We start from the raw sequence: 69,799 nt of genomic DNA on the forward strand, positions 1-69,799 counted from the left end.
CCGAACATTTTTATTCGGGACAGCCCTAGTACAATGTCAAATAAGGATTTCCCTAACCGAACCTTACTTTCTCTAAATGTTGCAAGACCGCTGAATTTATTATACGTGTTTGATCTGTCCTCATAAAAAGATGAGATGGACAAACGACCTAACATTGAAAAATGTACATTTTTTACAGTCTGAGGTTAGGATTTACGCCTTCCTTTTGGCAGAGATGCTTCTGCACATGGGATCGTAAATTTAATTTGGGCAAAGATTTAAAAAAAAATTCAGTGTGAATGGAACAATCCTTACTATTAAAGCCCCATTTAAAGCCGTATTCTCCATTGGTTTAGAAAATCAATTCAAATTCAAGACACGTTTGTCTCTGACGAACAATTTAATGTATTAAAGTTGACTGAAGATATAATATCTACACTTAAAAAAACTGCAATTGAAGTGAAAGTCACTCCAGTCGAGGTGAATGTCTTGCATTTGAACGTAGTTTCTTGTTGAGGTGAAGCTGATTTCACTCCATTTTCATACTGTTGGTCATTTTAACTTGTAACATGCATCATATTCTACAAGCTAATCATGTTTTGGATGCACATACTGTCGTCATCTTAAATACAATATCTCACTTTGAAATGTGGACCCATAGCAGTATAACATACGAACCTTTCCAACCCTGTCAAGGACTCACAAACCATATACTCTTTATTGCCCTTCAGTGAGAAAACAAAGCACAATGCACAGTAATAAATCATCTGCATACAATCAGTTCTCTTCCCAGTAAAAAAAAAACTGCTGACAGTTGCATCTTGGCAGAGACACTTTGTCTTTCAGAGAGTTGTTTTGTGATGACAGTTAACATTGGCAGACGTTTTGGGGAGGTTCAAACATGGATGAGTGAATCTGAGCAACAAATGGAGTGAAAGTCGGTTTCATTTCCCCCCCGGCGCCTCTGCCAAAACACACTCCCTGCTTAGGTGGTTCTGCACGAAGGATTCATTGTTATTAAGGAGTGTCTTATGTGAGCATAAAAGGTTAGACTTAATAGGGCTTTCATGTGTGCGTGGGTGTGTGTGTGTGTGTCCATTACGTTGTGACAAGGCCGGTATGGAGCGTCTCATCCACAGTAGTGAGCAGATAATAAAAGCTTGTTCCCATCACTGCACTAAGCTTAGAACAAGATTAGGAGACAACTCTCTGCTCCATTAGTTTACGGAGACAAGGCCAGAGGCTAAACCAAGCTATGCAGAGAAACATCATCACGTTGATTCACTTTTCTCAGGCTTCAGGGGGCTCAGGGAAACTTCCACCAAGTAGAGAAAGTGAGAGATGTTGTTATCTGTTGGGGGTAAAAGAATGCTTTTTGGTATTGGGAATGTCAGAAGAAAGATCTCTTTGAAAGGTCCATTGTTGAGACATTTCGTTCAAAACCACATATCGGTTGGCGCCACATAAAAAGAGGGTGGAAAACTCATAATCCGATCCAATTGGAGTCGAGATCAGCATGTATGTGGTTTGGATATACCAAGAATCAATTAGTTTAAACCAAGCGGGGAAGACGGGCGCTTACGGAAAAGCGAACTAGGTCACATGACATAAGTTTGAACTTGTTGCCTAGTCCTGAAAGGGTGACTCATGCCTTTTAATGAATACACACACATCGTAATTAGTCCATATTTTGAGAAGAACGATCTCTTTGAAAGGAACAAAAGTGTTGCTCCAAGACATTTCGCTCAAAACCACATAAAGAAATGTTGGTGGCGCAACATCAAAAAGAGGTTGTATTGCCATCATGACAAAAGCAATTTTGGCGCAATTGACATTTTGAGGCCATCAATACAATAGTTGTCGATGTGTTTCAGTCTAGTGTACAAGATGGCGGGCCAACAGAGCTCGAGCCACACAGCCTGTTTGAGTTCAACCCACTGACAGAAGCACATTTTGACGTCAAATCACATTTAGTTTAGCCTGTCTCTCAGCAGTTAGTCTGTATCCAATAGTAACGGTCGGCACAAATACTTCTCCAAATCTCCCGGCACGATCTTTTCCTTGGTTTTTCATCCACTGTCTGATCCTACCAAAACCCTGAAAAGCCACATTCTGCATGTGCTGAGCAGTTAGCGGCGTGACAAGACATCATCCTGGCATTGATTTGCTTCATAACAATATCCAACGCTCCTTTTTTGAGGCCAAGGAACTGATATCCGTTCATCCGTTGACTTCTTTAAAAGCAAACTGAAAACCCATTTCTTCCCATCTGTCTTCCTTGTAAAACTAATTTCCATCACCTAGTTTCAACATTACCATCACTATCAGTCACATGCTTTCATCACATGGCAATACTAATGTTGAGGTATAATGTTTTTATAATTCTTATGCTATGACGTTTGTATTTTGTTTTTGTGTTTGCTTTGGACAGCCCTTTCTTGTGATTTGGGGCAATAATACATTTTGATTTGATTTGATATTCAAGTGATTATGTGAGCTATGTCCTTCACTTTGAGGCCTTGGTTTGGTTGGAAAGCAGAGAGGAAAATGTGTGGAAACCAGTAGAGACCTGCAAGCCTCCAGAGATAGGGGGGGGGGGGACTCTCAACTCTACAAAAACCCTGGGAGCTCCACAGGTTTTTAACATCAACAGTGAGAGGAAGACCCTCCCTCTTCTCCGCTGAGTGCTCCTCTGACAGCAGTTTTTCTGCGCCAAGTCCTTACTCCACTCTTGAAATTGCAACACTGGCCCCACTGGCTATCAATTTGGAAACATGACTCAACGGAAAGCTGACAGCGGGTCCGGCCTCAACCTTCAAAAAATATCCCCTCTGTGTGAAAATTGATATTATTTCTGACAAAAACTTGATCAAGTACTTTTTATTCCCAAACAAAAGTTGGTTGTAATCCTTGCTTGTAATCCATAATCTGCTCGCTGCCTTTTTATTGGACAAATAACTGCTATATTCTCGTCTGTGTAACTCGTCCCCTGAGTGGTGTATTTTTCAGAGCGCTGACATCGATGACTTGTATTTCCCCCTCCCCCCCCCGCGCCATAATGAGTCCATGGGGCCGAACGCAGGCTAACACACATGCTGAACACATTCAGACACACACAAGACCTCATGTTACTCTCCGTTGTGTTTTAAAAGAAGGTTAACTGAGAGTGCGTGACTTTGGAGTGTGTATGTATATATCATTGTCAGTGGACATACCATTTGGTTTTTCCCCTTCGAAATGTCTCGTTTAAAGTAATTTATTTTATTTACGGACAGAATGGAGGAGCTTTAAGGTGATTTTAAAAGCCTGTGGTTTAGGCGGTCATGTTGACGTTAGTTTTTTCATTTGTGGTCAATTAACTAACAGGCAAAAACGGGACAGTTTTCCCTCTGTAACTAAGTACTGTAACAAATGCTTTTTAGATTCTCTGTGTTACTGTCTAAATATTTGGTGTTTTACATATCACATTTCTACTAATTTGAGACTTCCACAATGTTCATTTCTTGTGATTTGATATCTTAATTGTTCTCGTGTTGGATTTGGAAAAACATATTCCTGGAGTTGTATGATGTTTTGTTTTTATACATCATGCTGACACCTCATTCAAACCTGATGAATCTGTTTTGCGATGAACTGCAGAACCTTTGGAGCCAAAAGAAGCAAAAATATTAGAAAAAGTTTCTCATGCTGTCAGAACATATTTTAGAGCCTTGGACCTAATATTTAATCACTCGTAGATCATAACTACTGTTGTCGAAATACAAGAGCTGGCCTGGGATCGTCCCTGTTGGTCTGCTTTTGGGAACCATCGCACACACACACACACACACGCGCACACACACACACACACACACACGCACACACACTTGCGTGATCTATGCAGTGTTTTATCCAGAGTACATGTGGTGATGCCGGGCTCCAGAGAGAGAGAGAGGAAGGGTCCGGGCTGACAGAGCTCCTGTGATCCTGATGCCGACTCTCTCAGGAAGCTCCGAACAATGCTTCACTGTCCCCTCCCTCCCTGTGTGTGTGTGTGTGTGTGTGTGTGTGTGTGTGTGTGTGTGTGTGTGTGTGTGTGTGTGTGTGTGTGTGTGTGTGTGTGTGTGTGTGTGTGTGTGTGTGTGTGTGTGTGTGTGTGTGTGTGTGTGTGTGTGTGTGTGTGTGTGTGTTAAACTAAACCCTGACTCTATGTGTGTGTGTGGCCTGCCCCCAAGTGTGTATGTGCAACAGTGTGTGTTTGCTCGCTGGACACCAAACCCTGAAAAGAATATCTCAGAGGGCCACTTGGAAACTCGGCTACAATGATGTGTGTGTGTGTGTGTGTGTGTGTGTGTGTGTGTGTGTGCTCGTCTGGGAGTTCCTTGGCAGTCCAAAACTCTAATTTGAAGGGATTAGGAAGAGGAGAAGGTGACCACGTAACTCAAATCCCGCAGCCCAGAGGTCTGGACCAAGAGTGTGTGTGTGTGTGTTTTTCGATGTGTGTGTGTGTCGGGGGATGAACAGTGGGCACAGAGGTAAAGAGAGGCAGAGAGTTGGCTGTGTTTCAGTACACTCTCGCTACTCTGTGGTGAAACAGACAATGACAAAGAGAGCGGGGGTGAAATAACAGCTGAGGGCTTGTTAGCAGAGGCACATAATAAATCTCTTTACCCAAACACACAGGCAGGGAGATACACAAACTCAGACGTGGTTCATTATGTTGAGTTACACCGTGCTGCGAGACCACAGCCTGTGCCTTACTGTGTGGAGGAGAATCTGTTGGACTGCCAAACATATACTGTACTACAAGGCTGTGTGTAAATGAATGTCAAACTCACATTTAACTTGTCTTGAGTCAGGAAGAACAAGTGAAGGGTCATACCAGGGGAAAACATACATTGACTTAAAATGTGAGACCTAAAGAAGTCACAATAACGTCTCCGTCTGGAATTCCTTTTTTTTAATTCAACCCACATAGTTTTTGTACGCAAATGAAATTATCCTTGGTATATTTTTTCCAACTTGTACTAAGTAACGCTTCATCTCTTTCTCCTGATCCAGTCCAATTGGAGTCATGATCAGCATTTATGTGGTTTTGGATATACCACGACTGATGAAAGACAGATTTAGAAACTCTCAAATAGTCTGAAAACCTGATTTTAGTTTATTATGAAGTAGCTGTGCTGGTGATTTATGAGTTTTGCATTTAAGCTACAACTGTTTTCCTGTTAAGATGAGACTTAGGCGAGTGTGTTTGGCTCTTCATCTCCACTCAGACATTTACACTTTTCTGTGTAAAGTGCCCCAGAGCGATCGTTAAAACCTGCACTGAGACTCGAGTGTTTGCATGAACATACAAGCTTCTGGTAATTGTGTGCGGTATGTGTGCAAGGGTGAGAATGAGTCCGTGTAAAGTTTTATGTGACAACATACGTGTGTGTTTATGTGCGTGCATGGGTTTGTATCCATGATTTGTGAAGGTATTTAATGTAAATGCATGTGTGCTAAATTCATCATGCCTCCAGCGCTGCAGGGTGTTTTCTGGCAGACAGCCAGCGCAGTGCCAGCTTTGATTTATTTGTTAAAGCTGTCCGATTCATCCTCGCTTCACTTTAATGACCAACAGCTTTCCCCTGCAATCCATCACAGTAAGGAGCAATCTGGCCGAGAACTTTTTTGATTGCCAACCGTACAAAAATGTATTTACGATGGAAAAACACAAAGCGTTTTATTTTGATTACGAACAGTGGGTATACTCGAGGTTCTACAGTACCTCATATCTCGGTGCCGGCCAAGTTTTTGTCTGCTTTCAAAAGACAGACCCCCAAAAAACACTGCCAGAGCGCAGAACACACACGGGAGAGCTTTCAGGGGAGTATTTCTTCAATCTGAGCCAAATGCACGATCATTAGAGGATTGGGGAATAGAAACCACCGAATTTAACATGGGTTCAGGAAACCTCAAGCGTCCTGGCCTGGCCTCACATGCCAGCTTCACTTTGCTTCATGGAGCCACTCTGTAGACAAAGACAGAGCCATTATCAAATGAAAAGTGTGTATCAACAACTAATAACAGTGTTTGATGCGTGGTTAACTCCTATACAAGGCTCATTATCGATTGCTTGTGTCTGTGTGTTGCTCGGGATGTATAAGAAAATGACACCAGGCTTGGTTTAATCTCAAATTGCGGATCGTCGTGAAACTTGAGGACGTCCTGGCCCTGGCCTAAGGTGATTAAAAACCACCAAAACTGATCCTCTACTTCCTCACTCTACCTCCTATTTCCCCTTCTCAATGGCTCACTTGTCTTTCCTTGAAACGCCAGTCATCTGGGAATGTATGTTTGGTCTTTGTCAATTTGCCCGGATAACAGCAGCAGGTGCTTTTAAAATGCAGAGACACGACTTCTGATGAGTTGAACAGAGAGTAACTCTTCTAAAAATAACAAGTTAGTGATTCACGGACGATGATAGTTGACCCTAATTCCCCAGAGTGCAACAGTGCAAGAGTCTTCATCATGAACAGCAAATGCAGTTTCAGAAGATTTTTGGGGTCTTTTTGTTTCAGTTCTTTCATGCTTAAATTACCGTGTGACAAAGCCCAACAGTGAGCGCTCTGTAGCTGATTAAGGGAACGATTAAGACTTCATAATGTCAACCAAACCGTTTCCAGTAAAACCCGCCAATTCAGGATTTTTGTTACAATGACCTCACTCCCAATCCTGTGTCTTTGAACTTACGTACAACAACATTAATGATGATAATCGCTTCAACACAACCGTAAACAAGCGGCTTTGAAGGTCCTTGTAAAATGTAAGTATTTTTTATCACCAGACATAATAAAGATCAAATGGTTCGGACACACATTTATAGTAAACTAGAAGGGCATTGGGTTCAAATGGTTGCATTAATTAGCCCCCCGTGATTTGATGGGGTCTTTCTTGGACCATGCTTCAAGTTTTATGAAAATCAACTCAGTACTTTTTCTGATATCCTGCTGACAGAGAACCCACAAACCAAATCAAAAACACAACCTCCTTGGCAGAGTGGACACACATAATCTCAACATCCACTTACACTGTCATCTAAAAAGTATTCGATAATGAGCTGGAGGTGGGGATTCCTCTTGGACGTCAAACTTAACATATGGTCCACATATGCTGTCCTTTTTTCACTCTGTCTAGAAGATAGCCTGCTTCTGCTTACGAGCCTTAATGGCATTACTGGCATCGGTTACTTCCTTTGCGACAGAGTGTGTGTGTGTTAGTGTGTGTGTGTGTGTGTGTGTAAACAAGTTAGCTTCCCTCGGTGCTGAGGAATGCTCCGAGTGATCCAACGAGTGATTCGATTTTTTTGCATGCATGCGTGCTGCGATGCAAATCTATGCATGCAACGTGATTGCGTCGATGCATTTATGTAAGTGTTAATTTCAGCGCACAGAACCTCCCAGTAAGACATCAGAAAACCACTCCCTGTGTTTGCGTGAGGAACTATGACCTCTCTTTGTCAATTTTGCTGTTTTGGATTCCCTCCAGTTTAAATAATGTTTAAAGAGGGTGGACCTGCCGCTGATATTCCGGTCATTTCTTTCTTTCTTTCATTTTAACTTCCTTGTGCCTCAAAACAATCGACAATGTTACTGCTTAGATAAAAAGAGAGTTGTTATCTTATCTTGATGTAACTGTTTATGGGTCTGTGAGCTGTGTTATCTGTGTTATTGGCATTTAGAGTACAGCCGTAAACGTTCGCTCATATTCCAAGGGTTAAGTTTCTCTTAATGTGGTTTAGAACCGGGAAGAGAAAAAGACAAGAGCAAGAAGAGGTCAGGACTTTCCAGTTTCTCACCTGTGCACACATACCAATGAAAATGCCTGAGGCGACTGCGTTGATGTGATCGAGACACAGAGAGATCTCAAAGGAAGATAAATAAGCTCTGCTGCATCGTGCAGGCTATGAAAGTCACAATAAAAGACGATAAATGCATGTCTTGATCTTCTAAGGTGGTCGAAGGTGGACAGATGACAAATAGCGCACCGAGTTAATAGCAAACACATTCATACGACTTCTATTCATCTGTAATTCATTGTAAATAACAGTACATGCATGACATGGTACTTGTTAGACGCTTTTATCCAAAGCGACTTACATACTCAATACTGTGGACAATCCCCACAGGAGCAGTTTGGGGTGAAGTGTCTCAAGGACACAACGACATGCTGACTGCAGTGGGGTTTGAACCTGTGCTCCCCAACGCCCTACCCACTGCGCCACACGCCACATAAAGGCTATAATCAACAGAAATAGTCATGTTTACACCTGGAGTCAATTTTTAGATACTGGAGGGTTTTTCTTTGTGTGGTCCATGTTAAATATTTACCAGTGACGGATGACTGGAACACAAATACCTCCTTAACTGGTCACAAAAGATATGTCTGTTGTGTTGACCAGATCTCGAGCAAAGAAAGCTGCATTTCTTGGTCTATCTTGACATGTTGACGCATCATGGGATCTATATCGACTTCTATGTCTACACTTCTAATGGTTACTCAAAGACAATCGATCTAAAAACGAAAATAACTGGACATAATTTGTAGTCCTTTACCTTAAATTGTTTAGCTGTAGTTATACAAATGGTTTCTTGATCAACTTAGCAAGTCTACTTCGTGCAACTTCACCTATTCAGATGAGTTTTTCATAAAGCAAAGTGGTCATGTAGGTCTTTCTGCTGCTGTGGGGTCCTCTTGGTGTCTGTATGTGTTTATCTGTAGTTATACAACTAGTCTTTTTGATCCAATGAGTCACTTAGCAAGTCTCCTTCAAGCAACTTCACCTACAAGATGTATTTTCCACCATTTGCTGATCCATTCATTTGGGAAAATATATATTATTAAAGCTACGAAAATGGTAGGACTACTGCAAACACTTGACCGAAATACAATCAATCTGAAGTTTCCAAAAGTGGTAGTTTAGGTCGTCCTGCTGCTGTGGGGTCCTCTTGGTGTCTGTGGGTGGGCAGGTCCAGCATGGGTGGGCACTGTGACTGCCTGTCTGAGTTTTTGTGTTGAGGTGCTGAGCAAGTATGACTCAAGTGAGGCCTCTGTCTCAAGTGTTTTTGTACTCGCACACATTGAAGCTGTTATGTTTTCTCTGGTGGGGTCCAGACGTCTCCACAAGAAGAAAGAAAGAAAGAAAGAAAGTCGGCACTTCCAATGACCGCACAGGTTATTTTTAAGACAAAAGGTTTTGAATTATTTTTAGGGTTATTGTGAGAGAAAGGCTCAACAAGAAGGAGAGGGAAAACACCAAATGCTAAGAAGTGCATTTAACTGTTTAGCCCAGGGTTAAAAACTATTTTTAAAGTGCACTGTAATACCTATTTACATCCTTCTTATGTGTTTGTGTAGCTACTCATTTTGCAGAATGGCAGACCATGCTGTCACCAGCTACAATAAACACAATTGCCTTCAGGGAAATGCTCTCTCTACACTCTTTCACCTAAGGCACAACTCCCTTACTTTAGCTCAAATGTAATGTACAAATAACAGAGAATTTAAATGAACTACTTTCTCAAAAAGACGTACTTCTTCATCACAAAACACTCTTCTAGCAAGGTAGACTGTACCCACTGTCATGAAGAGTTTTCATCAATTATTACATATGCCAGTATTAGAGACAACCCTTTAAATGACCACACATTAACTTTATCGTGTCAGACTTTAACGAGACTTGACAACAGGTCAGAGGTTATCGTTATCTGCCAATACCACCATGACTGAGAATGAGGCTCCTTGAAATGGAAGCAGATTAAAGGTTCAGATTGCTTCCTGAGAAATGAGCTCAGCATGTAGGTTTGTTTTGATGTGTTCAATTGCAGTACAAATAGTCAAACATTCAGTAAATGGGGGATTGAGTGTGGGGCATATTGGTGTCACGACAAACATATTTCTCAAGAGGATTGATCCCCCACGTTTTCTTCAGATATTGTATTTGCAATGTGTTAGTCATTTCACTTGTGAGCTGATTCAGTCGCACATTCTTTGGTCAAACTAAATTGATTGCTTTGGTTGTATTTCAAAGCCACAACAGCATTACACCATAAAAAGCCTTTTTTTGTGGTTGCGTGTGTTGATGTGACCTCAATGTGCATTTCAATCAAAACAATCAACATGGGATTTGTGAAGCGTGTTGAGCAACGGCATTTCATGAGAAGCATTGAATGCTGCCAGCTCACACATTTGCCATCTCTTAAAAGCGGGAGAACCTGTTTCTATTCAAATGGATGGGATTCTTTGCCACTATTATGTTGTTTACAGATACCGTAACCTTTCCGAGAATCTACAGCAGGAAGTTAATTCAGTTAATCAAATCTTACTGTCAACCAAAAAAGTCCCTCCATGAAAAAAACATGTTGTCAATTGAGCTCATTACTTTGGGACATTTGCTCTCAGATTCTTGAAACACTGAGACATGCCAGCAGCATATATGCATATACTTTTAAATATATTTAAAGGGGACCTATCATGCAAAATGCACTTTTGTACGTCTTTTCTACATGAATATGTGTCCCCGGTGTTCCAGGGAACTCACCAAGTGTCAGAAAACACAACCCTCTCTATTTTCCTCCATACCCAAATCTCTAAAAAAGGGGGCTGCAACGGATCTGATAAAAACTGATCCAGATTTGAACACTGTCCTGACGTCAGGACGGTGGCGCTACGGCTATTGGGCCAACTCCACCAATCAGGAGGAGACAGCCACGGCCATTGCCGTTCGAAAGCGCTGGAGACGCTGTAGTACATATGCCAGGCCTGTAGGTGGTGCTGTTCTCACAGAATCTGCCCTTGCTAAAACAGAGCTAAAAAATGTCAAATTGAGCAAAATGAGGCATGGCTAAAATGCATGATCTGTTTGGTATTTTGAAAAAAAAAAAGTATAAATATGCCTTATATAGGTATGGTCCTACACTATATTATTCAAATATAGCATGATAGGTCCACTTTAACTAACCATTGGATAGATTGCCATGGAATTTGATCGCTATATGCATGCGCCCTTAGGATGGATTTGTAATAACTTAACCATTGGCTGTAGAGTATTTCTTTCAGAGTATTTTGGTCCAGACACCCCTGCAGAATTAGGAGGGAAAACACAAAAATAAGCCGGAAGACTTTCCAACCTTTTAAAACCTCTCTCACTCACAGGTTAGGGTTAGGGTTAGTACCAAACCCTAACCCTATCTAGATGTTTCTCCGCCGATCCCTCCCATCATAATATTTTGGAAGCAGCAAGGCCTGAGATCTTTTATTTTCAGTCAGCACAGAAACCCAAACCTACATCAGACTACTGTTTTCATAACTTTCATGAAAGATTGCCATCTCCAAGACAGCCAAGTAGCTATATCTGGAAACATGACTTCTGTCCTTTGGTCAAAACAAGTACAGTATGCTGTCTCTGGAAAGTGTATTACATTTAGATCCAGGCCAACTGAGCCATGATTTGAGTTGAATTTCAGTCGTCTATGATATCAAGACATTCAACAGGCTTCTTTCAAAATGATAAACAACATTATTACATTACATTACATGTCACTTGTTAGACGCTTTATCCAAAGCGACTAACATACTCAATACTGTGGACAATCCCCACAGGAGCAATTTGGGGTGAAGTGTCTCAGGGACACAACGACATGCTGACTGCAGTGGGGTTTGAACCTGTGCTCCCCTGATCCGAACACCAACGCACAACCCACTGCATCACACGCCTCCCAACATCAATGCGATTGAAAAGTTCATCCAAAGTTTAATTTACTTAAGCGCTAAAGTGACACATTTATGGTGTAATCTAGCAATCGAGCCAAGATCTGCTTTCTAAAACCTGCTTTCCTCTAACTCTTACCAGAAAAAAACTTCTACCAAAAACACAACACTGCCTGAAGGGAAGCTTTGACCGCCTGCCTGACAGGTTCATGATTTCCTCTCTTGTCCCAGAGTTGTTCTTAATAAGGTTTTCCGTTCAGCAGCTGCAGACTAAGCCAAATATGTGCTAAGTACTTGATTCATGGATGACCTGCAATCGCACATGTCCAACAACCTTAAACGTTTTTAGTGAGGCAGCGTTATTTTGTGAGACAATAAGCCAAAACAATTGCTTCAGCCTGGAGCCCAGTGGAGAGCTGAGGAAGTGGAACATCACTTATACAGTTTCTTTGTTATTTCTGTGGTTTTAAGATCTATAAATGCAATGATGATAGGGTTACAATGGGCTTTCATTTAAAGCCAAAAACCACAGTCTTGTTCTTCAGTCAGACAGACAAAAGGACGGCCAACACTGAGGTCTGTGGAGTAGTTGTTGGACATGAGTGGGTGGAAAGATAGAAAAAGATGGGAGAGATTAAACGACAGCGAAGAAAAGACTTCACCGGTTATTTAATTGTTACGGCAATGAGAGCTGACGGAGGTACAGGAGGGTCCTGTTACTGAGAGTTCAGAGAGAAAATGCTGTGTGTGTGTCCATCTGGTGCCAGGGTTAGATCATGTTAGACCAACCGAGAACTCTCCGTCCAATAAACCACTGGCGTATTAGGTAGCATACTCGTGCAAACTCATGCATATTTTTAGGACAAAGCCATACATGACTACATAACTCACTTAATGTACTCCTTTACGATGAAGACACATACATTAAGCCTTCATAAACACACACACACTCAGCACTTCCAGGAGCATTACAGACTTTACTTAGGATACGATTTCAACTATACTTTGTACCAGAACTAAGTCTGAAATTCACCCAAGAGCTTTAACTAACATCCATTGTATTTTCACGAGCAATTCACCTTCGGGCTGTTGATTAATCAGAGTTAACAGAAAAATGTGTTGGTGTATCCATTGTCAAATAGAGTGAAAAGTCAAAAAATGACAGGAGACTGGAGCTTAGCTTGAAATCAAAATGGCTTTTTCTGTTGATCAACTAATCAGTTAATCTATTTCAGCTCTGGTGGTGACAATGGCCAAACAATGGCTTTGAAATAACCTGAATATAAGTTTTTCATTCTCAGCAAACTCAAGCATTTGTATAGGAATGATGCATTCAATTACTCCAGGTTTTACAGGAAGCCTACTTGTTATTGGAATTTGAGATTAAGAAACCACATAGACACCCAAAACCAATTTGTCTGTACTTTCCCTCTAACACAACCCCTTACCAAACTCAAGGTCTATCTATGGTTACATTGGGCTTGTTCCAACCGAGCTAAGACGCTTTCCCCCCCCCACCTTTCCTTTGATATGACACACTTATAGCAAGTATGGAAAGGATTTGGTTTCCTATGATGGGAGCCATGTGGAGATTTTACAGATCTGAAATGAGCAAAGATGGATGAACGTGAGGAAGGATGTTTCGTTGCAGGGGGGCAAACACATTGTTGAACTTTCATTCTGCAATTTAGATACATTCAATCCTTAACCATCTGTTTCCTAGTAACACCATACATTATAAAATGGTTTCTGCAGCCTTTCATTTACCGAAACCGAGCGCTTATGCACAGGCATCGTTTTTAGATTATCCGACGTCGTATACGGGTAAAAGCTCATCCATATGCCCCGAAGTCTGTATCATTTAACAAACAGGTACTAAAAACACTTATCCAATGCCAGGAAACTCAGTTTCAGGTACATCAAAACCACTTTGTTAATCGTTTCCGACCATGGGGGAAGTATTAAATCACTATTTTAATGATTTTTATGTTGTTCGACTGATCAAAGAAGGGAAAGCTGATATCGTTTAAAAGGTGTTACTTCACCTAAAACTTTATTTTTATGTCCCACTGTTCTTGATTATTGGACCATAACTTTGATTTTATAGTTGAACAATGATTAAATCCACTGTTTTGGTCAAATGAAGCTTCAACTATTTTCCGTTAAGTCACTGTTTACAAAATAAATGCTAACACCTTTTTTTTTAGCTTCTTGAATGTTTTTTTCTCACATTTTAAACCAAGCAACTGATGTATTAGACGAGAAAATATGTGTTAAATAAGAGCTTCATTAATGTCCTTCCTATGTTAAGATAGTGATTAACAAAATAACACATTACAGGTGAACCCAAGGCATCAGCTCTGATGACAGTGACCACATGTAGCTCAGCTATTAGCAACCTAAAGTCCTATGAATGGCATTTATCAGCACTTTATAGCCATGTTGACTGAGCACACACACACACACACACACACACACACACACACACACACACACACACACACACACACACACACACACACACACACACACACACACACACACACACACACACACACACACACACACACACACACACACACACACAGCTGTAGTCACATCCTAATGAGCATTCCAACGTGGGAATGCAAATATCCTGTTTTCATGTGTCAAGCTGTGAAACCAAGGTTGTCCGTGTGTGTGTGTGTGTGTGGTATGGCTGCATATCTGTACCCCATCAGATAACATATGCATAGCCACACACTCCTCTCTTTGAACCCTCAAATAATATCTCTCTTTGGGGGAAGCACTTTCATCTTTTATCTCCTTCAACTTCTCTGATTTATGGGACTTTTGAGACATGTCATGTTTGATAACAGATGAAGTCCTTATCTTGTTGCGCTAGACATATTGTCCCAGGGAAGGGTTTCAAGATGACTTAACGGAGAGAAACAGGAGAAGGAAAGATGATGAGCCACATGTACAGATATGGATCAATAGCTTTCTTTATAAAAACCGAGACATTTTAGATTTTTACAGCACATTTTCTTGCAAAATATATCTTTTGTTTACCTCTGAATGTCTGATAAATACAAATAAGTGGTCTTTTCTTGTCATTTCTCTTTCCAAAGGTAACAACATCCACCTACAAGCACCGTAACAAATGGATGCCCCTTATATTGTGTTCATATATGTTGCTTAATCTGTACATAAACCTAAGTACACATTGTGGTTTAAACCGTCTGAGGTGGTCAGGGCGTAAAATAAACGATATGTTATGCTAAACTCCAGCTTCTTAAATTCTTGACTTTCCCCTTAGCCCACCCTTTTATGTTGTTATAACCCTTCAGAAAATAAAACCAACACTCTGCTACAGTTTCATGTATTCTGGGTCTATCAGTTCACTACCAACATCCATACCATTTATTTAAAATAAAATATTGTAGAGTTCACACAGTTAATCAAAATGTAACGTTATGTATTTGGAGACTTTGGGAACTTGAGTGGACTTTTTTTTTTTAAACATCGCTCAGCTGCACACTATGAGTCCATCATGAGTTTACAATACTTCAATATATGTGTATTCTTTATTTCTACCTTACCTTAGTTGTACAAATGAATTTCTGAGAACATCATGTGAGATTTAGAGTATGCATCAAGTTAAAAAGTGCTTTTTACGGGGTTAAAAATAACTAGTGTCATGAATGATTATGGTATTTTCAGCAGAAATGGCCAGATTTTCAGCGTGCATTATCCAACATGTCTGTTATTCAGAAATGACTCAGTTGATGTCATGTTGGCCTTGTCTTCTTCATTTAGTCATGCGGACACGAGGCTTAAAGCGAGGCCAAATAAATGTCTTCCACCTTCTCCCATTAACCATACGTGTGTGTTTACAATAATGTACATTTAAGCCTCTTGTATCTCACAATATGTTCATTGTGTGTGTTACAGTACACCCACATAAACACCTCACACATCTTTGGAGACATGCCCAGGGCCTGTTTAGACACACACACACACACACACTCACTCACTCACTCACACACACACTCTGTCCTGCCAAATAATTACCCAACTTATCAACTTCTACCTCATAAAAGAACAGAAAAAAAACTGCTTGTGTCACTCTTGAAATATTCGTCCGTCCCCCTCGAGCCCTAAAACTGCCTGTAACTCGATTCCCAGATTTGGACTTCAACCATAACACAGAGAGAGAGAGAGAGAGAGAGCAGTCAGCGGGGGGGGCAGGAGGGGAGAAGACAGGGAGAGGAAGGTGTGATGGAGAGGTAGAGGAGCGGGGGGGGAAATGTGTATTTTGGCAATGGAGTCTGGTGTGTGGAGGTTTGCATAAGTATATTAGTTGCTATGAATTCAATCAAAATGTTTGCATTGAAGGATTTGATTGAACTTTTAAATTGGTTTCTGATCATGAACATGTGTGTGTGTGCGTGCACCTGTGTGTGGACGAGAGGTTAAAGTTCCTCTCCTTCACACACACTCCCGCTGTAATGCACACGCGCTGCATGATCTCACACACACACACACACACACACACACACACACATTGCCGTTTCTTGTTAGGACCTCCATTGATTCTCTAACGTTGACCTCCACCTTCACCAATAAAACCTGATCCAGTGTGAAACTCAGGGATAAATATACAGCATGGAGTCCATATACTGTTCTATACTGCGCTATAGGAGGGAGCGTCAGAACATTTCTTGGCAACAACAGCTGAGGCCACACAGAGAGGGAGGACAAGCTGAGTGTGTGTGTGTGTGTGGACGGACCTTCTACCAGGTATCGTAGCTATCAGGTTAAATTGAAGGCGCTGATTGAGGTTATGTGTCGCCAACTCTTCAATTCAAGCAATATGTGGCCTTGTGTTGAAGATGGTAGCCATGATGCCAAAAGGTCCCTGTTTAGATTCTCGCTGAGGGACATGTGGTGCATATTAAATGTCGATATCTCTCCTCGTGCTTATCAGGATCTTTATCAGGAAGGAGAAACGCCACAAAGAAACCAAGTTTGTTCACAGATTGTTTTTCCCCTTTTCAACTGTGAAATAAAGTGGGTTTTTTTGCCTGAAATTGAGTCTACAAACCACTTAATTGGTCTGGAAGGGAAATTTGAATTTTGTCAGGAGTATGGCGGTTAAGTATATTTAGAATATCGGGAAGTTAAACTATATATCATCTGAGATATTGGATATTATGGAGTGTTGAAATATCCAGTTTTCCAGGCCCTCAGGACTCACTATTTCCCAGCAGTTGTCCTGTTGCCTGTGGGCTTTTGACATTTAATTTGATGGTTGTTAGGAATGGACGATCTTCAATATGGCTGGTAGATGACCCTGATTACCTCATCTAATTCAAAGTCGTTGACCTTTAACCTCCTGCGGCTGAACTCTAATTCAATCTCAAATCTGCCTTTGGTTCTGATCTATAACACTGAATTTACCTTCTGGTTTCTTTGCCCACAGCACACATTTTTGAGGATTTTCCTAATCTCCTCATGCTGGGTGGATACAACCAAGCCTGAGATCATGGATCATAAATATAAAAACACACTTAAATCACACAATAACAGATAGGAAAGACAAGAACTGGCCAAACGGACCACACACTCATCTCCACACACCCTGACAAGCTGACACCTCTTTTGTGTGAACAGACCACACACATACACACGTGCACACACACACACACACACACACACACACACACACACACACACACACACACACACACACACACACACACACACACACACGCGCACACACACACACACACACACACACACACACACACACACACACACACACAAGGGGGTTTTGTTGCATGTAAGGGTGGTCAGATCTGTGAACCCAAACAATAATAGAGCGGACCAATGAAGTGTAAAGAATGGAATGCTGATTACACACACACACCACACACACACACACACACACACACACACACACACACACACACACACACACACACACACACACACACACACACACACACACACACACACACAAGAAAATACCCACATGTCACACACTTTAACAAAAATGTATATATATATTGTTAAAAAGCACATAAAGACGAGAGGAAATACAATATATTTTTGACATTTTGGATAAGTCCCTTACTTATTAAGGACGTGAGTCAACCAATGTATTTATTTCTGCCTCTGAGGAATGCTTGTCCACGTCAACCTCCATTCTGTCTCACGTTTACTGACACAAAGCATATTTATGTTTAGAGTAAACAACCGGCTTGCCTCATTCAGCAACAACGGACAACAAACCAGCCGAGGGGCTTCTGTTTACATGTGTGTGTCTCTGTTTGTTTGTGAATGCCGAAGCGCTGGGGCAACACCGGAGCGTTCCTCTTTGTGCTGTGCTCATTGTCCCCACCGTCTTTTGTCTTTACCAGGCTGGCATGGGGTGTAACGGCACTGAGATTCAAAGAAGGGCCTGTTTCCAGATTAAAAATAGCCGGCCTTCGCATGAGAACCAGGGGATTCCCCACATGCTGATACATAGCTCCATGTTTTTCATTTTGGGGCGAGGCGGACGGCTCAAAGTTGAGACTAAGACTTTAATCGTTCTAATAAATGTACATCTTAACTTATTATTATCCAACCCATAAAGTTTAAAAAGACATCTGATCTGCTGAGACTGGATTGTTGCTTTCTGCCAGTGAGAGAATTGAAAGCAGGCAGACTCTGTTACGTTTCCTTTAATATCATTTACCTCATAAAGATACAGGTCAAATGGTAATAACATTTGTCGGTTGTCCTGACACAATGTGGATACAATAATGGGTGATTTAAGTCAGTTTTCATCCTCTTATGTTTACATTACATGTCACAAATGTGTCTCTTTTCTCCGATGATCCAAGACAGACGTTTCCTTGCTTTTTCTCAGCTTCAAAACGCAGACGTCATCAATCATTTCATATAGAGAAGCATGTGTTCCTGGTATATTCAATATAATGTTGTGTCACAGATATACATTATGTCCAACCTGTATTCTCCCTTTCTGGGTATTTCCTGTCTTTTTTAACACAAAAGCATCTATTCTAGAGCGGTATGAACTAGGGCTGTGCAATTAATCGTATTTTAATCTCGATTACGATTTTGGCTTGCAACGATTACGAAAACAACGTAATCGAAATAAAACGATTATTATTTTTATAAAAAAAAAAAAAAAATTTAATATATATATATTTTTTTTTTGGTTTTTCAGTTGAATTATACTTAAAGTTCAGGGTAATCAACTGTTAAAAACATACTGTTCACATTTTTGTTTCAATAAATGGATGTTTTCAAAGTAAATGGATAATCGTTTTTATTAATCGTGATATCAATTATTGACCAAAATAATCGTGATTAGGATTTTTGCCATAATCGCACAGCCCTAGTATGAACAGTCTATTAAAACCACATCTGCACTTCTACATGAAGATTAAAACAATAACTGGTGATACACAAAGGATACCTGGACTGTTGTTTCCACTAGGCATGCAATGACTCACCATCGTAATCGGTTAATTAAGGCTTTACAATTAAATGTGGCATCTGATCAAAGTGAACGCTCCTACCAACATGACAAACCGATAAAACTAATCATTTAGAATAAGCATCCTCATCTCCCTCAGTTTCCAGTTATTGCAAAGAATGATACGGCTCGCCAGAAAAGCACAGCTGTGTTCCTTTCTGTAAACCAAAATGTTCCCCTCACACTGAGAGCCTGATTAATATCCATCTTCCTCCATAAAAGAAGCAGCGAGCTTCAAACATGAACTGTATACCTGCTGTTTGATTGAACACTAGCTGTGAAAGCATTAAGGAAACTCAGATGTCTGCTTATTCTCCAGAGGACATTTAGCGTTGTCTGCCAAAGAAAGTGTGTTGGAGAGATGCTAAGGTATCCCTCTCATGTGGAGATGCACAGGAAAGTAGTTTCCTCTCTCCCAATAGAAAAGGAGTCGCGTTACAGTTTAAAGAGGCCTCTTGCTGGAATTCAGACATCATCAGCTTCATACATCAGTTTCAAACTTCATCCCCGCAGGTTTTCAAAGTGCCCAATCCTGTGAGGTGTACCTGGAACCATATGCTGGCTGTTGACCTCACGTTAAGATTCAATCGTGTCTGTGACTTTTAAATCACAATGCATCAGGCTTATCCTCCACACCAGCTCCCTGACGGAGGAAGGAGACGTGACACTGGAGCTCTCCCAGGTTTTTATGCCTCCCCACACTCAACATAATACAACACAGATGATGACACGCTTTTGAAAGTTGCTGAGTTAACTAGCCAGTGTGTAATTTCCCCTGCTGGAACTCACTGAACAACATCTCAATGACAACACTCAGTAAACACGCTAACTTAGCGGTGACAGCAGCAATTCATGTCTGAGCAAGTATTATTCAGCTGTGCAAATAAGGCAGAAAAACACTCTTACTTCCAAAGATTGTAGGATATTAAACACTTAAAATCCCTTTAAAGGTCTTGACAGCTGAAAACTAGCAACAGGCGCAGTAGTATCGTCTTATTCCAGGGGATGAAATGCTTTTAAATGAAACCCCAGGGGGTTAATACCCAAACTGCAGCACTGACCTGCATATTTCACCTCTGCACACGACATCTGTTACCTCCTAGAAAGCAATCTACAACTACTTTCTGCCCAAATAGCTACAATATGTTCATTTAAGCACGCAATTTTAAGCCATTTAGTTAGATAAACGCTGCCGATCAGACTGACAGACAGACTGCTAATTCTTTCTGCCAGGTGTCTTGTAAAATCTGGATTTCATTGTTAAAAGTGTAGCCAGGAAAAGCAGCTTTCCAAGTTAGAAACTTCGCCAAACTTCTCCCAGAAATGAATTACACCACTGACGAAACTTTAACTTCATCACAAAATACTTATAATTACAACTGTTTTTATAGCATCGTGATAAGAGTTAAAATGCATACGACATTCAGCGGTGATTTAAACTCAAGTGTCAATGCGAAACAGCGACTTGTCTGCAGGATTGCACCGTAAAGACTCTCGCTGCGATATGGATCAGATAGAGAAACTTCAGGAACAAAGCCAAACTCCTTCCAGAAAGGATTTAAATCACTAAAATAGTTATCGACTCGCTGCGTTTTTATTGCATCTATCTACATGTTAAAGTGCATATGCGGGCGACTTTCAGCTGTGATTTAAACTCAAGTGTCAATGCGAAACAATGCATCGTAAATACTCACTAAAAAAAGTTATAGTCTATAGACTAGACGCTGTGTTTTTCTGGCATCAATCTAAAAGTGCATAAAGCGACTTTCAGGTGCTCCAAACTTCCCAGTTAAATACAGCGACTTTAAATGCGTCCCCTTACCTGCGATATGGACATGTTCAGGTAGAGGAAGAGCCCGGTGGTGGAGGCTATCTGCAGCACCACGACCACGATCACCACCATCGCCACCCAGGTTTTGGACGGTGCTTCCCGGCGCCGAGGCGCACTGGGCCCGGCGGCCGGCACCATCATGTAGGTGGTGGACTCGCTGCTCACAGACCTGAAATAATCCTGGTGCTGCTGCTGTGCGCTCGGAGTGGCCATGGCATTCCCGACGCATGAGCAGACATCAAACCAAGGGAGTGTAGAAAACAATACAGCCAACTCCACAAGTGACCAAAAGTTAGATCTCCATGCGTCCGGGGGAGCTGTTCATGGAGCTAGAAACACATATGGTGGAGGAAGGCGGTGCAGACAGGAGAGGAGAGACCGAGGTAAAGTTTGGGTCTGAGTGTGGAGCTGCTGCTGCGTAAAGAGGGAGCTGCTGGAGGAGGCAGCGACACACTGAGGGGCTGCAACCGAGAGAGAGCAGCAGAGAGGGGGCAGGCTTAACCTTTTCATCACCCTGGAGCTATGGAGGAATGCTCTACGTCTCTCTCTCTCTCCCTCTTCTCTCTCTCTCTCTCTCTCTACTCTCGTCATCTCTAGATGGCGAGCGAGCTATCCGCGTGGAGATGCGCTATATGTATAGCTCGTATGTATGGGATAGAGAGAGACGAGAGAGAGAACGCGCTCTCTCTCTCCTCTCTACTATTCCTCCCGAAGAGTAGTTTCTCTCTCTCTCTCTCTCTCTCTGTCTCTCTCTCTCTCTCTCTCTCTCTCTCTCTCTCTCTCTCTCTCTCTCTCTCTCTCTCTCTCTCTCTCTGTCTCTGTCTCTCTTTCTCTCTCTCCTTTTCTTGAAAAGGGATTGGAGCAATGTGTCATAAATAATAAAAGCTTTTTGTTAAATTACTGTCTCTCAATTTTTTCCCATTTTGGTTTTCTTTATTGCTGGAAAAATCAATACATATGAGTTCAAAAAATCAGAAAAAAGGAGTAAGAAAGAACAACGCTAATTAATTGACACTTTTGTCTTTTTTTCTAATGATTTTATTTGCTTTAACATAAATAAATAATGTTAAATAAAGCTCATTCTCAGTCTGCTTTCCAACTCTATTTCCCGAGCTGTGGGAACACAAAGATGAGACCTCGTTGGGAAATGACTACATATAGATTTTATTGCTACATACAGCGTATTTCTGTATGCTTATAAAGCCCCTATCCTGTATTAAATCACAGTAATACAGAGCAGTGAGTCTCTAGATACAGAATCATATTTTCTCAGACAGACTCTGCAAATCTGCAAACATTTTACACATGTTTCTTTAGAGCTGGAGCATTGGTCTCCCTCCTCTGGCAGAGACAGTTATTACCAGAGAAAGACACAGATGAAATATAAGGTCCTCACTCCAGCTGTGAAGCCAAATCAGGCCAGGGGTGTTAAATGGGGGCAGGGGGGATAATTGCTTTTGCTCTGAACCACAATATTTTCAAACTTGTCCTCCATTTGTATCATCTTGCATGGTTGTGACACTTTCAAATGATCAAAATCTGCCCATGAATAGTAAACGATGATATGATAAATCTTGTGGTCGGTTTGCAAGAAACCCACTATTGAATCCAGTGGTTTTAACAACAGACTTTCCTTTGTTTCCGTTCCAGACAAATGGTCCCGAGTAAAGCTCTCCTCGAGCAAAACTGCAGTGTAATCCACCTGGGGGCCTGAACCAGATGTGAACGCCACATGTTCCTCTGACAGCAGCGGAATAAGACAATAAAAAATGTGGACTGAAATAAATAAGAAAATCTGAATTCAGGTGAAAAAAGAGTCAAATATTTTCCATACCAAAGCGCCTGGTGTGATGGAGCTGAATGTGTTTCGGACTCCTTGAGGGCAGATTCTGTCATAAGGTCTTTGTCTGGATGATATTTCAACATCTCAAGGTCACAAAGTTTACACCTGCACTGATGCCTCGAGTCAAACACTTGCATATGTATCCCAGTGAAGGTTGCAGATATGTAAATGATCCTATGTGGTAATACTGACTTGAATTTGTTTTTTTAGTTGACTCTTTTCCCGAGGATATCGTCAATGTTGTACTCCACCTTGGTGCAAATAAGCAAGTATTAGCTTACAAACACGGTACATTAACATGGTAGAAATGGTAAATGCCGTCATTGCGAGCATGCTGAATGTATTATTCTGTATACCTTTTTTTGCGTTTTTAACAAAGATAGAAGTGTAAAGAGAGAACAGTGAGGTGTGCAAACGTTAATGATCCTATGTGGTAATACTGACTCGCTTTAGAATTGGATTATTCTTCCCTCTTTCCCCGAGGATATCGTCAAACCACTTTTTTTTCCTGAATGAGAGGAAACAGAGGTGTCAAAGCCAGATTCAATGTGGTAGCCTACTTAGTTAGCAAATAAGCAAGAATTAGCATGCAAACACGCTTAATTAAGGTGGTAAAAATTGTAAATACAGACATTTTTAACAAAGGTAGAAGTGTGAGACCCCATTTACACGCAAACGCATACGAAACGCAAACGAACCGAATACGATATCAAAAAAGTCTTCCGTTCACACGAGACCGCTCGGGAGCGCTGGAGACGCTGTAGTACATATGCCGGGCCTGTAAGTGGCGCTGTACTTCTGCCACAAAATACTCCAAAAGCAGCGAAGAAGACCCCCGAGCATGGTTGCCCTTCTGTTTATGCCCCGCGGTGGATTTAGCAACATGTAGTTCATAATTCTCCATGTCCACTTGTTGCTGATGGTTGTGGTAGAGGAGCTGTAGATTTTGCACTAACATCTGTAGCATGGTCAGTAGCACTAGCAGTAGCTACTGACCATGCTACAGCAGTGAGCAGCAGAGGTGGGGAGAGGTGGGGCTATGGCTTCATCGTTATCAGGAAATGATCGTATAGGGCGTACACACGGAGCCGTTTGCCCCCCCAGAGTGTTCCGTTTGCAGATCTATCCACCTTTGGACCCGTTATCGTTTCCGCGTCTCCGTTACGGCCTCGTGTGAACGAACGGGCTATACAAAAGAGAAAAGTAGCGGATACAACAGTTTGCGTTCTCGTGTAAACAGCACCTAAAGCACAGTCTCTTGTTAGTAACTCCTGAAACACGATCGTTGAGTGTTCAGTCTCCACTTTACAGGTTTGCTAATCCCACCTCATTCAGATTTATGATCTTAGAGCCAGTAGCCAAAAGAAAAAGACCAATGCACTCAGCAGCCTTTAAATGATATAGCCAGATACACTGAAGATAAATAGTATGAAACGTTTTTTATAACGTATGAAAAGTCAGGCAAGGAAACAAGCTTCTTTATTGGCAATGGCTCCCGTATAACATAAAAAACTGGAAGCTGAAACAGAGCATTTGTTGGTGAAACACATTGCTTACGGGAAAGTCTATGCAAATTCAAAGAAGGGCACTACTTTCCCAGACACTGAAAGCAGCAAACGTTTAATTACAGGCCAGTTTATTCAACCCTAAGGTGCAACATAACTAAATACTATTTAAAGAAGTTAAAACATACAGAAATATTGGAAAAAAAGTTGATTCCCAAACTATCTAACGTCAATCATTCCTGGAACAGAAAATGCTACAACTTATTTCCCATGTTTTTAATGCAGTACTGGTGAGATTTTATGTTCACATTAAAGTCAAGTGGAGACATATTAAGACAACAACACAATGGAAACATTATGACACTCCCTAATATGATGATTAATATAAAAGAAGGTGAACAATATAGAAGCAGGTCAACTAATCGCCGTGCTTAGAAAGGAATACAATTGACCAAATCTGCAGTGATGCAAGAAATACTTCAATCCTCTGATGGATTATTGTGAAAGTGAATGTCCTTCCCTCCAAATGTGAAACAATATTTTTGCAATAAAAGTTGCTCTAATAAACATTTTTTATTGGGACAAGGGATCAATGGATTTTGTGTAATGTAAAAATGTTGCAAACCTCGAGTTTCCCCTCAGCTTTATGGAGGGGTTTAGTGTATTTCAGCTCATTATTTTAGTTTGTTGGCCCATAACTTTTCTGAAAACCCCTTAAACAGCAGAGAGACAGAGCTGGTGAACATAGTGGAGCCGTAATCCGCTAAAGAGCAAGACATTTCTCTCAAGAACCGGTTAAAACCAGAAAACAGATCAAAAACAATGATATAGCGAATGTTGCTATGTCTTCTAGATATGTAAAAAACACATTTTCGAATTTCTTTTAAAGGTAGGGTAGGTAAGTTTGAGAAACCGGCTCGAGATACACTTTTTGTTATATTCCATGGAATGCTCTTAACATCCCGATAGCAATGAATATCTGAAGTGCTTTGACAAAAAATCCATAAAAAAATGTTCATCTGTGGAAGCCGTAGTACTGTAAAAAGCACGACCAATCATTTGAGCCGGCCCGGCTAAAATAACTGGATGGCCTACCTGCCTGTCAGCCTTCCATCGGGGCACACACTTATCTCGTGCCCTCATTGGTCATGTGCGCGTTCGTGTGTGTTGGAGGAGGGGCTCTGTAAGGAAGTGGCAGATTTTCTCCGGTTGTGTATTTTCAAATTCTAGCGATCTCGAGCCGGTTTCTCAAACTTACCTACCCTACCTTTAAGGTGAAACTTTTCTCGAAGTTGTGCATCTTAAAGCCAAAAAAAGACCCCACAAACCCTTCAACTATTAAATATAAAACATTTATAGCATACAATATATTTCTCCAAATTGTTAACTTTACATGAATATTCAACTTTTAGGGTTTTATCCTGTTATTTCATGCAATATGGGCGCAACAAAATCTTGCAAACGTGGAAAAATATTGAAAATATGTACCATAGATTAACCAGTACCCTTTTCAAAATGACTTTACTCTTGCACACAGGATATGTAGTTGATGTAATATCTTATGTACTCCCTAGCTCCATTAAAATGATTATTATGGGATGTATAAACCCTCTGCTCTACATCTTGTGTGTGTCATCACGCCTCCTCCCTCAGCCTTGCTCTTTTTTTTGGCAGCCGACCACCTGACAACACAACAAGCGTTTCTCCAGATGTGTGTCAGTGTGTGTGTGTGTGTGTGTGTGTGTGTGTGTGTGTGTGTGTGTGTGTGTGTGTGTGTTTTTCCTCTGACTCCACAGCTGTCCACCCAGCCCCGCAGTTCATCTGTGTGCACGTGTTTGAGTGTGTGCGAGTGTGAGTGTGTCGGTCGGTGAGCGTCCCGTGGTGAGAAAACATAATGGTGATCAGCGGTGGGAGTTAGAAGTTCAGACTAAGCATTCCTCGATGTATTATGTTTCAGACCTGAGGGAATATCACACACTGCTGCCCGGGGCAACATGTGTGTGTGTGTATTGTGTGCATGTGCGGCTCGAATTAACAGCAACATTTTGTGGAATTTAGCTAAAAACACAGGAGTCTTTTTAGACATTTGTAAAAAAATTCTATAGCTATTTACCCTAGTCAGACTTACCTTCAAAGGACTACCTTTTCCTCATTTAATGTAATATTTACAAAGCTATGAGAGGGAACATTCCTATTGTTTCATTTCTGCTAGATTTGCAATTGCTTGGGACGTAATTATTTCAAAAGTTGGACGTTTCCAGAGTGTTTTGGGGTCTTCAAATGCAGGATCTTTAATGGACTTCCTGGATCATATTTCATTGAATCACCAGTACTTGAAACAGCACCAAATAAACCCCTGCATATTTTTACCCCAGGGCTTATCCCTTTCTTACCAACTACTTAGTTTCCAACATTTTGTATTTTCTAACATCCAAATATTGATATGGCTCTAGATCAAGAGCTAATGCATCACCGAATTGTTACAAATCACGAGGCGTCTGTGTCAAATTATCCATGGCAATCCAACCGACAGTCATTGAGACATTTCACTTAAAACCACAAATGTGAACCTCATGATGTTTCAAAGAGGAAACTTTGAGGGATCCCTTAATACATTCATCATCTTTGGACCATGAATGATTATAAAACATCCGTCATATTAAGATTTTTGGTGTTTCATTGCGGAGCCAAATAGTGGGCCAATTAACAGCCATCTCATACAACAAAATAGGTTTTAGATGATATTGTTGAATCTGTATCTGTATTCTAAATGCAATACAGCCTTTATACACATGTGTTATTATTTTCGTTGTTTGTCCTTTTGTTGTCCCACCCAGATGAAGCTGTCAGTGACAACACGCACTCCTGGTTGTGCAACACTGACTTTGTTATTTCTCCGAGTGCAAGTGCTTTCGTGTTTGCACGCTCATGCAAACATAAGAGAGCAAACATTAGTCTCTGTGTAAACCTGGATCGTAAAGCCATTATCTCCTATCTTAAAAGTGTCTGCAGTGTGAGCAATACCAGATGCCATAAAACTCTTTATTCAAAGCATTTCTGTGGTTGGATTTTTGAGTTTTACGACAAACTTTAATTCAATAATAGGAGAAAAGTGAGGAAAGTGTTTAACTCTGCAGGATCCAACACGGTTTGGTTTAAGCACAATGGCTCCTTCTTTTCTGATCTCATCTCAGTAAGGAAGTGAGTATAACATTTTGGTTTTTTGAACCAATTTCTCATCCCGAATGCCACCATTCAGCTTCGTCCAGGGGAGGATGAATCACTGAATCGAAAAGAGTTTTAAGACGATGACAAGGGAAATAACCTAATAACTTCCCAGCATCGAACTCAATCATACAGCGGTGTAGGGCACCCTTTCCTTTGTGGTGTGATGCATTTTCATTAAAGTGCAATACAATGCTGCTATAGTGTATTACCGTGTCCTAAATACTTGGGTATTCTACTCTTACTCTTACACTTTTCTTACATTTTATGTATTTGTACTGCTATGTTTGTAATTTTCATTGATGTTTTAAGTGTTCATTAAAGGTGGGGTAGGTAAGTTTGAGAAACCGGCTCGAGATACACTTTTTGTTATATTCCATGGAATGCTCTTAACATCCCGATAGCAATGAATATCTGAAGTGCTTTGACAAAAAATCCATAAAAAAATGTCATCTGTGGAAGCTGTAGTACTGTAAAAAGCACGACCAATCATCTGAGCCGGCCCGGCTAAAATAACTGGATGGCCTACCTGCCTGTCAGCCTTCCATCTGTGCACAAACTTATCTCATGCCCTCATTGGTCATGTGCGCGTTCGTGTGTGTTGGAGGAGGGGCTCTGTAAGGAAGTGGCAGATTTTCTCCGGTTGTGTATTTTCAAATTCTAGCGATCTCGAGCCGGTTTCTCCAAAATTACCTACCCCACCTTTAATGTCGCTGCCAAATAAACAAATAAATACATTACAAAAATGAATTCAAAAATAACGTTTTTATTATCAGCATTGACTATATAAATTAAAAAAACAAACCCAGGCAAACAAAACAAGCTATTTAAAAGACACATTCAACAATCTGGCACATGTATTTAAAGCATAAAACACTGATTTATATCCAATTGTTGAAAGGTAATACCTCAGCTGACCCTCACCTCATGCTGAAGAAACCCATTACTCCTGTGACGCCATCTACAGGACATTTATGGGTATTGTAGTTGGATCCCAGTCAAAATGACATATACACCTAGAGTTTTACTGCCAATGTACTTATCTTTTTGATCCATCTTGGACTAAAACCCTTACCTCAGGTTCTTCATTCAGCCTCTATAATATACAGCATCCAGGAAATATGTGTCATTAAAAGTGCCAGAGTTTTACCTACGATTAAACCGTCTTTTTGTTGGATCTCTGCTCACTTTTTGTAATAACTACGGGTAATATTTCACTCTAACTCTCCTCTGGATGAGCTTTACCTGAACTATGTTTGGGAATAAACTCTGACAGACAATTTAAATCGTAATATAGAACAATATTATCGTAGTAAATCACATTTCAACGAGACATTGCCAGCCGGCCTGGAGGTAATGTGTGGGTTGATTTCAATATTTGTGTGTATCTATGCCATAAATCACATTAAAATACTACACAAGCGTTTTAGCTTCATCAAGGGAGGAAGTGATGATGCTTTCAGCCAGTTGGTGGGCGAGCACATGGAGATCGCTATCGTCGGCCACGTTTTCTTCGTTTTCATCGCTCAACATCCAGTCAATGATGTCACATGAAAGACCCTCCGCAAAAGCCTCCATCTTGGCTCCACGTTGAGATCCTACTGCCATATAATCTCTCTCCAAGTCATCCGTGGACAGCAAGAGCATCAGATGCTCCATCAACTCCACCTGGGGGTCGTTGGGGTCTCCGTCAGAGTCTTTGAATTTTCGGGGTAGTGGGTGGAGGTGAAGGCAGGAAAACCTTCGCCAAGCCTCCTTTTAGCTTCCTGTCGAAACTTTGTCGGTTCTTCTCGAGCTCCGGGAGGAGAGGCGTGGTTGGAGGGGCGTCGGGGTAATCGATGGATCCCACGATGGGCAGCCCTGACTGGGGGAAAGGTGGGCGAGAAGTCTCTCTGGAGGTCTGGAGGTCTGGATCCATCTCTGTGGATTCAATCAAGAAAGACAGATGTTTAACCTGTCCTCCACCCAGTTATTCTTATTCTTATTCTTTATTAGGATCCCCATTAGCACTAGCATGAGCATGGGGTATTCTTCCTGGGGTCCTCATACACATAAAACATACATACAACAAAACAAAACAGCTCATAATTTCATGCAATTTACAGTGCTATATGAAAAAAATGGTCATCCAATTTTAGCCTTCATAAGGCCAAACAAAAAAATACAAATAAGTGTACATAATAAATACATACATACCCACAGTTGGTCTTGAACTCTTGGAACCATCTTGGTGGTCCTCGATGTTTTGATTTCTCCAAACTTCTCTCAAATCAACCCCCGCTGAGGCGAACTCTTCAACTAACTGGTTTTGAATACATTTGGACGTCATGCAGTCCTCCTCCATTTCCATTTGGCTCACAAAAGACTGGATTATGTTCCGGGCCATATTTTGGGCAAACTCTTCAAGAACCTCGATGTTTAGGCTGATTCTCTTGAGGTCCCCCGGAGTGGGTTCTTCTGGCGCCCTTAGATCTGCACTCACTGCCTGCATCGGATCCTGTATGGATGAAAGCAATACTTTTAAGTACAATTTAAGTGCGTTTTCTGGAGAATATGGCGACGCCAGACACAGAAAAGTGTCCAAAGATGGTTTGAATTATTGCCTCCTTTCTATAAATAGCTATTTTCATTTTATTACATGAGTGCTTGCCAACAATGCCAGGCAGCACATAAATATTTCTCCTGAATGGTGCAGGATTATTATTCCTACATTCCTCACCTGTTTTAGATTAGAGAAGAAAAAGATAAGCTACAAATGCGATGAATGTTATACTGTATATAAGAAAACGGCAAACGAGAGAGAGTTATCAGGACTGATGTTCACAGAGGAAGAAAACACAGGACAGAGCAGTTGGAAAGTCAGATTGAGGCCTCGACCACAGCCTCTCACCGAATGAGCCAACAGGAAGTCACAAGCAGGACGTGTTTGTTTTTCGGATTAGCGCAAAAACTGTGCTGGGGTCCAAAGCAGCTACCTGACCCTTTTTTCTCTAAACTCACATTGTTTTTGTGTATTTAATAGATTTAGAGCTGTGTCATTTCAAGTTGAGACACCAGAAATGGATGCTAACGTGAACACATCTGTAGCCATTTCAACACAACGAGGAAAAAACGCTTTGTACTGACTTTGTAGGATCTGTGTTCGTCTACATTTAATTCAGCATACAAGACTTTTTCATTTCAAAGAATAAACTAACAGGGGTGCTCGAGCGAACTGTTTTTATTATGAAATATCTTGGACACTCATAGCTACCATTGCTCTCCAGGGCGCTGATTCACAAACATAAAAATATGTATTTTCCTCTTTATATTTTACCATCCTCATGTATCTTTATATGGCAGTTGATAAATTGGTTGTATTTTGTATTTTCTGACTGAGAAATGAGAGAAGCAGATTAAGGCAGACAGTGTGAAAGTAATGTGAAACTGAACATGATATAACAACTTCCTTATCTACCTCTCTGGTTCTAAAAGTACGACTGTAATTGACTGAAAGTAATGTAAAAGGACTTAATCTGGCCCTTAATGGCCATCTTGTGAATCAAAAATAATGGTTACATTTGATCCTGTTTAAGGATAATTTGATGCAGATAAAAATGCGCCTCAAATCAGGTTTGAAGCATTTTTATGACCGCTCGCCATGTGGTAATGGTTTCCTCTGTAAACCAAACATACTCAGACAGTTTCTCCTTCCTTTCCAAGCACCCTCTCAGTTCAGCCAAAGCAAATGACGCTCCCAATGAAACTTCACCAGACCACTGCAGTCCTATTGTGTGTTTAACAAACGTTATACCGTCCGACTGCGTCACCATATTGTGCTGCCACTCAGTGGATCACAGTTCAATACGGTCAGAGCCCAGAGAGGAGGACAAGATAGAGAATGAAGCACAAATGTGGAACAAATTACATCTAAAACAAAGAATGTCTTCTATTGGCAGTCTAACTTGGATATCCTGATGAGCAAAGCAAGGTTTATGAAATAGGAGGGCTTTTTTATTCCTGGCTGTACGTCCATTTAAACATCTTTGATTATAATGGTGACGCACCTTACTTTATCTTAGATCAAGATAAGGTTTGTATAAAAATCTCAACACAAACAAGCCTCAGTCGACCCATTAATATACCGTGTTTCCTCCACACCCATCCAAATCCAAAGAGATAGCCTTCTGGGTGGGAGTATTTCAAGTTTTATTATCCCTTTTTGAGGACAAACAACCAAAAGGTCTTCACAATGTATCATCTTCAGTTTTTTTCATATTGCACAAAAGGAGTTAACCTTTCTTAGCCTCCAAAAAAACCGGACAGATAACACGAAACAAGAACATACGTAAAGGTTTCTGGACCAAATAGAGGCTAATAAACTCGCTTAACTTCATAAAACTTTAAGATTTATGAAGTATAAAAAAGGGCAACTCCTGATTTACTGTGATACCTGGCAGGAGGAAGAAGGCATCTCCAGGGCCAAGAGGGTGAGATTACAGCCAGAAGTTACGTAAATGTACCAAAAGAATATGAAACCAAGATACAGGAAGCTTTTAATGTCTGTAGATCCACTTACCAGTTGGTAACAGGGGCGATAGTTCACGGGTTAGTGTCTGCGGGGCGAATGAGTTTATACGGAAATGCTTTGACGGATGAGTTCACCCACTTCCTGTGTGTGTGTGTTGCAGCTGTTTACCTTTTTGACAGCATGAGGAAATGACAAGTGTACACTACTCAAAACCTGCTCTATGTCAAATCATTCTTCTCTTCTCTGTTGTCATGAGGTCAAAATGATGAAGAGATTGCCACAAGAGGAAGAAAAGAAGATGAATGGCCAAGGAGAAATTAAAGCGTCACAAATTCAGACCGGTAACTTAGCCAAAAAATCATTTGAAATGCATTGTGGTTTGATGAGATGTGTGTGTGTAGATCTCTGTGATGAATTACCTCCATGGCGCCCCTTAATTTAAAGTCCAAACCCAACCCAATGACCCAAGATTTATGAAACAATTCATCACAGCCCTGATGGAGGAGACGTAACAAATCTGGTTTAAGCTGCTCTCATGTGAAAGCATTTTGTGTTTTGGATGATGTAAACAGGGAGTGGAGGTGAAGCTGTGTTGTAAGATGACATCTCTCTCTGAAGACTTCATTACAGCCAGACTGGACGGTATGTACTGCCGGCCTCTAACGCTGCAGTATTGAGATGTGCAAATAAAGTGAACATGGGGGGACTTTTTAACTATGAGTGTTTTGTTGCACATGCAGAGGGGGAGGAAGTATTCAGATGCTTTAGTTGAGTTAAAGTACCAATACATTATTGTCAAAATAAGTAAAAGTCCTGCATTCAAAATCTTATTAAAGTAACATTTGAAATGTATTATCAGCTAAATGTACTTAAAGTATAAAAGTCAAAGTAAGCAGAGTGAAGAGAAATGGCCTCTATGTGTGTATATATTTATATTTATACATGTCACATTTCTAGATAATATTGTTTCATCAAGTAGCATCTTACCGTTGTAGAAAATCTAAGTTTTGATTGACTTGATTGAATAATTTGACTATTCTGTGAATTAGGAGTTCGTCCACTAGTTTAATTTTTAGAGATTCATTTTGTTCAAAGTAGCTAAAGCTGTTTTCATAAATGTAGTGGAGTAGAAGTATAAAATAGCATCAAATGGATATACTCAAGTAAAGTAAAAGTACCTCAAAATTGTACTTAAAGGTAGGGTAGGTAACGAATGGAGAAACCAGCTCGAGTGCGCTATAATTTGAAAATACACAACCGGAAAAAATCTGCCTCTTCCTTCAGACTTCCTCACAGAGCCCCTCCTCCAACACACACGGACGCGCACATGACCAATGAGGGCACGAGATAAGTTTGTGCACAGATGGAAGGCTGACAGGCAGGTAGGCCATCCAGTTATTTTAGCCGGGCCGGCTCAGATGATTGGTCGTGCTTTTTACAGCACTACGGCTTCCACAGATGAATTTGTTGTATGTATTTTTTGTCAAAGCATTTAATTTATTCATTGCTATCGGGATGTTAAGAGCATTCCATGGAATATAACAAAAAGTGTTTCTGAAGTGAATTACCTACCCCACCTTTAAGTACAGTACTTGAGTAAATGTACTTAGTTACTTCCCACCTATATGCACATGTGTGTAGTGGAAAAATAACCAAGGGATGTTTGTACCTTTTTTGATGTTTAAATGGACTGAATTTAAAGGGTGTATTCAGAGATGACGCACTTCATGTCAGAACAAAAATGAAATAAATAATCTTCTATGTATTTTTTCGCTTAACAAGACCGAATTACACTTAATAATACTTTATTCCCGTTACTCAGACTAGTATCACAGCTGAATCTCTGCTGGCTGCTGGATGGACGCTCGCTGCCAGCATCCCGGTGTCCGTCCTGAACCTGCCCTCTGGTTGCTCAAATGTGGGGTTTTTTCTCTATTATCCAAACTGTTGCTGCAGTAACTGTGTGTTGCTGAATCCCCAGCAGGCCCGCTGTGCTCCTTCTGCTCCAAATCAGGAAATACTTTTCTCAGTGTCAGTGAGCTCATTGCTCAACATGATCATTTAAATAGATTTTAAGGGTCATTTCAGTCTCCTGTGGCTTTCTTAAGAAAAGTTATTACATGCTAGACCTGCATCACCAGGGCATATAAAAAATAGAACACTTCAATCCTCTACAAGAATTATGACTTGCTTTATTCTGCGTGTTTGTGAGGATGTTATGCCACATAAACGTCATGTCTTATTAACAGTTAGTGGGAAACTATCAGTGCTGTTTAAATGGGATCCCTTGTGGACTCTTTTGCTTAAAATAATTGTGTTTTCATGTACTGATAGTCTGTATTGGAACGGAACCTTGTAAAAAATGCTGTAAAACAACACATTTCCTGCCAAATAGGCTACCTTATAAGAAATTACATTTAACCCTCCTATTGTCTTCGTTTCCCCCCGCTTACTTTGGTGTTTGCGGTCAAATTTGACCGGTCCTGTCTTAACTGCTATTACATTAACACATAAACCATTAATCATCACCAAATGTAATTTAACACCCTTTCAAACTGTACATATTGTATCAGACTACTGGTATACATGAAAAGACTGCAGTAAATATTCAAAGAACATCAGAACATTAACAAGAATAGTCATCTGTGTGTGTGTGTATCTGTGTGTCTGCCAGGTATGGTTCACGTGGAGGGATGGGCACATTCGAGTGGGAAGTGTGTGTGTGTGTGTGTGTGTGTGTGTGTGTGTGTGTGCAGATCATTTGTATTTATCCTACATGGTATATGTTTAGGATAACATAAACATCAGTTCATGCATAGTAAAGTACAATTACCCCAAAAGAAGAAAATGCTTGACAGAGTGAGTCTGCACTTGTTTACATATCTATGTCACGTGTATGTCTGTCTAGTGTCTTGAAATAATCCCCGTCAGTTGCTTCAGTCATGAGGAAAACATAATTAAAATCTCTACCGTTTAAAATGCTATGGGTTGTTAGGATGTTTGAAAATCCTCCAAGGTTTGTTGGATTTAGTTTTTCAATGAAGTGAGGTGGGCGGGGTTATCTATAAACTTACTCTGACATTTTGAATTGATCCTTCCAAATGTCATAGATCTTACTATATAAACATTTAAAATATAATATGCGAATATATTCGTGTATAATGAGATATTTTTTAACGTTTGATAATCAAAACACTCAGCGGGCGGAGCCGTTACCAAAAACCAACGCTTCTTGGAAACGGCATCCCTAGCGAGTGTGTGATTGGTCCGCCCGCTCAAATTCCAGCCAATGAGAACGAAGCGCTGGAGATTTGGATTCTCAGCTGAATCACTTTTGTTTGAGCTCTCGCCTCTGAAGGACTACAGCAAACCTGGACTATTTACAAGAGCTAAATAATCTGTATGCGGTGTTTAATGCTCCTAAACCCAGCCACTGAATCAAACGAGACGGAATTGTTAAACACGGTAAGATTAAACTATAAAATAGACGATATTAAGCTTAGTCACGTGTGGAAACTCCACCCAGTAAACACAGAAATACATAAGCTGTGTTTTAGCTAACTCAGTTTTACAGCTTGTTATCTGCAGCCAGGTAAAACTGATAAATATGAAATACTACACCAAATGCAGCCTGACTTTTCTCCTTTGAAACCAACCCGCCTTTTTTTTTATCTAGCAGAACAAAGTGCACAGTTTGTTCGGATAAAGGAGCAGCCATGCCGGTAGTAAGGGGGAAGAAACCAGCAGTGACTGCTGGAAGCAAGATGCCCAAACTGAATGCAACAACGAGGGAAAACCAGGTAAAATGTGCATATTTTTTGGCATAAATAACCCCCTTTCCTGCAGGAGAGAGGCTGTAAACAAAGCCAGCATTGCAGCTGATGTTCCTGCATGACGCCTGCAGGGCAATGTTTAACATGGCTTGAAATGCTAAACAATATATTTTGTGTGCATGCACGGGATGATCTTCTCGTGTGTTTACAGTCCCCTGTGTTTGTGTTGCAGATGGAGGGCCCCCAGGTGAAGAGGGCCTCATCCCCTCCCCATGGAGCCCCCAAGAAGAGGACTGCTTTCATCGACATTACAAATGTGAGTCTGGTTTGATGTTTTTGTGGAGAGAGAGAAGCACTAAAATTCAGGGTATAAACTATTTAAACGTAGAAGATTGAGCAATGGATTCCAGGAGGGAGACCATTTGTATTCTCTCACTTAGTACATCACAATACTTAGTGATGATCTGTTATGGTGCATGAGTGAAATGGTCCTGTGGTCAAATGTTCAGAGATAACATGGCTTCGAGTGTATCTTTATGTGTGTGATTAAAATCAAAGGGCGCATTGCTATTTCTCCACAACATATGTCATATTTCAGATCCCACACACACAGGAATACAATATGTGTCTGTCTTGTGTCTCTAAAACGGGATGAACCACAAGCAACATGAAATAGATTTTTGGCATTTAGTCACTGCTGACCTGGAAAGTACTTCAAATTAAAAGTATCAGATCAGTCAGCGTGCAGCCGAGCTCTTTACGACACAAGTCCTCTATGTATAATTCTGACACATATTTCCTCATAAACCTTCCAGCAGTGATTGTTTTTCTTTAAATATAAGCATGAGAACAGCAGGGTCTGTTTCTTTAGCTGCTGTCTGTATGTAGAATGATCCTGGTTCAATTCTGGATGATCTCCCACTGTGTGCTATCCAAAGAAAGGCTATCAGTCAGTGTCTGTCTGATTGTTGGCCCTACGTGACCCAATATTTGAAGTCTATGTTTTAGTCCTCTAACTTGTCCCCCTCCAGCAACCTGACTGAAACCCTTGGGCTAATTGCACATTTAGGGAGAATAATCTCTACTGTTTACATTTGGAATTTACACCTAGTATTGTATTTGTACGTTTTCTGAAAGTGTCTCTGCTGGCCACTGTACATGTGTCGGCAAGTTTCAAATAAGTCACCTATTGCTTCAGTTATCAACACTCAACAGGATGTGTACACTTATAACGTGTGTGTGTGTGTGTTGTGTGTGTGTGTGTGTGTGTGTGTGTGTGTGGTGTGTGTGTGTGTGTGTGTGTGTGTGTGTGTGGTGTGTGGTGTGTGTGTTTGATGTGTGTGTGTGTGTGTGTGGTGTGGTGTGTGTGTGTGCTGGTGTGTGTGTGTGTGTGTGTGTGTGTGGTGTGTGTGTGTGTGTGTTGTGTTGTGTGTGATGTGTGGTGTGTGTGTGGTTGTGTGTGTGGTGTGTGTGTGTGTGTGTGTGTGTGTGATGTGTGTGTGTGTGTGTGTGTGTGTTGCTGTGTGTGTGTGTGTGTGGTGTGTGTGTGTGTGTGTGTGTGTGTGTGTGTGTTGGGTGTGTGTGTGTGTGTGTGTGTGTGTGTGTGTGGTGTGTGTGTGTGTGTGTGTGTGTGTGTGTGTGTTGGGCCATGAAGGTTTTTTGACTAGTTTCTCAAAGTACTTGACACTGATCCCTAACATATTTTAAAGATGTTCGGACATCACCATGTCATCCCTTCTTGAGGCAGTGATTTTAAAGGTCCCCTATTATACTGTGTTTCATCAATATATTATAGGTCTCAGATATATACAAAACATGTCTCTGAAGTGTTTGGCTCCAAACACCAAACAGATCATTGCAGCATTACCCATAATCCCCTCTGTTTCAGCCCTGTTTCCAAAGTGCTGATTCTCTGTCTGTTACTTTTAGATGAAAATAAGGAGCCCTCCCCACGCCCCTCTGAGAGAGAATTTGGTTAAAAAGAAATCAATGGTGCTCTAGGAGGAGATTCAGGTGATAAGGGGGGGGGGGGGGGGGGGGGGGGGGGTTACCTTGGTTGGTGATGGCTAATGGTTACACAAGCCACAACATCGTTATGACATCACAAAGTGGCCAAATCTGATCAGCTCATTTTCAGACAGGTTTTTTATAGAAAGGATCAGGACAAAAAGAGAGAATCTTGTTCCTGAAACTTTCTAGAGTCTCTTTCAACAGAGGGGACTACATGATGATGTAGAAGAGACATGAAGAAGAAGAGGGGACACATAGAAGAGGGGACACATGTTGATGTAGAGAGACATGAAGAAGAGGGGACACATGGTGATGTAGAAGAGACATGAAGAAGAGGGGACACATGGTGATGTAGAAGAGACATGAAGAAGAGGGGACACATGGTGATGTAGAAGAGACATGAAGAAGAGGGGACACATGGTGATGTAGAAGAGACATGAAGAAGAGGGGACACATGTTGATGTAGAAGAGACATGGAGAAGAGGGGACACATGGTGATGTAGAAGAGACATGAAGAAGAGGGGACACATGGTGATGTAGAAGAGACATGAAGAAGAGGGGACACATGTTGATGTAGAAGTGACATGAAGAAGAGGGGACACATGTTGATGAAGAAGAGACATGAAGAAGAGGGGACACATGTTGATGTAGAAGTGACATGAAGAAGAGGGGACACATGTTGATGTAGAAGAGACATGAAGAAGAGGGGACACATGGTGATGTAGAAGAGACATGAAGAAGAGGGGACACATGTTGATGTAGAAGAGACATGAAGAAGAGGGGACACATGTTGATGTAAGAAGAGACATGAAGAAGAGGGGACACATGTTGATGTAGAAGAGAAATGAAGAAGAGGGGATAGGGGACACATGTTGATGTAGAAGAGACATGAAGAAGAGGGGACACATGTTGATGAAGAAGAGACTATGAAGAAGAGGGGGACACATGTTGATGTAGAAGGACATGAAGAAGAGGGGACACATGTTGATGTAGAAGAGACATGAAGAAGAGGGGACACATGTTGATGTAGAAGAGACAGGAGAGAGGGGGACACATGTTGATGTAGAAGAGACATGAACAAGTGAATTTTGCATAATCGGTGACCTTTAAATATCTCTAATGTCTCTTTTGACACTGTGTTCACAGGCTCATAAGGTTACGATCAGCCTTCCAGGGAGGAAGAAGAAGAAGCAGGCGAAGAAAAAACAACAGCGTACTTCAGTGTCGACGGAGAGAACCATGCAAACCTGGAAAAGTCTTCATCTGTGAGCTCAGAGGGGGACGCCGACTGTGACGGAAGAACAGACTTATAAGGACGAGGAGCAGAAGGCAGCAGCTCCAGTAGAAGAGCTGGAGGCTGCTGCGCCCCCTGCTGCCCCGGAGGTGCCGGCACACCTCCTGAAACAACAGGTGAGGGAACCCGGAGAAGCTTTGGACTTGTACTAATGTCTGTCATAGGTCAACTAACTCAAATGTTCTCTGATCTCTAGATCCCAGCGGAGTTTGACATCGACTCTGAGAACTCTGAAGACTGTTACATGTGTCCCGAGTACGCGAAGGACATCTTTGACTACCTCAACACAGAGAGAGGTGAGACAAAGTATTAGTATTTGAAGTAGGCTTTTACCACCAGTGTGGGTTCTGGAAAGCCTGAATGCAGAAGGTCATCTTCCCCCTCTTGTGTTTTTATGGTCTGCAGGAGAAGTTGTCCTCACTAACTACATGCCCAGTCAGCCCAGCCTCAACCCAGAGATGAGAGCCATCCTGATCGACTGGCTGGTGGAAGTACAGGTGAGTTTTCCTGCTAGAGTCCATTGGCAGGAATAAGTGATTATATTTTAAAGGGGACCTATCATGCAAAATGCACTTTTGTACGTCTTTTATACATGAATCTGTGTCCCCGGTGTTCCAGGGAACTCACCAAGTGTCAGAAAACACAACCCTCTCTATTTTCCTCCATACCCAAATCTCTAAAAAAGGGGCTGCAACGGATCTGATAAAAACTGATCCAGATTTGAACACTGTCCTGACGTCAGGACGGTGGCGCTACGGCTATTGGGCCAACTCCACCAATCAGGAGGAGACAGCCACGGCCATTGCCGTTCGAAAGCGCTGGAGACGATGTAGTACATATGCCAGGCCTGTAGGTGGTGCTGTTCTCACAGAATCAGCCCTTGCTAAAACAGAGCTAAAAAATGTCAAATAGAGCAAATTGAGGCATGGCTAAAATGCATGATCTGTTTGGTATTTTGAAAAAAAAAAAGTATAAATATGCCTTATATAGGTATGGTCCTACACTATATTATTATAATATAGCATGATAGGTCCACTTTAAAATGGTAAAGTGAGTCAGAGAATCCATTTGAAAAATCGAAGTAAAACCAATCTCGAGGGTTCAAATAAACAGCAATTGTAAGCGTGTAATTATAAAAATCATTCCCTGCTCCGCTGGATGACAGAAACTAAATGACATCAAACAAAGTGTGTGTGTGTGTGTGTGTAGCTTTATCTCACGCATGCTGCTTCTCCAGTTTCATTTCGTGTGTGTGTGTGCATTAGTTAACCTGACTGTGTGTGTGTGTGTGTGTGCATTAGTTAACCTGACTGTGTGTGTGTGTGTGCAGGAGAACTTTGAGCTGTACCATGAGACTCTGTACCTGGCTGTGAAGATGGCGGACCACTACCTCTCAAATACCCCCGTCCACAGGGAGCTGCTGCAGCTGGTCGGCTCCACCACCATGCTCATCGCCTCCAAGTTTGAGGTAAGAATACAATACAGATACAAATAATACTTTAAGCACACGGGTCCAGGTCAGTTCACCGAATAACAACCAACTACACTTCACTATAAAATATGCATTCAATTCGAAATATAGGACTTTCCTAAGTTTCCTTTTTTTGTGTGTAACCTTTTAAATATATGTTCTACTATCATTTATCACAGTGGATATCAAGTATTTACAACAAACGTAAGTAATAGACACATAAATATATATAAAAACACTTTATGAAGCATGGCCAGTGGGTTTTATTTGATGCTCACGGGTAAAGTAAAAGTGGAATCAAAGAAGTCGAGAAAGTCGAACAGACCATGCTTGCAGACTTTACCACAGGACTTTAAATATCCCAAAGACAAAGAAGGAGGGAGTTTGCACGTGTTAAATGTTTTTATTTTGACCGTCCTGCAGGAGCGCAGTCCGCCGTGTGTCGACGACTTCCTCTACATTTGCGATGACGCGTACAAGAGGGAGGAGCTTATCGCCACGGAGGCCAAGATCCTGCAGGCGCTCTCCTTCGACATCTGACCTGAGCTCCTCCAACAATGCAACATGTATAATAAAATAAAATAATAAGTAGTGCAAAAAGTCTATATACATTTAATGTTAATCTGATATTTTTTTACTATTTTTTAATGTTATTATAGTTTTCTTCAAATAGTTTTATATCTGTGTTTTTAATCTTTGTTTTATTGTATGCACCACGACACCAAGTAACATTGTGTTGAGGTTCCCCTTCACTAACCTGAGTGTGTGTGTTCTCTCTGCAGTGTGTTGAGGTTCCCCTTCACTAACCTGAGTGTGTGTGTTCTCTCTGCAGTGTGTTGAGGTCTCCCTTCACTAACCTGAGTGTGTGTGTGTGTTCTCTCTGCAGTGTGTTGAGGTCCCCCTTCACTAACTGAGTGTGTGTGTTCTCTCTGCAGTGTGTTGAGGTCTCCCTTCACTAACCTGAGTGTGTGTGTTCTCTCTCTGCAGTGTGTTGAGGTCCCCCTTCACTAACTGAGTGTGTGTGTTCTCTCTGCAGTGTGTTGAGGTCTCCCTTCACTAACCTGAGTGTGTGTGTTCTCTCTCTGCAGTGTGTTGAGGTCTCCCTTCACTAACTGAGTGTGTGTGTTCTCTCTGCAGTGTGTTGAGGTCTCCCTTCACTAACCTGAGTGTGTGTGTTCTCTCTCTGCAGTGTGTTGAGGTCTCCCTTCACTAACTGAGTGTGTGTGTTCTCTCTGCAGTGTGTTGAGGTCTCCCTTCACTAACTGAGTGTGTGTGTTCTCTCTGCAGTGTGTTGAGGTCTCCCTTCACTAACCTGAGTGTGTGTGTTCTCTCTCTGCAGTGTGTTGAGGTCTCCCTTCACTAACTGAGTGTGTGTGTTCTCTCTGCAGTGTGTGTGAGGTCCCCCTTCACTAACTGAGTGTGTGTGTTCTCTCTGCAGTGTGTTGAGGTCTCCCTTCACTAACTGAGTGTGTGTGTGTGTGTGTGTCTCTCTGCAGTGTGTTGAGGTCTCCCTTCACTAACTGTGTGTGTGTGTTCTCTCTGCAGTGTGTGTGAGGTCTCCCTTCACTAACTGAGTGTGTGTGTTCTCTCTGCAGTGTGTTGAGGTCTCCCTTCACTAACCTGAGTGTGTGTGTGTGTGTGTTCTCTCTGCAGTGTGTTGAGGTCTCCCTTCACTAACTGAGTGTGTGTGTGTGTGTGTTCTCTCTGCAGTGTGTTGAGGTCTCCCTTCACTAACTGAGTGTGTGTGTGTGTGTGTTCTCTCTGCAGTGTGTTGAGGTCTCCCTTCACTAACCTGAGTGTGTGTGTGTGTGTGTGTGTGTTCTCTCTGCAGTGTGTTGAGGTCTCCCTTCACTAACTGAGTGTGTGTGTGTTCTCTCTGCAGTGTGTTGAGGTCTCCCTTCACTAACTGGGTGTGTGTGTGTGTGTGTTCTCTCTCTGCAGTGTGTGAGCGCGGAGATGGACACGCTGACCCTGGCGCGGTTCTTCTGTGAGATGAGTCTGATGGAGATGGATCTGGTGGAGGAGCGCGGCTCGCTGCTCGCCTCCGCCTGCCTGCTGCTGGCGCTCATCTCCAAGGACCTGGGAGGATGGGTAGGTTTCATTCAAACACTTTCAATGACATATTTCTTCTAATCTTTTCCACTTCATCTGTTTGTCCCTCTTCAAACACGTGTTTATATCAGAATCAGAACACTTTTTTATTCGTCCCACAGAGAGCAAAGGTCAAAGACAGATTCATGTGAACTAAGAAGCATGCATAACAAATATTAAAGATACAACAAGTGTTATTTCAAAATACACATACTGCAGCTCTGTTCTGTTCATGGACTTTTAACTCTCTGTTGGATTGTTTATTGATTTAGGGTCAACTTGGTTACAGATTTATAATTGGGAATTTTTTGTTTTTCATGTCAAAATAAGCATTACGGAAAAATCTGAAAATTAAAATGGCTTCGTAAATTGTTTATATTTTGCTTAGTTTTTGTAGTTACGTCGGTGTGGTAAGGGCACAAAAGGATCTTTTACTTAATGATTTAGTTCCTGTTCATTTATTATCTAAGGCATTTTATTTGCTCAAACTGAAATACTTCCTGATGCCGTTAAAAAGTTAACATGCAACTTTTTCACTGCCTATTTTCCCGCTCTGCAGAGACCAACCCTCTGTTCAATTTAAATGCAAATAGTTGTCCATGTAAATGTGAGTTAACCAGGGTTCTTCTTACGGTCATTAAAAACCTGGAAAAGTCATGGAAATTCAAAATGCTAATTCCAGGCCCTGGAAAAGTCATGGAAATGTAACCAAAGTTGCATCAAATATAATTTATATTTGATCTAATCGCAGAAATAGTAATACTATAACGACAATAAATACTGTATGGTATAGTAATGAAACGTAAAATGGCATTTAACTGTCGAGGTGTTTTGCTGGTGAGAGATTTGAGTTGCTTTAGCGTGTAGAAGCTAGTAAGCCTATTTGATTTGTTTTAGATAGGCACAACATGTTTCATATGCAGACCTTATTTTCCTGTTCCATGTTAAAATAAACCATTTTCAGTGGTACCGCTGAGAAAGAGTAATTTTTTTGGTCATGGAAAATTAGGTAAGTCATTGAAAATCATTGGTGAAAAAGTGTATGAACCCTGGTTATCGTTGCAGCGGGGGACCAGATCATTTCATTTCGTTCCCGCGCCGCCTCCAGATTTAGAATCGGCTCTAATGAAGGAAACATGTTGAAGAACTGCAGATATGTTTGTAGTAGGGCTGTGCGATTATGGCAAAAATCATAATCACGATTATTTTTGGTCAATAATTGATATCACGATTATTAAATATGATTATTCATTGACTTCCATTTATTGAACTTTAAAACAAATAAAAAATAATTTGAACAGTATCTTTTTAACTGTTGATTACCCTGAACGTATAATTCAACTGAAAAACCAATACAAAAATAAATGAAATATTTACATTTAAATAAATAATGTAAAAATAATAAATACCAATAAACAAGATCAACAAATATTTTTGGAGCGCACTTCAACAAGCTAATAAACATATATAAATGTGATAAATAAAAAATAAATTAGAAATTAATAATTTTCGATTATGTTGTTTCCGTAATTGTGGCAGGCCAAAATCGTAATTGCGATTAAAATACGATTAATTGCACAGCCCTAGTTTGTAGCTTTTAATAATCCACAATGGCTACCTACTGACGTGTCTGTCGTCTCTGCAGTGTCCCATCCTGCAGTTCCACTCCGGGTATCAGACGTCGGATTTGGCGCCCGTCGTCAGGAAACTTTACGAGATGCTCTTAGCTCCAGCGGACGACAAACTGAGAGCCATCAGGAACAAATACTCACACAAGTACGTTCAAAGAAAGCAGCACATGAAGTGTACTAAAGTGATGGTGTGCTTTAAATCTGAAATTACTCCGATCATTAATCCATTCGTTCTTTTTCTCAGGGTGTTTTTCGAAGTTGCATCCTTACCTTTGGTCAACGCCGACATCCTGGAGAAAGCTTTATCTCAGTGAGACGTCGCCTACTACCAAAAATAAAATCTTGCCACTGAGTGAAAGTATTTTAACAAAAAAGTTCCCTCCAACCCTGTACATATTTGTTAATATGTTGAATATTTATACGTGTCGTCTAGCCTGTCTTTTATATTCTATTTTAAATAAATTCCAGTTGACATTTAGTCCTCCTGTGGGCATTTGTTAAGAAGTGTTGCCAGATGTTAAGGTTGTTAATAATGGCATTTTAAGCGCTGCATTCCAGTCGTTTTAGCATTCATTTTATAAGAAGTGTTAAGATAATGGTAGGTTTGAGAGAATTCGAAACCTGCCTGCGTGTTTTCACAAGTGTTCCTACGTTGTTATAGTTGGCAGGTATGTGTATTTCCATCTGTTTGTACAGTGTTTATCATGTTTATATCACTATGCTAATTATTATTTGTATAAAAGATGACCGGATGATGCTGTGCTATTTTTAAATGGCTGTCAATTCGCACTCTTAAAATAAAGACATTGCTTTTTTATCTGTTTGATAAAACGGCTGGATTTTCTTATTCAATTAAATCATTTCTTGTCTTGATGTTAGAGTGTCTTGGGTGTGATACTGGTCTGTGGCCACCAGAGGTCAATAATGCACCGTGTTTCCTCACTGTGATTCATCTCCAAATTCACACTTGAAATATTTATACCATCGGATCAGTATCTCTCTTGTTATTCTACTGAAGCCGTGTTGGACTTTTGTTCATACTGTTACCTGATCCCCCTGCTGTCCTGAAGCTTCATTCTTGACCTTTTTAAAAACATAGAATAGTTGGAAGTAAAAGTCTTAAAGGTCCCATGTCATGCTTTTCCGGTTATTACCCATCCCCTTGTGTTATGAAGGTTTTTCTGCATGTAAACGGTCTGCAGAGTCACAAACCCCTCAAAGTACACCCTGTAGCGAGTAAAACTCTAACACAGAAAAGACCTGTCTATGCTGCCCCAGAACGCCTCGTTGGACATTTCTCTTTTTCCATTGTTTGCTTCCTGGGTTCTGTGACGTGTGAACACCCAAATCAACAACAAATTACCGGATTGGCCCAAATGGACCAATCCGTGGAGCACCTCACACACCAGGATCCCTTGGCTAACTAACAGGGAGTCCCCATTGACTTGCATAGAGCTCCCTGAACGCTGGTAATAGACGAGTTGGGACACGGAGAAATGCTCCCCGCAGACCCATTCTCACAGCGTTATAAACCTTTTTCTTACTCAATATCAAGCCACACTTATTGTTTTCACTTCGGCTGTGAGTGTTTGTGTGTGCTCAGGATGAGTTTCGCTTGTTCTCGCTGCATCGCCGACCCGAAAACCTGTCCGCTCCACGCAGCAACGAGCCTCGCAACGTCCCGACCAATCAGAGCACACTGGGCTCACAGGGAGGGAGGGGCAGGAGCTCCAACAAGCCGTTTAGGACAGAGAGTGAATACACATACTTTACAGAGATGCTGTATGAGAAATCAATGTGAGTTTGGAAAATTGAACAATGTAAATCTATTCTAGTAGACCTCAACAATGGAATTATGATCAGCAGAAATGGCCATGACATGGGACCTTTAACTCAAAGACCACTATAATCTAAGTTGACCTTGAGTTAAGGACTGTAGGTTAAGATTAAATGTAGAATGAATAAGAACTTGATCAGAAACGACATGCTTAATCCTTGTTGTGGATCTCAAATAGTTTGTTGACTATCGACTTATTGATGTCACTTTTTATGTCTTATCAGGGGTTTCCAACGTTTTAAAAGGGCCTTCTCACAGGAGGCTCAACAAATGGAATTGAAATATTACTATTTTTATTACATATTAAATATTCTAATCACATAAAAATTGCCTAAATGTGTTTAATTGGTTAAGGTGAAACTCCAGAGATACAAAGGTTTAGGATAATTTTACTTTTTTGCCACTTAGTGCAAGTTAGAAACAAATACATGCCTTAGGTCAGACTCTTATTAAATGTATTTTGTGCAATCTGAGCTAAGGTTGAATGGCAATATTGACTAGGCATCCATGACTTGTTAAAAATTAGCAGGTAAACTAAGGTCTGTGTTAAATATGTGCCTTAACATCCTGTGGTACTTTCACAGAATTAAAAGGGACATTTGTTTTGAGGCAAGACAGACCAAACAAGAGTGAGAAGACATGCGTTTATATTGCTATTATTTGTTGCTACTCAGTTTATTGTGCTTAAAGCCAAACTTTGATCTACTCCTACTGGAAGTCAAACTTTCTCTCGAGGCTTTCCCTCTAAAATCCTCAGACGTGGCTAACTCCTCTTCACAGATTTTTTCAGATCAATAAGTTGACCAGATGACAGCTCTGATTCCTGAATCCTCCTGCTGCCTGTCCACAGAAACCGTCTGAGAGTCAGGGAGAGATGGGGACATTGATTTTGTGTCATCAGATTAAACTGCGACACATTGCTTAAAGTTTCACTTTTACCAGCACAAAGTATACCTCGGAGAGCAGACATTCCCTTACATTTACTGACATCCACTTGTTTTCTCCGAGGTGGTGTCGACTCAAATTTCCCCCCAACCTGCCACCTCCTATATTTCCCAGAACAACTTTCAACAGTGAATTCGACACTTAAATGGTTTTGCATTCAGCTAAGAATTGTACGTCTATGTGGCCACGATGGAGAAACTTTACCTGCTGAAAAACATCCTGACATTGCATTGCATTACACTTCTCTGCACACCGTTCTGAATCTGCATCAGGGCTTTTTCTTACTTTCTAACTGTTAAAGTAGCAAGACTTGCTTTTAAATTAATAACTGTTTCCAACTGTTTTTCTTCGGGAAGTGCTTGTTAATTAAGCTAAGAATTTAAATACAATAACATTTGGGCCCATCTGGTTTTTTTCCTAGCCATTTTGAAGGGTTTTAGGTCATTTTTACTTTCACGAAATGTCTCCTTTAACACTGAAAGGTCTGAAGAAATTCAGGTTTACTTATTTACCTGCACAGATGTTCAGCAAACTAGCGAACATCTGGACCATGTCTAAAAAAATGTGCGTATTATTATAGCGTGAATCCCCAGAAACATGGATGAGATGTATATAAAAAACTATGAATAGGTGGAAGGAGAAAATATATAGTGACCCTGACTCTTAGAATATGAGCTGCCCACGACAAAGACTCACTGTTGTTAGTATGCACACACACACACACACACACACACACACACACACACACACACACACACACACACACACACACACACACACACACACAGACACACAGATGGATCCATGCCAAATCAATTCACTGGCCATCATCTCGCACAAACACCCCTCTACTGCATCTGCGCCTGGAGACTTCTGAGCCCATTCTTGCTCTGTTATTCACTCGGTCAATTAAAGTGATTGATTGGCTGCAGTGTGTGTGTGTGTGTGTGTGTGAGTTCCTCAGTTCATTCAGAACTACAGATCCTAATAACTCAGTCTGATTAAAGTGTGCTGGTGGAGATAGTGCCCATTCAGTCCAGGCAGATACGCATCAGAACTGCAGTTGCAATGCTACGTATGAACTATTGATCAGCGGCATGCTGGGAAACAGCTTTTCACTTCACTCTGTGAGCTTCAGTTCTCACTTCTGAGGTGCAGCTGCTGCCCAAGACGTCTGAACTCAGAATAAAGAGTTTGTTTGGGGGATTTTCCATTTTTTCTAATTAAGTCACAGTCACATGAAGGCTTGAAAGTCTTTCCAAGTCCCTGCAATGCACTTTTGAAGCACTTACTTGTGCCTGTTTAGTTCAAATGAGCTCAGATGCTACTATTATGGTTCAGACTTCATGCAGAGTCACGAGTGTGTGGCTGGCTCCACAATAACATGAAACGTGTCCAATTTGTTCTGAGATTCACATTATGTTTTGCCCACTTATGAGTCTTTCTGTTGAAGTAAGCAATCAGAAAAGTGGATTTACACATCAGCAGTCATACTGAAGTTGGCTCACTCATTTAGAGTGAGAAATATTTCTTAGTTACTTGCAGCAATGGAGATCAAGGGTGGAAGTAAGGACTGTAACTCAAATTAAATAATTGTACTTGAACTTAAGTTTACTTTCTAATAGGCTGTTGTTCTTCAATACCTTTGAGGTTGTGAAGTAAATGTATTTGTCATATTATAACACGGCTGTGGCCCCTTCCTGTTACACAAACATAACATACTCTTTATAGAAGATAAAAACAATACAAAAATTGAATAAAAATAAAAACAGAATAAAATAATATTTAAAATAGTTGTAATATTAAAATGAGAATTAACTAGCATAAAATGAGAGGATGCATCCATACGAATACAAATAAAAGTCATGATTAAATGTGAGAAAGGAGATAATTAGCAGCTGCGTCAGAGCAGAAGCTGCAGGTGTGTCCTGCTGCTGCAGTCTCTATGCCAGGGGTGGGGAACCTTTTTCCTCTCAAGGGCCATTTCATTTTTTTCAACATCCTCCGAGGGCCGTACGGTACAAATGATTGACCTCTGCTTAAAAATACTAAAATCACAGCCCATTCATTTCGCCTTTCTTTCATGCTGTGCAAAGAAAAAGCAACCTCTTAATCCAGATATCTTACCATGACTCGCGCATGCATGCACGTGCACGGTTGTGGCATGACCACCAAAACAGAAAGATATGGACACAAGATGTGTGCAAATGTATTTAGTATCCTATCCATGTGGACATTATTTAAGTGGGGGGGGACCTAACCTCCTCTAGGGGGGAAGATTTTTTTTTAAATGTTGAAGTTAAAAGCATCAATCTGGTGCACTTTGAGAGCAACATGAAGAGATCTATGGATACATCTCTCAACATCCATATGAAACAGAACTGGAAGCAGATTTATTTTTCTTTATAGATATTGTACAAATCACTCCCCTTTCAAACTGTATTCTAACAACTTTTTTTTAATGTCATATAGTATTTTATACCTGTTTACTTTATTCTCTTATTTTTTTATAACTATAATGATCATATCAAGATGTGCCTTTGCCTCACTGGTTGTAGAAGCTTCTTATATTCGTTAGCATAGCTAGCTAACCAGATGCTAATAACAACAAAGTTATTGACTGTATGATCAGTATGTCAGATGAACAGATCGCCACTGGGCTTTCAACTAAAGACACAGCCACGCAAAAACTGCGGCATGTGTACGGCTCCTTATGGGTACTGCAATTTCTGAAGTGCCGGAGCGACGTTCTGGTGCTCTCCGTCAGAACTGCACCCCTGTCAGACCAGACATATACCACGTGATGACACGTTAGGCTCGTGTTGTGTTCAAGGACCCTGACTTGGCCAGGAAAAACAGGCACTCGCTTGTTTTTTTTTTTGCGGTCTAGATTTCTTAATTTTTTTTCTTTTTTGCGTGTGTTTATAAATATTCGAGGGCCGTACCAAATGGTCTCGCTGGCCGTATACGGCGAGACCACCCCTGCTCTATGCTAATGGCTAATGGCTACTTATGGTCATGGATAGCAATATCATACCCAGTCTTAGTAAAAAAATCATAAAAAGTTAGCATTAAGCATATTTAAGCAGCACCACCTGTCGAAGTCACAAATCAAATGCTCCCACGTGGATGCTATCAACAGATGCGGCTAGGTAGCATGCTAACGTGCTAACATGCTAAAAACATGGCCATGGTGGAACCTCCTGAGGAACTTTAACCTTCAGAAGGAGATATGAGGACTTTTGAAACTCTTTAGGGGACACATTAGACTGGATACATGTTTCTCTGAGGATGAAGGAGCAGAAGTCTAACTGGAGCAGAGAAGGAGAACTTCAGCTGCTCTACATCCCAGAATGGCCTTCAGATAGGTGAGTAAAACACAGATGGATGCACCTCTGTGTGCTGTTATAATTGTTTATGTGTGTATTTAATAAGCCTACATATCTGTTGAAATGCTTTGTTCTGCTGTTGGTAATATAAGCTGTGTCGGGCTGTTTATTTATGTGGTAGTGGCGGTGTGTTCAGTATGGAACTCCACACTTTATTTTCCATTTGTAAAAAGACAAGGTAAGTACATCTGCATGTTGCTACTGTCAAGCTAGCATGAATGACACCACCCGGTACCCTCACTAACGGGTCCGTGTTGCAACACACAATATTCCCAACGGTGAATTATGTCCCATAACGTGTCACCACACAAGCCCCCCCAGAATTCACCCATAAACAAAGTCTGCGTGGCGAGGAGGAACGACAAGCCGACCCCCACGACTCCTGAGCACGGAAGCCGGGAAAGCGACCTCTGCATGGGCGGCCGCCGGAAGAGGCGGGACCGGAACAATGGGTCTCAATTCGGTGACAGGGATCAGGCCGGGGGGCGACCCCGTCGCGGAGGCCGTGCCAGCACTACCGGCTGGTCCAAATCCAAGTGGGCCGCCTTCACCCGGTCCACCGAGACGTGCTCGGCCTTACCACCCAGGTCGACCACCAAGTGCTTGACCCTGTGTTCCAAGACCCGGAAAGGTCCATCGTAAGGGGGCCGCAGGGGGCCTCTGTGCGCGTCTTGCCGGATGAAAACGTGCTCTGCCGAGCTGAGCTCTACAGGAACCCGGGACACCTGAGTACCGTGCTGAGCAGTGGGGATCGGAGCAAAAACCTCAGCGGCGTCCTGCAGGAAAGCTTGCTGGGCCGTCGCCGACCAGGGAGCCGATGCGTTGGGGAGGAGCACCTTAGCGCGCTGACAAGCCACGCACTCACCAGCCCAAGTCCTCACGTCCTTTTTCAGCCCCCGCCAGACGAACTTCGCGGCCACCATGCGCACCGAAGGTTTCCCGCCGGGGTGTGAAAACGGAACGCCTCCAACTGGCGGGAACGACCCGGACGCGGCAGGCCCGTGGAGACATTGCACAGGAGAGTAACGCCCGCGTCACCGAAAACCACGTCTGTCCGCCGTCACAAAATCCCAGTTGAAACGCTTGTCCTCCAATACATAACACATAGGTCTCACGCCGTAAGTGCGGATGGGGCCGCCATTAGCTGTCGTCAACTGCGGTCCGTGTCCCCCTCGAGCCACGTCCTCCCCTCGACGCAGGAACCACGCTCCTTTGGGCGCCCGTGTCACAAAGAAACCAGCTTCCCGAGACACTGTCGCTAACGAAGAGAAGCCTGCTCGTGCCGCCAACGCTCAGGGCCACTACCGAGCGCCGGCTCTCTCGTTTCCCGGAGGTTTTTAACTGCAGGGAGCGATGCACTTCTTCGCCTTAGCCCCGAACCGCGCGTGGTAAAAACACTCTCCTGTGTCCCCACGCCGGCTTGGCACCGTCACGGCCCGCCCCCCCCAAGCCTTCCCAACTGGCGAGGGGGCACCGAGCGTCGCAGCTAGCACCTCTGCACCGGGCTGTTGGGTAAAAAGAAAAAACGGTCTGCCTCTACAGCCAAGGCACGGGTTCAGTAATGGACGTGTTGGCTAGCGCCGTCTGAACCCGGGGCGGCAAGTGGCACAGGAACGTCTCCACAAACAAAATTCGGGGATCTTCCCCCCCCCAGCAGATTCAGCATTTTCTCCATGAGCTGGGATGGCTTGCTGTCTCCTAGGCCTTGGATCTAAAAAATCTGGCGAGCCCTCTCCTTAGCAGATAAGCTAAATGTCTTAAGGAGAAGGGCCTTAATCGCCTCATATTTGTCATGGCGTGGGGGATCTGCGATAAATCCAACCAACCTGGACAACGTGGAGCTCCCCAGCGCCGCCACTACATGAAAATATTTCAGGTCCCCGTCACGGACATGGCGGCAGGCAAAATGTGCCTCCACGTGTGCGAACCACGCCGCAGCAGCATGCTCCCAAAACTCTGGCAGTTTAACAAAAACATAGCGATCAGCCATGTTCATTAAGTCTTCGGAAACTTTCACGAAAACGTCAGGGTCACCAGTGTAGAGCCGATGAAAGGGAGTCAGAGGCGGTGTGTTCAGTATGGAACTCCACACTTTATTTTCCATTTGTAAGAAGACAAGGTAAGTACATCTGCATTTTGCTACTGTCAAGCTAGCATGAATAATACCACCCGGTACCCTCACTAACGGGTCCGTGTTGCAACACACAATATTCCCAACGGTGAATTATGTCCCATAACGTGTCACCACAGTAATTTGTTTTTGCACATGCCATGGTGTCCCCTTTCTGTATTGTCTTAAAACATGTGATTGCTTAATTATGAGTTGTTGCATATTTTCTACTATTTTTAGAGGCAACCGGTCATAAAATGGATAATGATTTGTGCCTGTATGTGCATGTATCTAAGGACATATATTAGTAGTTATTTTAGGCTATTGTTGATAAGTATTGAGTAGTTTTTGTCCCCTTTTTCTTATCTGTGTTTGTTTTGCTGGAGTTGTCAACTTAGTTTTGACATATGGCTCTGTGGTGTGATGTGAAGGCTCTTATGTTGACATTCCTTTTTATTTTGTAGCCTAAGGCTGGAGCCACACGAGGACGATAACGCAAACCGTTATCGTCCTCGTGTGGCCGGGGCCTAAATGTATTTTTTTACATGAATAGGTCTATTATACAACATATTAGTATACATTTATATATCTTTATTTGAAATTAACTTTATAAGTACATTTTTACTAATTTTACTTGGGCATGAGTGAAACTTATCCTAGATAACAATTGTTTTTCCTCTCTAAAGTTGCTTTGGGATTAATCAATGTGGTTCGACAAGGACTCTATGGTGTGATTTAGGCTTATATGTTGACATTTGTAGCATAAATGTCTATTTTACATCATTATTGTATACATGTTTACACTTTTGTTTAAACTGACCTTTTATATAAGTACATTTTTACCAATTTTACTTAGGCTTGAGTAAACTTATTTGAGGTATCAGTTCTTCTCCCTCTTGAAAGTATTCTACTCTCTCCAACCTTGATGAACATTTGAAGTGAAGCTCATACTGTGCTCAGGGATGTTTTTTGGCCTATAAAGGAAGTCAGGAGCTTCATCTGTCTTTGACTTCCTGTTGCTGGAAAACCATTTACGAATACAGCTCTTTCATACCTTTCAACTTGTTCTGAACCCAGCGGCTCAAACTGTGATAATTGTTGAGTTTTATCTTCATTTCCCTCTCTCCTCTCTGTGTGGAGTCCTCTTTCTCTCTGTAACCAACAAAGACCTCGACTGATTAGTGAGATCTGAGCGTCCTCTTTATCTGTACAGACCTCCGGGACACGTTTGTTATTTAATGGGCTGAGCTCGGCCAGTTAAAAAGAAACCTGCATACGCTTTTGTTTCCAGAGGGAGACCTGTGAAGTCTGATAAATGACCTTTAGTGATGTCATTTTATTGGTGATGAAAACCAGAAGTTAGAAAATGAAATCCAGGGGTGTGGAGTTTGAAAGAATTGAGCAGGTGGCTCCTCATTTCTGCTTGAAGCTAGCAACCAGAGGAGACACTAGTAAAACAACACACCGGAATTTTACTGAGTTGCATTATGGGTAATGTAGGCCCCAAGTTTTGACAAGGAACAAGTAAACTTGGAATGAAAAAGCTGATATCTTTGTTTTTCAGTATTGATTTAGTTTGAACTGTCCATGAGACCACAAATATTTATATTGATAATAATAAATCATAATACATTTTATTTTTGAAGCGGGAACCAAGGTCGCCTTACAATAAATACAATAAATACAATAAATACTCTAACAGTAAAAAACAGCAAAACCTAAAATAAAAACAGGGCAGACAGAAAAATTGACAATAGATTTTCGATCACGTGATCCACGATGCACATCTCTGGGTCGATTTTTATTCATTTTTACACCGTTTTTTGCCTCTTTTAAGGTGGGGATTTTGGGGTTTATATGCATTACATGGTGTTACATGATATTTGTTCCTTCCTGAGTATGAATCAGGAATTCTTAAATCAATATTTACATTCAATACTCCGACTTAAAATACTTGAAGTCTGCAATCTGTCGGTAGAGAAGTGCCTCGCTTCCTCGGTCTCTTGCACCTATTTTTCACCATTTCTCGGACTGAAGAGTTGCAAAACAAAAGCTAGACCCTAGCAATTGTCTCTCATTGTGCGTTTCAATGCATTTGTATCCATGTGTCACGGTGTGCTCCCTGTTGCACACTGATACTCTGTGTTTTGGGTCTTCTTGTGTGTGTCTGGCTCATTGTCTTGGCCTCGCTAGTCTCCATTAGCATTCCCCAGCTGCACGGAGAGGAAAGGGCATCCTCACCCCGTCGGAGGAGAGAGGGATTGAGTGGAGGAAAGACGGTAAATGGATGAGCCAAAAACAATGGAGCTTCTTGGATTTGGCAGTTGTTGCTCCCGGTCGTTGTGATTGTGTGTGTGTTTGTGCGCCAAATGTTTTAGAGTCGAAACAAGCAGCATGAATATGGATGCAGAGGCCGGGGCTGCAGAGCCAATGAATACATCATCAAACACACAGCAGTTTAAAATATAGCAATATCTTAAAAAGGTCACTTTAGTGCTGCTTAGTGGGTCAAACTAAAACGGCAGAAAGCTTCAAAAGAATAACAAAAATGATAGATTTCAAAAATATTTCTGACATTTTTTTAACCTAGATCTGTAATTAAAACACCAAAACAATATTCAGTTTAGATATGGTTTTATAAAGGTTGTAAACAGGTTTTAAAAAAATATATTTTCTCTGATAAACATGCTTATTGTGAGCATCCTGTTTATCAAAGTTTGGCCAATGTTTACTCTTTACATTGAATGCATCTTGTTTTTTTAGCCTAAAGACCTTATTAAATGTAACTGTAGTATTATGTAGTAAATGTTAGCAGTGTTTTAGTTTAGTGTAGTATTCCACTACTCTTTCCAATTCAACTGTAATATTTTTCGGTGCTTCAATTCAAGCTGAAACTTGCATTAACTTTTTTCCTTCTGTTGCACATCGAGCAAGTTTTAAAAGTACATTTTAATATCATACATTGTATCATACACTGTTTTAAAAATGGCTTAAAAGTGGAAAAAATTCAATATACATTTTCAGAACTATTGTGAGCTTGTTAGCTATCACTCTTTCGTTTGATTATTCCCTATTATCATGATTTTTTTTCTGACCATTTAGTTTGTTGCATTCTCACTGCATCTACGAAGGTGTTTCAGCTGAGGTTATTCTGTACTTTTGCCCATTTTATTTTTCATTTCTGTGAAGTAAATTGGACATTTATCATCTGTTATTGTCGCTCCTCTTTACCAAACCGGGGTACTTCCTCTTCTTCCCCGTCTGTACTGTAACCACCTCTGAAAGGTTATTCCAGCTGCGCAGCCGAACAAATTCCTCCACTGTCATTTTCACTTTTCTTTGTATCTCAAAGAAATATCGCAGCCTCATCTTCACTCTTCAACACGGGACAGTTTCATTGCCTCTGATCACACTCTACACAATTCTCTATAAAGTTTGTTCTCCAAATTCTGGCACCATATTGACCTTTTTAGTTTTTTTAGCTTTTCTTGTCAGTCTGTGCTTTTTGTAGTCTGATCAAAAGCAGCAAAGGATGAGATATAGTTGTTTAAAAGTCATCGCACATTTTCCTGTCTGACTCTCTTCGTTCTTTCATCCCCTCGGAAATTGGCATGCTCTATTTTCCTCCTCTTGGCAACACATTCGGATCCCACTGAGCGAATTCAAGTTATTCACAATGTTGACCTCCCAGTCAGCATAATCTAAGGCCCCGTCCACACGGAGACGATTTCAGTTGTATCCGCTAAAGTTCTCTATCGTATAGACGGTTCGTCCACACGAAGCCGAAACGGAGCCGCGGCTTCGGAGCCCGAAACCGATAAACGTTGAAACCGGCTCCCAAAGTGGGTCTGAGGACGACACGCTTGCGGCTCCGTGTGTACGCCCTATACGATCTGTTCCTGAATCGATGACGCCATAGCCCCGCCTCTCCCCAACTCTCCTGCTCACCCCCGCGTCATTGCTGATGCGTTTCGCCAACAACAACAACAATGGCAGATCACAGGGTTGCGTTCGTGCTCCAGACGCTACTGACCATGATACAGATTTTAGTTCAAAATCTACAGCTGTTTGTTTATGCCTCATGCCAATGCTCGGGGGGGTCTTATTTGCTGCTTTTGGTGTATTTTGTGGCGGAAGTACAGCGCCACTTACAGGCCCGGCATATGTACTACAGCGGTTCCGAGCGGTTTCGTTTGGACGGACACATTTCTTGAGCCGATTCCGTGTGGACGGAAGACTTTTTTGAAATCGACTTCGGTTCGAAATTGGTTTCGTCTAAATGCTTTGTTTTCCTCAAGTAGCTCCTAAAACGCTTCAGGCTGACTTGTTTTCAATACTGATCCACCTGCATTACCCCCTGGTTCTCTTGCTGTATGAGTAAAGCCCATACCTGTTGATAATCTTGTCAAAATCCCCTTTTTTTGTAAATTAAAACAAGTACATTCTTAGATTCAGCTTGGTATATTCCAATTTCTTCAATGTAAAAGTAACAAAATCTGTGGTGCCTGATTCACTACATTTCCCAGGATGCTCCCCATCAACCCACAATGCAATTTAATAAACGTAGACCTATTGTTTTCACTCAGGGCTGTGTTTGGTCTGGTAATAAAGCCCACTGTCTCCGGTTCATGATCATTTTCTCGCCGGTGTGATTGCAGCTGTGTCCCTGTCTCGTGGCTGAATTGAATTCTGGGTTATTTTCTGCCGCTGTGGCTGGATAAATTGGTATTTTAGCCTCGACTGTGATGGGTTTCAAACCTGGTGTGAGTGTCCCCGAATGAAACTATGATACTGAAGGCATTACCTTTTACGTTTACGTGATAGAAAAATAACCGTTAGACGAACAAATTGGATCTTAAAGACTCTTGTGGTGTTGAAAGTGGGCTGTTATTAATATTAGAAGGTGTTTTGTGTCTAATGAGCTCATGACAATTTGTGTTTCAGGGTGAGTTACAGAAACAGATGTGTTTTTTTTTTAAGGGGATGCCCTCAAAAAATGCTGCCGAACAAAACACAATCCTACATTTTGGATTCCCCATCTGAGAGAATGAACTTAGGCTGCCCGCTTTTTGTGCAAATGAGTGGTTTGTGTTGATTTGCAAGAAAGATATGTTTGTAAAAGTCTATCCAAGCATTATTAGACGGTGGAGCCTTGTGCCAAATAGCTTCCATATCCATGAAATGTCCTTAAAGTGAGAACCGAGCTGAGCGGCAGGACCCTTGATTTAGAGGTCAGCATCATCCTGACTCTCTCTGATGGTCAGCGGCTGAAACAATGAGACCGCAGATTTAAAAATGAGCTGAAATGAGGTTTCTCTGCGCGGCTGACCTCGCATTTCGTGCCGGGGCGAAGAGCTCGCAGATTGAAGAAGACCTCTGCTGGTTCTTCACATCTAGTGGAGCCGCTGGAGGTGCTTCAGGCTGTGGAGAGAGACCGCAGGGGTTGAAATCCTAGAAACTATGGGAAACTAAGAGGGGGAAAATCCATATTGCCACACATGTTGTTTAAATTAGGACATATTGGAGCTCATGCTTTACCATATAGGCTCCGAAACGTTGAAATCTCTGGCTTAAATTGTCTTTCCAAGCAGCTGACATCCATGTTTTTCTCCAGCAATACATTCAGATAAACTATTACCCAATTCCACATTTTAAGTATTGTTTATAATCGGCTGTTTCTTTCTTTATTAACGTCTTATTGTCTTTAAATCTCATTTTTGCGGGCTGCTTGGTTCTTTTATAGTCCCTGTAAATACACAAACCTTCACAATTAACTTCTAGAATGTTTTATGGTCATGTAGCTGGTTAAGTGAGGACCGATGTACACTTCCTGTTAGAGGGTTTAATAACTTCCTGTTGAAGGGTTTGAACGATTCTTATGGGAGGGTCTAATAACTCAAACTCCCCACTAGTTGGTTGGGAACAGCTCTTAATGTGACGGACCCTTAGTTCTTAATTTAGGAAAATCTTGTTGCAACGTTGTGTACAAGGAATTTGAAAGCAATGCAGAATGAGATGTTGGTGTTATAACCCAAAAGTTGACACCGTAGCCCATAGCGTTGGAAAACAACTGGCAATCTAATAGTTTTTATACTGTAAATTGTTATGTAATTCATCCTGTTAGCTGCCATTTCTCTCCCTTTCTCATTCTCTTGCGACTTCCATTTTTCGCTCTGTTTTGGGAATTGTTGCCTTCCTGTCCCTGCTCTTCTTCCTCTCCTTTGTTCCATCCGTCCTCCTCTGTGTTCATCACAGCCAGCTGTCAGATCGGCCTGAATTTGGACATAGAAGCCCCCAAAGCATCAAACAGTGTGATATCTGACATTAGCTTCCTGACTGATGCATGTCCCCGAAGCATCGGAGAGGGAACCGCTCGACTCGTGTCTGACCCACAAACTGTTAGCTTTACATTTTGGGTTCAGACACTGTAGTCTGTGGAGTTCATTTTGAGATGAAGCCAGTTTACACAGCCATAATCTATAAACTTATTTTCTCTTCTGAAACATTTTACGCTTTCAATACGTAGCCATGTATTGTTAACTTTTCCTATAACATGAAATGATGCTGAAGAGATTAAATTAGTGTGTTCTGACCTCAATGCAGGTTCACCTCACAGCTTCTTCCCTTCCTCACCTCACACTTATTTTTTTAATATGTCGCTGCTGTTGTGTTTGTTTTCCTCTGGTCATGTCAGCGTGACTTCTTTCATCCTCTTCTGACTTTTACCTCTCGAGCTGCTCTCAAAATATCCAACCCAGTGTCACAAAAAAACGTGTAATAGCTACGTTGGTCCACAGGGCTAAACGTAGTCGATTCACAAATAACCCTCAAGACGTGACATGGACACAATATTTGTGTCACGTGATCGCAAACTTTCCCAGCGTGAGAAAAAAAACATGGCGGACACCCGATTTAATTTTAGTGGAAAATCCTAAATTGTAGGATAGTTTTGCCATTATAATGCTTTTTGATTACATTTCTAGCGAGAAGTTTGTATTGTACTTTTAGAATCTACGTCCAGTGGATGTGTAGGATCCATAGTTTGATAGATATTACGAAGATTATTTGAGCTCCATGTTTTTTTTTACAAAATATTGTATCGATGTCACGTCTTGAGAGGGTTATTTGTGAATATACTACGTTTTGCCCTGTGGACCAACGTAGCTATTACATGTTTTTTTGTGTGACTGTGTAGAAATATCAACACAAACACTTATAAATAAGTCATATTCCCAAACCGCAGGATCACCATCCATTGTTTTACTTTTAATATGCTTCAGAAATAGAAAGTGTAGTCCTACCATGGACACATTAACACCAACATGCTGCTATCAGTACGGACTGCTGCAGGAGTTGTTGCCTCAGCGTCTGATTGTGTTCATCCATGTGGCAGAAAGAGCCACAATCAGCCAGACAAATGATGCAAGAAGCTTCAAAGTAGGTAAGACAATGTGCGTGGGAACACACTCTTAGAGGAAGAGGACACAGAAACAATCTCAAGAGCTCTTTTGTCTAATGAGCCGCAGAGAAACACAGAGTCGCTGTTATTGGACGTGTAAAGAGCAGAGAGGAAACCAAGCGAAGCGCTGACACACACGGAAAATCGAATGAACGAGGGAATATAGACGGACTGATGAGTGCATGTCAGCCTTTTAAAATATGGGGAGGATAACGAGAGATAACAATTTGGTTAACAAGTACATTACTTTCTGTATTGATATGATGATTTCCATAGAAATTCAAATTGTACTAATATTATAATAATCCCAATACACCACTGTATTTGTTGTATAATCATGGTTTATATTGTAGTACAATGTGCCTTTTTTTCAATGTTATTTAAATGATCTTTATTGGAATTTCTTTAATGAATATTTTATATAAATGTTTTTATTGTATTTATCTTTTATTGGACGTTTTACTTTAACTTATTGTGCTCGTTTAAATATTTTAATTCGTTTTTAATTCATCTTACATTTTTTTCACAAAACTCAATTTCGCCGAGGATGAATTTAAATTATTCTTATTCTAACGTTATATTTTGTATTCAATAGAGAGGCGAAGTCCCTCCCCTTCTGGTGGGACTCATGGGACCTTATTTCGGAAAAAGTATGTATTGAAGTCAATGGAGAGAGAGAGATTATCTTTCGATCCCGTTTGAATTGTGCCACGAATTACACATATGATGTTTGTCAAGAGTGTTACTTCACAGTTTTACGACACATTTACATTTTTTTGACTTGCAAAATTATCTTTTAAATTGACAAACATCATATGTGTAATTTGTGGCTCAATTCAAACGGGATCGAAAGATAATCTTTCTCTCTCCATTGACTTCAATGTATAACTTTTCCGAAATAAGGTCCCATGGAGCTCAACCGGAAGGGGAGGGACTTCGCCTCTCTATATCACAGTACAACCTCACTATTAAGGTGGTGCCGGTTGTGTTGCTGCCCCCAAGTGGCTAAAATTAGAAAAAATGAAAACAGCAAAACTTTATTCGGTTTAATTTAAAGTTGACAATCACAGACATTCATTATAGTGGCAAAGAAAGGTTGTTTAATTGTATGAAATCTCTAAAAATTTAAATAAATTAATATGTAGCTCTATAGAGTGCCACAGTGACGCGTCCTAAAACCCGGAAGTAAGTTAGCATTTCACCACTTCCGGTTCCTTCGACAAAAAAGCAATGCAATTTCTCCATAGGATTTTAGAACATAGCTGGAATAAGGTCTGTGGTTGACACACATTTAAGAGACAGATCACGTTTTGTTCTACGACATTAAATACATCAGCAGTGACCCCTCTGGTGATTTCTGAAGAGTTGACGTGTCTGAAAAACGATGGTTGTTACCAAGTGGCTGAATAGGACTACAGAAGTTGTCGAGGACGTTGTACGTCATTACACCGAACACGTAAACACTCCCGCTAAGTTTGTTTGCCCTGTTCTGCTTGAAAGCAAGTGCCTGCCTCCTGCAAACTGTTCAAACAAACGCTTCAACTCGTACCATTTTGAATCTGTTTTTTTGAATATGGATCTTAAGTTGGCGTGACGTTGAAGCAGCGACCCTGCCGTAGTTCGTTTATAGCATAACGTTAGCATTTTACTTCTGGCGACTAGATTTATGATTTGAAAATGATAAAAGTAGGGTAGAGACGTGTGGAGATTATCCGGCTGAACAAAACGTGATCTGTCTCTTAAATGCGTGTCAACCACAGACCTTATTTCCAGCTATTTTCCAAAACCCTATGGAGAAATTGCATTGCGTTTTTGTCGAAGGAACCGGAAGGAGTTTACTTCCGGGTTGTAGGACGTGTGGCACTCTATTCCAATATATGTAAACTGCTTTGAGTATAGAATACATTCTTACAACATATATCACATCGGTTAACACATACACATAAAATTAACACATGTAACAATTAGGGCTGTCAGTCGATTAAAATATTTAATCGCGATTAATCGCATGATTGTCCATAGTTAATCGCGATTAATCGCAAATTAATCGCACATTTTTTATCTGTTCTAAATGTACCTTAGAGGGATATCTTTCAAGTTTTTAATACTCTTATCAACATATGAGTGGACAACTATGCTTTATATGTTTGTTTATTATCATTTGAACAATGACAAATATTCTCATGAATATTAAACACAACAACCTGAACATTACAAATATTCGCCTCAATTCAACCTGGAACCTCTCTCATACAATACTGTGTGTGTGTGTGTGTGTGTGTGTGTGTGTGTGTGTGTGTGTGTGTGTGTGTGTGTGTGTGTGTGTGTGTGTGTGTGTGTGTGTGTGTGTGTGTGTGTGTGTGTGTGTGTGTGTGTGTGTGTGTGTGTGTGTGTGTGTGTGTGTGTGTGTGTGTGTGTGTGTGTGTGTGTGTGTGTGTGTGTGTGTGTGTGTGTGTGTGTGTGTGTGTGTGTGTGTGTGTGTGTGTGTGTGTGTGTGTGTGTGTGTGTGTGTGTGTGTGTGTGTGTGTGTGTGTGTGTGTGTGTGTGTGTGTGTGTGTGTGTGTGTGTGTGTTGGAGCTATGTGCAGCTCAAGGCATATATGCCTGTGTGTATGAGCTGTGTTGCGGCACTATCCGTGCTGAGTGTGCTGTCTGGCTACCTGCATAAAGTCAAGTGCTCGGCGCAGTTGTCGGCGAAATGTCGCTCCTCTGTTTTCATTGAAACAGCTCCTTATATCCGTTAGCTCAGCTAGCTAGCACCAGATGCTAACAACAACACGTAAGGTGTGCTTCGCTCGCGCCACACATACACACACCCTCCCGGTCCTCCCGATGGCCAGTCCGGGCCTGCCGGTGAGCGTGGAAGTGTGGTCTGCCACAAGCGGGCAGCAGGAGCGGGGCTGTCAGCATCAGCTTGTAGATGGTATTTTAAACTCGATGTGCTCTGAAACTACGGCGGCCGAGGACAAAAAATTGTGGATGTGAAATGTATGTATATATAAAGAAAAGATGGGGAAAGATTATGAAATAATCAAAATAAAGGATTTTTTTCACCACAGAATGTGTAAGTGGACAACGCAAGACACACATTAAGACAAAATGACCCCAATGTATAAAAACCGTCGGACCAATTCATTTAGACCTGACTCGAGGGGATATACTGCATATACATTTGATTCATTAAAGGTAGGGTAGGTAAGTTTGAGAAACCGGCTCGAGATCGCTTGAATTTGAAAATACACAACCGGAGAAAATCTGCCACTTCCTTACAGAGCCCCTCCTCCAACACACACGAACGCGCACATGACCAATGAGGGCACGAGATAAGTTTGTGCACAGATGGAAGGCTGACAGGCAGGTAGGCCATCCAGTTATTTTAGCCGGGCCGGCTCAGATGATTGGTCGTACTTTTTACAGTACTACAGCTTCCACAGATGACATTTTTTTATGGATTTTTTGTCAAAGCACTTAAGATATTCATTGCTATCGGGATGTTAAGAGCATTCCATGGAATATAACAAAAAGTGTATCTCGAGCCGGTTTCTCAAACTTACCTACCCTACCTTTAAGGAGAAATAATGAAGTTACATTTCACCCTTGTAGTTTCAGTAATGAGAACCAAGTGGTGTTAAAGAATATCCAATATCACAGCCGCTTATCTGCGTTTTTAAAGATGAGATTCATAAGAAATATCCACACAAGCCAGTTTTCTTTTGAATCCCTTAAATCGTCCCTCCAGCTGTCTTATCTCACATGAAATTGATTTTCCAGGAACATGCCACAAATTCCACAGAAACGGGGAATTAAATGATATCCATCTCATTTTTCTTCTTCATGCTAAATTGAAAGCGAGACTCGGGGAGGTTTCTTCTTTCGGACTGACACTAATCTGTTTTAATAAAGATTATTTCTAGTTGATTTACATGTGCATGTGTCAGATGGTTTCAGCTGCACAGAGGCAACAAAGTGGATGCATTTGACAAGGAAACATACTGTAAGCCGAGGAATGGGAAATGTAGGAAAGGAGAAGACACAGGAAGAGGAGGATTACAATCTGATAGGGAACTTTGTGAAGGTGAAGATAAACGGGGATAGTGGTTATGAAAGTTGTTTGATAAAACCTGTAATATCAAGTGAGGAGAAGAAGAAGAACGTTTGTCTTTGTCTTGGCTTCTTGTTCTCTATTTTCTTCATTTAAAACCCTTAAAGTGTCTTCTTAGATTTGCTGTTTTCCTCCGGAGATATTTCAAAGCAGAGGTTAAACTTTGACTTGTTCGTGGTGCTAGAAATCAGTAGAGACCATTGTCCTGGAATTATGAATATCTGCAAAAAATGTCATGGCAATCCATCCAATTGTATATTTCGATATTGTGCCAAAACCAATGGAAAAGCATGAAGAAGATGCAAACCAAGCCATGTTCTTGGTGTGTGTGTATATATAGGAACATGTTGTGTCTATTCAGACGATGCAACTCTTTTTATGTGACTACTTATTGAAAAAGGCTGTAGACGTCATGTGGCAGACTTTGAGAAACCACATGATTATATCCTTTCAGTCAATCAATCACAAAGACGTTAATCTACTCCGATAGAAATGAAGGGCAACCAGAACAATAGGGTACCACTTCCACTTGCTGTAGTGCGTCATGCATATAAATCTCCATGGCTGATTAATGAACCTGTCAATCACACATCAAAGGCAACGCCAGGGAATAAGCAGGGCTGCAAGAGAACTGGGATCGAAAGTTTGAGAGGGGTCACGACGGTGATTAATTATTCCAACGATCGAATGACTTTTGGAAAATCAAAAGTCTAGTTGGCTGCCTTGCAGTTTGAGCTTTTCCACGGTCTGATTTCCTGACTTGCTGCTGCCAAAAGATTTGTTAAAGTGAGCAAGTTTTAAAATCACTGGTGGAGTATTTGACATGCTTTTGCCTTATAGTCTTTAGCCTGCTCTGATGTGAAACTATGCTGCACTATCTGCGTCTCTATATATTACTTTGTATTGCTTTCTGTTCATGGAGAGCTGTACAAAGTAATGCTTTTTGATATTTTTGTCATCTGTGTCTTGATCTTGAGGCATAGGCAGTTTGAGATTTTTACGTGCAAAATCTAAAAGCTGAGATTCTCGTTTTAACAGTTGGATAAAAGAAACTAAATGAAAGCTGCAGTCAAAGAAGTAGAACATGGATATTACATTACATGACATGTCACTTGTTAGACGCTTTTATCCAAAGCGACTTGCATACTCAATACTGTGGACAATCCCCACAGGAGCAATTTGGGGTGAATTGTCTTGCCCAGGGACACAATGACATGCTGACTGCAGTGGGGTTTGAACCTGATCCAAACACCAACGCACTAGTCCACTGCGCCACAGCCACAGATATGAGCCTTTAAACGTGTAAAGATGGATACACAAAATATGTTATGTGGACCCAGGCAATAAAGCACATTTAGTAAAGAATGTAATGCTTTTGAATTGTACGTATCTGGAGAAAACCGAAGTGCAGACGCATAAATGTTTGTGTGTGTGGAGCAGAATCAGCTGCACTGTAATTCCTTTAATTCACTGCAGAGGCTTTCCTTAATTGTGTGTGAGCCCTTTCTTGAATACATGGGAGGTGTTTGCTAAAAGGTCTTTGAGTCAGCTTGCATACCTGAAAACTGTAGCCTTGCTCAGTGAACTTAGACAATATGCATCAGTATGATTTATCACAAAGCAACCTGAAGAGTAACATGAGCATAACTGTGTGCGAGTGTGTGCGAGTGTGTGTGAGACACTTATGGCAAACAATATCCTGACCAGGAAGCTGAGGCTGCACAGAAGAAGATTAAAGCAATTTACTCCTGTGTCTTTCAAACACACCCTCTCTCTCTCACACACACACAAACACACACTCACACTCACCACGTTCACTGAGAAATCAAATGCTGATAGCAGTTTTTTTTTTGTTGCTTTGCTCGCCTAGGGCTTACTTGAGGCTGAGGACACAAAGAGAGAGTTAGAAGAAAGTTTATTGAAAAGAAGGAATACACACAGTTAAATCTCATGCATGCACGCTTGCACCTATACTTTAAAGTGCAAATATAAGGCAAAGACGCAGATGCACGCACGCACGCACGCACGCACACACACACACACACACACAAGTTGCTCGATTAAGACTTTATTAGTCGACCAGTGATTAGTCGACTATTAGGGGGCAGCCCTATTACCTACCAATATTCTTAGCCCAGTTATAGGACAATATTTAACTGTTTAAGCCAGTGGCGTAACTATTGACGGTGCAGCCGGTGGCCCAGAGCTGGGCAGGGGCCCATGCAAAAAACAAAAGATTTATTTTTAATTTTTTAATTATTTAATATATATCTTTTTTTCCGGGGCCCCAATGGCATTGGCCGGTTCACGCAGTCTTCAAAGTAACCAAGCAACCTAAATTAATTTGTAATTTGTCTGGCAGCAGCAAGTTCGGCAGCATACAAAATTGAATAGCCTTCATTTATAATCAGAGTTCCCGCGGGGTCTTAAAAAGTCTTAAATTTGATAATCAGAATTTAAGGCCTTAAAAAGTCTTAAATATGATCAAAAAAATAAGAAAGGTCTTAAATATGATTTTAGAAGGTCTTAAAAATGATGGGATTTGAAAGGTACTTCTGTGTTGCGATCGCGTCTAAATGTGTTTTGGGGGAAAGGTCCGGGCTGCAAAGTAACCAGTATGGTAAGAGCCTTTCAGTTCCCCCCAACAATTTGTATTGAAATAAATCAACATGGAACCAGTAATCACTAACTTTGTTTCCCCCGGCCCCTTATCGGAGAACACCCAGCTAGTAACCTAGCAACCGACCAAGCTTCAGCTAGCGGCAGTCAGAAACTCAGGTATCTTCGAATCTACTTTAAAATAAATATAGGGAAGTGTAAGTTCAACCGTATTTGGTTGTAAAACATCAAATGTAGTGCTTGGTTGAAACCAGTGGAGAGGAACTTGTTTGAAGCCCGCTGCACCTTTTGCAAACAAAATTAGCGTTTGTTTTGCTAATGCAGCGTTAGCTAGTGCAGCGTTAGCTAGTGCAGCAGTCTACGTCAACCCTAAAAGCGGAGGTGCCGTGGACGCTAAATACCGTAGCTAAACACCAATCATACAACAGCATGAAGGCAGCAGAGCTCTGAATATAGCTCACACACACACACACACACACACACACACACACACACACACACACACACACACACACACACACACACACACACACACACACACACACACACACACACACACACACACACACACACACACACACACACACTATGGGACGTATTTCTTCTTTTTCTTCATACTTGCTTGCCGTGAAATAGGTCTTAAATTCTATTCAAAGTGGTCTTAAAAAGTCTTAAATTTGAGTCGGTGAAACCTGCAGGAACCCTGATAATGTACATCAAACCAAAGCACAAGAGCGGCTCTCAAAGAGAAAGGACAAGAGAGAACAAGGAGATGTAATGGCTAAACTTACGAAAAAATGTTGTCATACATTGTGTTATGAACTCAGATACCCAATTGCAACGACCCATGAGACAGAGGTAAAGTATTTGTAAGATACTTTATTTTTCCAAAAGATGAACAAAAAATGATCACTATACAATCTCAGGATGAGATGACAAAACGAGAACAAAGGAAAATCGCTCAAGTTGTGAGGAACAAAAACTTTCTTGAACAAAGAGAGCATAGACCTGACTTTGGCATGAGACAAGACGAACTGACAATGAACACTGGGAGACTGGGGAATTTAAACACACAACAACAAGACACAGGTGAAAACAATCAGGGGCGGGGCTGGTGCTGATGAGCACAGGAGACACACAAGGGGTGGACAATCAGGAAGCCTGGAATGAGAGGTAAATGGTGAGTGACAAAACAAACATAAAACAACATGAAAATGAACCTCTCTTAGCATTTCTGTCGGTACACAACACATTGTCCTCGAAATCTCGATTAATTCTGTAAAGTGATTGTGTGATTAGTTCGCTGTGCCGTTGTCAGGCTATGGTGGTATGAGGCCAGGGCAGGCTGTTATTGATAGCCTACATGTGGCGCTTCCGAGTGGTTGTGTGTGTCCGTGCGTGTGTGAGCGCATCAGCGTGCGCTTATGTTTGGGGCGATGGGGCGATGGGGGGGGGGGGGGCCCAAAACAATATTTGCACCGGGGCCAATCACAACCTTGTTACGCCACTGGTTTAAGCACTGGTTTTGTATAGAGTAAGCCTAATATTCACAAGTGTTTGGTCCTTTTTTTTCTGGATCTTTATCCTGGTTTTGTCTAGTATCGACGAGTGTTTAGTCCTTTTTAAAGGCAAATATTCATTGTCCTCTCGCCCTGTTTAAGTCGGATATCTCCTAGTGTTTAAGATTTGTTTTTCTTCCAGTATTTACTGGTGTTTAGCCCTATTTAATCTGATATTCCAATTGTGTTTAAATCCTGTTTGAGGCCATTGTTAGTAGTCCTCGCTTGTGTCCCTTGTTTGTTGGTATTTCAGCCTTAGTGTAATATGATCTGCCTAACCTTTCTGGTGTGACCAGTTTTATATAAAGTGCGTCCCTCTTACTGGAAGGATGCTACAATTTAGTTTTTGTCCGCACAAGGCTTCTAGTAAACAGTACTTCCTCATAACAAACGTCTTTGTTCAAAGGTTCGTCTTTCACACGCCTTTGTTCAAGACACTGCTTTGATAGATTACAGAAGAATATAACCTGCTGCACAGGTTCATTGGTCATTCTCCACTTTGGGGAATTTGGATAACATGTTCTTTTTAATCTGTGTCTATGTTGTTGTCAGTGACGTGACGTATGTTCTTTCTTTTTAAATGCCTTGTGATGTGCTGCAACCCATTTTCCATTTTACTTGAGTGAGTGACATGCCGGCTCTGCATGCACAGCAAACCACCAATCCCAATCAAATCTCCAAAGCAAACGGACCCGGTGATTAAAAGGTAAAAACACTGAATAAAGTAGTTTCATGTGTTTCTCCAGGGCAGTTCGGCGCTGCTAACCGAGCTAGCTCAGCTTGTTGCTCTGATAACATAAGATCCAGACGTCCGTGACTAAAATCCTTCATCCGGTTAAATATAGTTATAAAAATACCAATTGTATAGCATTAAAGTTCAAGAAAGGATGGTTTGCGGACAAAAAAAAACTGTCTTTTCTTCAATTCCTGTATTTTTTATATATATCGCAGGGGAAAAAAATATATCGCAATATCAGTTTTTTTCAATATCGTGCAGCCCTAATTCATGTGCAGATGTAGAAATAGTAAAAAAAAGGACTGACTCGCAGTGTCTGGCTGTCGTTCTCCATCATCGATCCTTCCCTTTGTGTGATCAAAAAACATCTGCTGTTTACTGCCTCAGTAACAATGACCACATTTCAATGGGCTTTTGTTAAATGCCTCTTAAGAGTCAGAGCGACCTCTCTCTTATTTACCTTTTTCGTCTGACTTTCTTACCGGGTCACCGGGTTTTTTTTTTCAAATCTTTCTTTCTTCTCATGGCCCCGAAAACGTTTCAAAAGGCCTTGTGAAACAGGGTGTGAGAAATATTGCAGTTACATTTTCTGTCTTGGAGACTCATCTTTGTCTTTG

The 69,799-nt window shown here is 41.3% G+C and overlaps 2 protein-coding genes and 1 pseudogene across 2 annotated transcripts in view; 1 reads left to right on the forward strand and 2 right to left on the reverse strand.

Moving 5' to 3' along the window:
• The window catches only part of LOC117494642 (tumor necrosis factor ligand superfamily member 10-like), a 61,397-nt gene extending 39,802 nt beyond the window's left edge, over nucleotides 1-21,595 (reverse strand). Inside the window, exon 1 of the mRNA XM_034145574.1 lies at nucleotides 21,066-21,595. Within this exon, the coding sequence (XP_034001465.1) occupies nucleotides 21,066-21,287 (222 nt within the window). The 5' untranslated portion in view covers nucleotides 21,288-21,595. The remainder of the gene's footprint in view (nucleotides 1-21,065) is intronic.
• Nucleotides 21,596-28,393: 6,798 nt separating this feature from the next.
• On the reverse strand, nucleotides 28,394-32,292 carry si:dkey-171c9.3. Its single transcript, XM_034145575.1, has 3 exons — nucleotides 32,206-32,292; nucleotides 29,844-30,144; nucleotides 28,394-29,567 (listed from the first exon to the last, which is right to left on the reverse strand). Exons 2-3 carry the CDS (start codon nucleotides 30,136-30,138, stop codon nucleotides 29,338-29,340), a joined length of 525 nt encoding a protein of 174 aa, XP_034001466.1. The 5' UTR covers nucleotides 30,139-30,144; nucleotides 32,206-32,292; the 3' UTR covers nucleotides 28,394-29,337.
• A 3,181-nt stretch (nucleotides 32,293-35,473) lies between these two features.
• On the forward strand, nucleotides 35,474-45,382 carry LOC117494644 (annotated as a pseudogene).
• Nucleotides 45,383-69,799: the final 24,417 nt, after the last annotated feature.

Source organism: Trematomus bernacchii, unplaced genomic scaffold, assembly GCF_902827165.1.
Source record: "Trematomus bernacchii unplaced genomic scaffold, fTreBer1.1, whole genome shotgun sequence".
Taxonomy (NCBI): domain Eukaryota; kingdom Metazoa; phylum Chordata; class Actinopteri; order Perciformes; family Nototheniidae; genus Trematomus; species Trematomus bernacchii.

Bases quoted from the DNA above. Each gene is read 5' to 3' on its own strand.
- si:dkey-171c9.3 (XM_034145575.1), bottom strand. From the start codon at position 30,138: ATGCAGGCAGTGAGTGCAGATCTAAGGGCGCCAGAAGAACCCACTCCG. The intron at 29,568-29,843 runs GTATGTATGTAT...TTGAATCCACAG, and splicing joins GAGTTCAAGACCAACTGTGG to AGATGGATCCAGACCTCCAG.